Source organism: Rhea americana, unplaced genomic scaffold (assembly GCF_003343005.1).
Source record: "Rhea americana isolate MKP2758 unplaced genomic scaffold, rheAme1 scaffold_37, whole genome shotgun sequence".
In the NCBI taxonomy this organism is placed as follows: Eukaryota; Metazoa; Chordata; class Aves; order Rheiformes; family Rheidae; genus Rhea; species Rhea americana.
Window position 1 is genome coordinate 3,946,056 of NW_028186501.1, and position 72,089 is coordinate 4,018,144.

A 72,089-nucleotide genomic window follows, 5' to 3' on the forward strand; every position below is an offset into this window, starting at 1 on the left:
TCAAGGTGGAAATTTGCAAATAGGGCTACTGTAGTATGTAATGAGAAGCTGCAGGGCTTTCAATTATCCCACAGAGTCTGTCTCTTTGCAACTTGACTGACAGCTAATTATGCCGGTGCCATTTTTTTTGGCAGTGGAATTTAATCTCCCAGATGGAAAGCAAATCAATCTGCCCATCCACTGCAGCTGAGCATACTTTGGCTCAACTTTAATTTATTCTCCTAAGCCTAAGAAGGCTAGTCATTTCAAGGTACAAAAATATCGAATTTCTTCTGTTAACCAGGCTGGTGAAAAAGTGTGGAAGAGTTGGGATTTCGTAGGCTACACTGTGAAGTGTTGTCACTCTTTGCCTTGTATTAGGAAACAGTGGTATCATCTCCCCTTGATTCCTGTGCGTGGATCCAAGCGAGGGAAGAGGCATTTATGAGTTAGTTGCTAGTGATAATGGTTAAACATGAGTTGTGGAGGCATTAAGTAGGATTCTACGGAGGAATGAACTAAATCTCTGAAGAGCTGAACACCAGAAGGAATTGGTGGCAATTTTCAAGCATTCTAGCCAGTGTGCAATAGTCTGGTTCCCATTAGGTTTCACACCAGGGATATAAATACAATCCTTCTACTTACCTGCGCTCTTCAGGCCTATCAATTATGCTGCTTCCTTTGAGTCGCCATTACAAGTGTAGGTATTATTGTCCTCGGTAAAGCGATCGCAGAACAGACTACGTGACTAGTTACCGCAGGCTACGGACCTGATCTTCCAGTGCCCGGGTGCCTGCAGCTGCTGTCAATGCTATCTTTCAGGCTAGAAAAAAATAATTTTAGCTAGGATCAAGGGACAGCTCGCAAAAAACTTGGTATTAACAAATACAGGGAAATTGGAACCTTATTTTTCTACAAACTTTTGCCTATTGGGCTAATAAGGAATCCCCCCCGTGTTTCGGCCTGCGTGTAGTACCAATGTTTTGTCTGAGTTGCCATTTTACCTTTCAGAGWACTTTCTCTGAATTCTTAATCTCTCAGATGCACTAAAGGTGCRTACACGGGTTTCAGGGAGTTTACAAGCAAAAATCTTCCTGCTTCCCTTTTTGTCTGAAAAAGCATTTCTGAAAGTGCTTTGCTCACATCTAACGAGTCAGACTCCAGTCTTCTTACACTTGCACGAATACACAGCAACTTCAGTGACTTTTCCTTTGTATGTTTGAAGGCTGAAAGATTACAAACTCTCCTATCTGGGTATTAATACCTATTTTTTATATTTTCATACAGTGCTTATCTTCATGCTGMTGATGTTCTTAATGAGCTCCTTGAACGGTGTAATTACGATGAAATCTCGCACATGGAAGCATTTGTTCWAGACAAATCTCTGGAGAGCAGATGTTCTTACATTGTCCCATCAGTGCACTCGTTACCATGCTGTATGTTGTACTTGTTCAATGTAATAGTTAAGAGGGAGCCTAAGTAATGCACTCTCAATTTGTAGCAGGCAAGAGATATCATTCAATGGATCATCACAGTGCTAATTAATCTAGTATGTGAGAAGAATGATCAACACCTGGGAAAAAACTGAGTAGAAGCTGTTTCTGAGCTTCTGAACTCAGGCTTGGAAAGTAACATCCTGTATGTTTTGTAGCTGACATTTGAGGTTATAATGCCACTTAAAAGGATGCTAGCTGCAGGCATTTCTTTGAAACACACATATAACAAATGAAGATCCAACATAATCTGGAAATAACCAGCTAAATGGAGCATTACAAGGAAATCCACCGTTCCCACCAGATGTCAGACCTGTCCTTGTAAACTCCTGTGAATGTTGGCATGTCCTAAAGGCCAAAAAACGTAACCTTGTCAGTTGAGCTTTCTTTACCCAGGGGATGAGCTTCTGAACAAAGTCTGACCACTGTTGTACCGGTAAGGCGTAAGGACAGCCACAACCTTCATGGCAGGAACCTAGGGCAGACCATGAGTCTCTTGGGAGCTCTAGGTGGAAGCAATGGGTTGAACTCCAGTACCCACTGGCAATCGTCACTGTCCACAGGGCAACAGAGAAGCAGGCTAATAGCAGGGGACAGAATTTAACAAACTGGCAGCTGTACAAGTGGTCACTTTCCAGGTGTTTTAAGATTAATCAAAATTAGACAATCTATTTTAATAAATCCATAATTTATTGAACAGTTAGAACAATTACTTGCTCTTGGTTATCCTAGAAGCAAAAATACTAACAATAAAATGTACAACAGAACAACAACCGAAGACCTCTGAGACCTCAGACAAACACCGTGACTAAAAAGCTATCCTTTGTTTCCTTCCCATTTATCAGAAAGCAACGGAAAATGTGGTTTCCAAACAGCAAACAGGCTGCATCAGAGTGGGTGCAGCCCCCACTGTATTTCCCTGCCTCACATCACCCATGTTTTATGCAGATTGGTCTTTGCTCGTCATTTTACCAACATCCCACTCTCTTCTGCCATGCAAAATGTCCAAAGCGCCATCTGAGCTGAAAGAGGTAAAGCAGCTCGTTCTTACCAAATCCCTCACACAAAGCACAGCGAGGAACACTAGGGAAATTTCAGTCCGGATTGCAGGCCAGATGTGAATGCTAGGGCCTGTTCATACCTTTGAATTTGCCAAAACACTAAAGCCGAACTTCCGAAAAGTTGAAATCCAGAGAGGAGCTGAAGTGAATGGAGGAAGCCTGAATCTTAAATTAATCACTAAATACGGAGGGCTAATTTCAATGGAATGTAATATGAGACTAAAAGTCATGGCACTAATCATCCAGAAGGCACATCTGCATTACTGCTATGAAATAATCTGCCATTCCCAAATATTTTTTAGACAAATAAAGGTTACATATATGTTATTCATTGCTTCCATTTCTCGGGAGGAAAAATGGACTTAAGGAAATAAGGATTCAAAGAGGCAGATGATCTACACAATTGTTATGAACTCTTCAGAGAAAAAAACAAACAAACAAAAAAAAACCCTCCAAAAACCAAAAAAAGAATCCAAACTTGCATTTTTGCTTACTTCCTCTACAGGACAAGTAACACTTCTGTCAACAGCTAATYGCAGCTGTAACCTAGCCTGGCAACTTGACCATCAATGCAGTATGATAATTACAGCAGATCGACAGATCATACAGGCTGACAACTTAGAATGAGAAAACCTTGGGGAGCATAGCAGGCTGTAAAAACAGCGGGAACTTCTGAAGTTACACGCTCTGATGCACCCTAAGGATAGGATTGTAACAAATTTTCTCCTCTACAGTGGAAAAAGTCAGTGGACTGAAAGTAGAGTAACAGTGGAAAACAGGGTTTGAAACACACCAAACGGAAAATGCCATAGGCCACAGAATGCTTTTAACACTTCAAGCATTTAAACCTTTAGAACCGGTGGGTACATTTTAACCTGTGTTTTCAGGTAAGATCCATAGTGGACTTTATTGATAAGAGAACAAGCTATAGAGACCCTTTTACTAAGACTTGTCATTCATGGTCTTTCCTAAATGTGATTAGATTTTTTTTTTTTTTTTTTTTTGCAAATTGAGCCGGCACAATTAGGTATAAGAAACAAAATGCTATGAAGGTTCCAAAAGTAATGTTGTCTTGGCTGTAATACATGCTAGCAGGAATTCCTTCGGTTTTTCTATTATGCACGTAACCTGATCTGTTACTTTTTAGGTTCTTGAACATGTGCCATAATCTACTCAGGCTACACCGTGTGGCTGGGTTCAAGCTTGTTCCTGGATCTTTGGCTTCTCCTTTCCGCTCYGATAGAGCCGGCTGGATTTCGGGATCCCAGAGCAGCATTCTGCAGACTGTGGGAAATACGGGTGCATACGGACAGCCAAGGGCCAAGTGACAGACCCACTAACTCCTCCTCTAGGCAGATTTACCTTTCTACAAGTGCCGGGGGACCAGCTGTGCAGCAGCCTCAAGGTCACCCAGGGAACAAGCTGGGTCAAAACAACAGAATCATTGTTTTCACTGCAAATATAGAGAGTTTGCAGGCTTTTGAGTAAACTCCAGGAAGAAGAACGATGCTGGGATTTGTACAAAAGGAGAATACAGTGATACCCCCTATGAGACCAGCTTCAAAACTGCAAATGATTTTAAACAGGAGCAAAACACTTTCTAAGAGCTCTCAGGCTGCGGATCCATCTGCTGTGGGAAGTGAAGTAGATCATTCTCACGTTCAAGGCAATGTAAAAAGTCCTTGAAAATCACTCCGTTCATGTTGGGATGTGACAGGTTGGAGTCTCCTCAGCTGGGAGCTCTTCATGGCCTTTCCTTTGTAGAAAGCCTTGAATCCAGTGGAAGCAAACTGCACATCAGAAGCAACCCCAAGGAAACATACACTATTTACGCACTTATGGACCTAGTGGCTGACAAAGTAGACAAGATGCTAGGTCAGAAGAAACAAGTCTACGCAATCTGAATTACATTCCTGTTCGCTTTTGGATTTTCTTCTAGCTAAAGGACAAAAGTTGATCCCTCCCTGCCAGTTTGTAAGAGCGTAAGGATGGATTTGTTACAGCCCCTTTTCAGTTACTGATATTAACATTTTGCAGTTGAGACTTTAAAGATTACAGTACAGTCCACTCTAGTGCAAAGAGGCCAAGAAGCTGTAAATTGTTGGGTATACTCATTTTGATGTGTATATTCCTTCTCTAATGAAAATATCAGTGCCTCCTCGCACCAAATGTTCACTCAGGACCCCCTTATTCATGTTTTTGCCTATTTTTCAATCCTTCTGGTGACATCTAGTGAAATTTGTGGAAAGTTGCAGTCTCAGTTTTCTGTAACTATGAAAGTCAATGGAACTACAGTAACATAAGCATTTCACAATTAAATGCTACACTATTTCACTAATTTCATTTATTTCCACTTAAACTACTGTCTTTTAAGGCTTGTGATATCAGGTACATTTTATTCATTCTTTAAAAATCTTTTAAGTTTGAGCTCACAATATGGCCAAACATTTTATGTGTTTGAGGCACAAAATTAATTTTCTCTTTACTCCTCTTAGCTTTGTGTACTTGTTTAAAATAATTTATTTAAAACATTTGAACGTTAGTATTTAAAATAACAAAGTTATTTTAAAATTTATCTTCTGCTGTTCCTGTTGTTCCTTTACAGCAGTCCATACCAAAGTTACAAATATCCAGAATTCGATGCAAAAATACAAATTCTTGCAGGAACTCCAGCTACACATTTTTATTATTTGGTATTCAGGATACATATCTTAGTGAATTCTGAGTTTACTGAAACCAGTGAGTCAGACTCAGTCCACTCATTGCTCTGGATCAATCCAGAATGAATGTTAAGTACTCTTTCATCAGCAAATGAAGTTTTCAATAAAAATCAAAAACGTATGCCTACTATCTAGAAAGTAGGCTGAAGACTTCAAAGGAAGAACTTCCCATTCAGAGATAGCATTCATATGAAATAGCTTTTGAACATGTAGCCTCTTCTTTCCTAAAGTACAAAAACAAGTGGCTTCTGTAAAGGTTTATGTTGGTATGGATTTCAGCTGTGCAAACTATATGGCAAACAGTACAAACTGGGCTCATAAATACTTGGAAAAAATACAAAACAGCTTCAAACAGACTAATATTAAATTACTGGAACTAGTTCAAAAACTCCCAGACTTTACTTGAATCCTGTATCTTGATTTGTGTAAACCAGAATGACTTAAAAAAAAAAAAAATTACTCAACTACCTCCAAAACCCAAAGGAATAGTGGAAGGGTTTGAAAGAATCTATACAGTGTGTGCAGGCAGCGAAAAGAAAAGAAAAGAAAAGAAAAGAAAAGAAAAGAAAAGAAAAGAAAAGAAAAGAAAAGAAAAGAAAATGTTTGATTGCTCACTGGAAAAAGATCTGATTTGGAAAGTCACTCAGCATGCAGAAATCCAGCGAATACCTGCAAGACGCCCAGCATCTCCAAGCAGTGCACTAGTTTGGATTTGGTATTTTGTCATGCTTTTCATAGCTAACTGTTCAGAATTTATAAAATGAATGCTTAAGAGAAAAATTAATTCAAATACACCACCACCAACAGTTCAAACATTTTACTAAATCAATTCACACATTTTCAAAATTGTAAATATAATTAAGGACAACAGGGCTTCTGTATTTTTTCTTCCAGATTTATCATTAAGACAATAAACAAACACAAATTAGGTTTATAGCATCTGTTCTTTAAAAAAAATGAAAGGAACGCCACTCAATGTATTGATAAAGCACCACAACACAGTTACAAAATAGGGTCTGCCTGATTCTTTCACAAGTAGAAGACTACATACTCCTAACAGCTTTCTGCTTCAATCCATACTTCATTAAAATAAAACTATAAAATCTCCTAGATTACACTAAATTCAGACGATGCCTGGTATACAGTGCATTAACAGCAGTAATGCCAACTATCAGTGCCAACATAAAACATTTTAGAAAGAAAAATAAAAAACAAACCAAAACAAACAAACAAAACCAAAAAAACCACTTTTATTCCCCTAAATGAGCAAAATTTAAAATGAGGGATGCTCTGCTTCACGATGAGTTAAGGATTTGGGGAGGAAGAGGATGACAGGTAAGTGGGCTGGTACTGCAGCTTTCTAGGCTTAGTTGGCATCTAATTTGGCCATTTCCTGCACATATATCCCTATACTCTCACTGTCAAAGAGCACAAAATACACCGTCTTGATTGAAGAGGACATTGTTGACACAAAATAGCTGGAGATGGCTTTCAGGATCAGCTGAGCAGCCGTTTGCTTTGGGAAGCCATTTCTAGCAGGAGAGAGGGGAAAAAAAAAAGGAAAATCAAAACTTGCCAAACAAGCATTTGGTAGTATAACCTTGCAAGGAATGCTCAGGATCTTCTTGTATGCAGCACAGTAAATAAAGCTACAGAGCAGGTGTTTACAAGCTGAATTAGAAGCTACAAACTTGTTTGTTTAGGCCGGACTTAAAATGTTCAAACAATTTTTAGAAAAGGGTRCTTGCAGAAAAAAAGCACTTCCAAAATAGTGGAATATAGAGTCCATACTCATTAACAGGTTGAACCTTACAATATCTGATGGCTCAATTACCCTCCTTTGACAGACAAGTAAACCAATGCCCAAGCAGGCTAAAGCATTCATGAAAGCTGCATATATGTTAGAGTTGCACAGTTAGACTTACCCTGAAAAGAGACCAACCATTAAAGAAGAAAAACAGAAAGGGATACCGAAAACAAAGTATGAAAAGATGCAAAGAACAAAAATGACTTTACCAGTATTAATGGTTAATAACATAGTAAAACATTAAACAAGTTACTTATAAAATCTTGCTACAGACTGAAAATGAAGAGAGAATGAGTTCTGGTAGTTTGGTAGTGAGAAAAAACACTGRCAACAGTGCTTTCTCAGATGACAAACTTGCGCATGGCTGAATTTCAGAAAGGTATACACAGCCTGGGGACACTTACAGGCTTTTTCACATTTACATCTAGTAGCTGTTGTCTGAAAGTCTCATCTAATCTTAATGTAAGCCAAACACACATAGAATGGCTTGAAAAAAGCCACGACCTGAACTGTAAGAGAGTTTTATAGGCTGTGGTTAAAACCTGGAATTACCCTTGGTAACTACTTTGAAGATGGTCRAGATGACGCAGGCTTGCCCTAGCTTTGCTGAGGCAGCCCCAGTGAAGTGCACTGCAGTAGTCAACCTGAAGGTGATGAGATGTGATCGTTCTGCTCAGAATAGTACCCCAGTGCAATTTGAAAGAGCCCTGTTGAACATCACCTGGTTGCTTGACACATGCACGCGTACACATACACACTGTCAATACTCCCTGTTAAAAAGTGTCGATCTACTTGAATCTTTCTTAGCTATAGGATAATAAGGAGATAGTGAAACTATTTTCATAAGAATTTTCAATACTCAAAGATGGATGGTACTTGACAGCTGGAAGTTTAATAACAGCAGTATTTTGTCCATCTTTCCATCCATTTTGTTCATCATTCTAATTCCATTAATTTAGTGATTTCTTTTCCTCCTTTATTATAGTAGATGAATTTTTAGGAGAGGGAAGAAACAATAGCTGTTTTTGACTAAAGCTATAGTCACCTGAAAGCTAGCAGAATGCAGCTACTGTGCAGAGTATGACTGTCTATGGAACTAATTATTCTGTCTGTATTACATCTTCCTAGTATCTGTTGCTCATAATTATATATGGCAAGGATAAATTTCTCAGTAAGCAACTGCAGTGGGAAGGGTGGCACAGTCTGAGTTAATGATGYGGAGGGTAAAGTAATCTCTCTGGAAGATCTTCTAGGCTTATACAATGTCCCTTCTGCCACTGGTCACAAGAGGACTATGCTAGCCAGCATCCTCAGCACAGAAGCTCTTGTTGGAAGAGCTCATGAAATTAATGCTGCTCTTTTGGAGGAGGAGGAAGGGGAGTCTCATGGACAGCAGCAGCAGAAAACCAGCAGGCTGCATGCAACTGAAGTAGCATGAACCTCTTTGTGACAGGTCTGATGAGTGTGATCCAGTCTTCTAATAGAGTTGTGCGTCTCTACAGCAACAACATTAATTTAATGAACTTGTCAGGAAGAAGAAGAGAAGTGAAAGGAGCAGAGGAAAGGCTTTTAAAGATGCATGTTTTCCTGGATTGTAAAGACTATACTTTCCAGTTACATAAATTCACCTTTATTTCTCTACAGACTGCTACCAATGTTTCACCTCACTACAAATTATATCTTCTTTCTCCCTCTCCTTATTGTAGTTCAGACCAATTTCCTCATAGAAGCTACTTATTTCTGTACAAATCTCCAAGCTCCCCATCTATTAAATAAATCTACATTACAGCAATTAAACTGTAGCTTTGAGAGATTTATCTTAGTTCCAGCCCTCACTAGGCTACTGGAATACTGTAGTGATGGAAACGGTATAACAAGCTTAAAGAATGCAGAAGAATTCAGAATCTTCTACTAATGGAAGTTCTGCCACTGAATTCAAGCACAGCATGCAATGTCTCCAAGGAAGAACAGCAAACAATTACATTTTTCTTTCCAAGGAAGTTTAACATGGGAAAGGGAAATGGGGGAAATAGAGATGTCATTTAACACACCTTCTTTTAGACTATAGAGTGTGATACTGTCCTAAAATACTGAGGAATAGTATTAATACTTTGCAGATTACACACACAGCTGAGTTTCTTAGTGTTTGCTCTTCAAAGAAGCAGGGCTAAATTCGCCTCTGGCTTTAACAGGTGCAGTATGGCTTGGCACTTGCTCACTGGACCATCACCAAACTCTGATGATAGAATACTGTTGTACTCTCCCTCTTATTACATGCTGCAAGAAGCAAAATGAGAAAGGCAACTACCTATGTCATGGACCACTTACTGCACATTACCTTACCATAAAATACACTTTAAGAGCAATTCTGTGGTAGTGCTGCATATAATGTGATACTATATATGCTGCATGAAGATAATGCTTGTGATATTTCAAAAATGATGACATGAAATAGCACATGCCATTTCCCTCCTTTCTGAAAATACTCTTATTTTTTCTTTTACTAAAATTACTTCTACTTAAATAAAGAAAAGCAAGAAGTATTGTGAAAAAACCTGTACTTTTCCAAAGGCAATTTAGCCGGTCCAGGAAGAATTAGCTATGTGACAGGGTAACCCACTGAGAGCATATTTTGGACACAGAAGCTACTTCCTACTGTTGCCTTACACAGAGGAAAGGGCATGGAGTCAGTATGCCTCTGCATTCGATCACTTGCTATTTACTTAAGGATGCTGCATCCTGGCATATATTAAATGGGCCTTCAAAGAATTTTGGTGCTGAGCAGGAATAGTCATACAGGTCAGCATCAAAATCAGGGCAAACACTGAGAGGCTCAAAGGGGACACTGAAGCTCTACGACCTTCACTCCAGTAGTGTTCCAGCAAGGTGGTCACAGCAGAGCAAATGGCAACAGAGCTGCCTCCAATTTCAAGGAGGCATGCACACATGGAAGCTGACTAGGGCCAATGCCTCAAAAAAGGGAAAGAGAGAGTGGAAAAATCACAAGTAGGACACTGACCAGTGGCCATGTGTGGGCTGCAAGAAGCCTTGAGTCTACTGGTCTGAATTAAATTCTCATAAAAAGGCAGCCTGAGACTTTAGCCAAGCCARTGTCAATTCAGATCAAAGTCAGAGCCTCAGAATGAAATTCCCACTCAGAGCATGATTTTATGCTCAATCTCAAATTCTTCTTTCCCTGTTCTCCTGCTGGCCCTACCAGAGTGAACTCCAAGCTACCTTTGTACAGCACCCAACTTGTGCTTTCCACAAGTTGGCTGTGGCTAAGCATCTGGCCCACTGAATGCTACAAACATGCTATTTTATTTCCCCCCATGATTTATTTGAACTGCCCTCATGTAATCCCGTTCCTCAACCATAAAAGAGAATGGAACTGTTTATGTGGGTTTATTGGGTGATGTCTGCTTGACAGATGTCTGTACCAGAACAGCTGCATACATGTGCTGTCTTTGGCATTTGCTGTCCTTAAAAGCTTTAATTTTTTATGCTTTTGACTTTATGAAAACAAGTAGAGTATTGTCAGAATATATTTTTTTCTTCAAAATTAATTTATGCTTGAATATCTCTAAATAAAAAAGGGAAAATATAAAACCTCATGTATTTCCCAAGGCTTGTTGATTCCTCTCCATCYTTCAAAAACATCACTTCAGTTGGCTTGAGTGAGAATTATGTGCATATGCCAAGTTGACAACACAGCCACAAATCTTGTCTGTCAGTAACCAGATTTGATAACAGAATGTGAATCATACGATTATTCAGGGTTTCATCATGTTCCAACATGAAGCAACTACTTCACAACGACGGTTGTGAATGGTTTCTTACTGGAGCTATCCAGTGAAAAAAGGACTCTAGGGAAGATACTTTATACGGCCTCGTTTTAGACATCTAAACAAACTGTTCCACAGACACTCTATAGTCAGTGGAGGGATATAGTTTCTCCCCAAAAGCAATTCAGAGACCAGCCTAATTCAGTTGTGCTGGATTACTGTCCAGAAGAGCTCCTCTTTTTACTGACTAGTCAACTAACTTGACAGCTAATTCAGCTGGTCAGTATGAATCCTACATTTTCTCTATAGTTCTACAAAGCTGGCTTATGTTACCTCCTTAAAATGTCATTCATGTACATCAACCTTTTTCTGAAGCTCAGTCTGATGCAAGCTGCTTAAATTTATTGTCCCAGTGAAACTTCTATATCTTTCTTGGCATTCACCCCAAAAGCTCAAATAATACTTTCTGCCCTACACGGAATATGCAGGAATTAATCTCATGTTGCAACATGGCACAATGGGAATAATATTCTCGCTGAAGAGGACCAGCCAACTACTTCTATGGCAAATTCAAAGTAGCAGTTGTTTAGGGTTAAATACCCACTGTAATTCAGCATGAATTTGGTCCTTGGTCTTTATACTGAGCAACCATTAAGGGCCAAATGGTCCAGCTGCACCCCTCTGCCTCCCCAAGAGCCTCTAATTAAAATTATAATCCATATTTAGACTTTTAGGAATGTGATCCAATTTTCAAAGGCATTAAACGTCCTATCACAGCTAGAGGACCTTAACTTTAGACTTTGGCTTTCAAAAATCTTGGCAAAGACTTTAAGGCCYTTTTTTCTGGAAGAGTTCCATGATGTAAACTGTGTGGAATTCAGCTTATGGATTTTGGGAGAATGCTTGAAGTGACTCTGCAAATCCTTAGAATCAAGGCATTTCAAGCCTGATGCTTAAACTAACGCTAAGACATGTCTTCTGACTATCCTATGTAATGCATATATAGTAGTAGGTTTAATTATGCAGTAAAACTAGGTTAAATAGATCCCTTTTCTTCATGCTGTCCTCCACATCCTCAATTTATATGAACAAACTGATAGAGTGAAAAGAAGTCTTTTAATATGCTCTTAAAAAGTATATTAACCTATGTGTATGCTTTAAGTTTGTGCAGGATCATTGCTAGACCTGCCAAAGTTAAACTAGGATTCAGGAGAATATTCTAGGTTCCATGTGCAGCTTGAATGAATCTACAAGAAATATTTAATTCAGGGAATTGATCTAAATGAACAAGAATAGTGTTATTATTGTAGAAAAAAAGAACTGGAACATATGTGATGGCATTAGAAAATGTGACCAGTTTGACATCAAGTACAGGGTTTGCCTAACAGCCTTACCTGCCACTGCCAATTGAAGGAAATGCAATTGATTTCAGCTTCTTTTCATCAGCCAGAGCCAAGCAGTTCTTCACTGTCTTTTCCAGTAGCTCCTCACATTTGTCTGAGCCCCAGCCTGGGCTATTACAGTGGATCACAAACTTTGCAGGCAATCCATGGCCAGCACTGACAACAGCTAGTCAGAAACGAAAGTGAAATTTAATTGCTTTCCTCTCATTAGGATTAAAAGAGTGCATATGTGATTAAAATAGCAAACAATTGACAGACATTCCTTTAGCCCCTGTGAATGTTTTAGATTACAAATCACACTGGCTTAAAATACAACATGATTACAGAGACTTTGCATTTTCCATTTCCAGCTGCATTTCACTGTGGTAATTTATAAATCATAGCTATAATAGAGCTTATTTTAGAGAGAGTAAGAATTCATGACTGACATCAAAGGAAACACATTTATACTGGGGATTGTGCAAACTTGTGTAACGTCTAAGCAGAAAGGCAGTAATCTGTCAGAATGTAAACCCATTCAAAGGATGATCTTGCTTTGGTTCCGATTTTATTGCAGAGCTACAGTAAATGTCAGGATAATACACTGCTAAGAGTTATGACCTCTGTGCCCTTTAGCTATTCTTGCTAAATACACAGTTTGTTTAGTCAGCTTCTGATCAGACTGCAGCCAAACTGGGATCAGTTCAAAGCTATTGGTGTTCTGCAAACTGGTAAGGAAGGCTAGAAAAGAGGTGAATTATTTAAGATTTCTGAGTAAGTGTAAAGGAGGCATTCTGGGCCTGGTTTTATTCAAACTTTTTGTGTATGGGTCATCTTAGATTGCTTAAACAATGTCGTTTTCTAGTTTTCCTCTTTCATCATATTTTTTGACAGACTGTTGGACAGGAAGCATTTACAGATTTGCAGTGTTTGATCCACTCTGCTTATATACCAATAGGCAAGGCCTTGTATGTACAGAGAATTGAAAGTGATTTTTTCACCGTGCTAACTGTATATTATCCCATGATACAGACATGGATGTGTGGGGATTAAGCAGACACGGGAGAGCCTGCAGCCAAACTACCAGCAGTCAGTGAGTCTCCAGAATAGTGGCTTTCTCCCAGCAGGACATATTCTGGATTCACTGCTTCCCATCACAGAGCAACAACAGACTGWGCTCTGCCTGCCAGAAAACAGGATAACAGGATCATTGCCATTCTGAACTCACAGGTCTGCGGTTGCAATTAAAAACTTGTAACTTTGGTTTGCTAAAAGAAGGACAGAAGAAAAATACTCTTTTCACAAGCTCATGGAACAAAAACCGTGTAGTCTCAAAACAGCATGCACYGAACCTTCACAGAGCATCAGCCCTCTAAGAGGCTTTGGGATATAATCATACATGCTYATAAATGTATAGGTATACACAGGCATACACATATAGGGATCTTGCTTCTTTAAAAACAATAATAAAAATACTAGTAATTAAAAAAAATCAGGTCTGTAAAGGTGCTTAAAGGCCAGAAATTCTCTACTCCATTCTGGAATGTTTATGAGGCATTTTGCTATAAAAATATCATAGAAATAACTCCTGGRGCCTTATCATCACATATGGATACTATTCTGTAGCTGCTGCAGAAAAGAAAAAATAGACTTTCTCATGTGGCAATGTGACTGAATCAGAATTACACTAATCAGAAGTGTAAATTTTAAGGGACTTTGGAATCACATACATTTATATTTTTATAGGTTTGTAGATTCTCAATATACTGAATAATCTCAGTGTTAGGCAATTTTAATTTGTCATAATGTGCATCTAAAACGTTGGCAAATTCAGAATACAYCATAAATCCAAGAAAAAACTAATAAAAGCAGCTGACATCTCTCTAGTCAGATGTGGAATGCTGATGATATCTCCATACTGAAAAATAAAATATTGTATTGATACACATCACCAACTTCAGTATTTCTGAGATAGGAGTGTTTTCTAGGGTAGTAATTAATTAACTCATTAAGATTCTGTTGAGGACACCTCTAAATTATCAAAAGCAATGCTCACTTATTTCACATAAAAATATTCCGAAAGGAAAAGTACATGATACTATTTCTATTAATAAAAAACATGGACAAATTCTGGACTAATTACTATTATATGCACAGTAAGGATCCTGGTTATTGGTAGATTAAAGGAATATCCATATAATTGAGAAATCTGTGGAAATGAGTTGTGTCAGTTCTACTCTAGAGCCCTCTAACACGTCTCTAACAGTCAGTTTCTGCTCCCCCTCAGTCTAAAACTGCCAAGCTGACCTCAAATCTGAGGAATGAATTGGYGGCTGAGAAAAAAAAAATCTCTCTCCAATTTGAAATCTAGTTTTGAGAACAYTTTGGCCTAGCTACCGGATAGCTTGATAAGGAATATTGTACAGAAGTGAGCAAAGAACAGGCGAATAATTGATTCTACATTTTTTTGCAAAACAAAAATTCCAAGAAAATGTTATCAAAAATTTAAATGAAAACCAATCCAGGAAAAAAAAATTGCATTAAGCACCAGAAGTAAACAGTCATAATTTCTCCTGTCACAGCTGAAGTCTTAGATCTCCTCCTCAGCTTTAGTTAGAATTCATTTACAAAACTACACGCACTGTATTTATTTTCATAGCATAAACACAGATGGCAGAATCAGAGYTCTATATGAACAACATGTATCAGCAGTTTCACAGATGGTGTAAAATTACATACTGTGATTTATCAAACTTTCCTACTCTACTTTACAATATTATTCTCAGATATTACACAAATTTTGATAACAAGACATTGAAAAATCATAAGCTTTTAYAGCGATGACTAAACAAGGTATGTAAGCAGATGCTTAATTTTAAGGAGGTGCTTAAGTTTAGTCATAGTCAGAAAAGCAGACGTTTAACAGGGTTGAACTTCATCTGTTCATGAAAATAGGCACCTAATTAACGTATGTGTGTGTCTATGTGAACAGCTTCTTCTTATTTGTAACATTGCATCACTATACCATTTTCCAGATGCCTTGATATGGTTACTTGAGATGCTATGTATGTATTTTAACATTTGAGAATACAAATATCACATAACCCAGCAATACTGTCTGGGGATAACGTGAACCCGAAGGGATTCTCACACAAGCATTGTGCTGAAAGGAGCTTGGTTAATTTACTGCAGTGAAGACTGCGGCACACAGCAAGAACACGCTGCCCACCGTGCTCATTTGTGGCCCCCCGAAGCGCAGAACCTCACCTCCAGCTATGTCCAATGGTCCGTTCTTTTTGCGAAGCTCAATGACAGCTTCCACAAACTCCTTGCCGCCTTTCTTTTCCAAAGTGCTCCCTGAACAGAGAATTGTTATTTTACTCCTCTGATCCCAGGCTTCCACAGCACACATGTGACTGATCATTACTTGCAATTATATAATTCTAGATTTTTCTGCCCAAACATTTTTTGGGGACTGCAAAGTAAGATCTAAACCTTTTGGGACTTCAAAATTAGCTAGTCATTAAAAACAACAACAACAACAACAAAAAGAAAAAACCAAAGACGACAACCCTAACAACCCAAAAACCTCACATCTGTATCCCTTGCTAACATTCTCAGACTCTGATTTTAATGTCACTACATCTGACATGACATCCCTATCTCCTCCTTTATCACGAGCATCTGTTAGTGTGACATGTTCCAGAAGAATGTGCTAGCTCAAGGGTGTTGAAGGTTCATAATTCCTTCCCCTAAGATTCATTTCCCCTCTCTCTTATAAATTGTTTTAAAGAGCCATTTGCCACAATAAGAATTTGAAACTCACCTGATCTTGGTCCCTGACCCCAACAGGTGGCACCAGGAATGAAACAGTCTCGTGAGTGCAGCGGGCTGCTTTACTTGGTAACTGCCCAGCTTGTTGAGCCACCTTTAACCAAGAGGAAGAGCCTCAGAAATAAGGAGAATCTCTAAGGAACATATTCCTCCAATGAACTTCTCTAACTACTGCTAAGGAGCTGGACAAAGTCAGTCTGGGAAAAGAAGAGCTGTGCAGTGTTTCAGGGCAACCAAAAGGTATGCAGTTTACAAAGGCAGTCCATCACTAAATGGTTTAGATCTTATTTTGCAGCTCTAGTTTTAGATAGTAATATAAAAAACAGCCCAAGAAAGCATTTTCCTAACTACATAAGTATCCCAAATAAATTTTCACTATGCATATTAATTATAAAGATAGATAAGTAAGAAGCAGTGGAATCATAAAGGCTCTGATTTCTTACTTTGAAAACTGTTTTCCAAAAATTCAGAACTACGATCTCTAAAAGTCTAGACATTTGTTTGGTGAAACCTCTTACTTTCACTGACGAAGAAAGAAAAACTGCATTTTCTGATGGAAGTGCACATACTACATGCCCAAGGAAGCAGAGCCCCTCCTCCAAGATTTAGTTAACTAAATAGGGTTATAGCTCTAAGAGCACTGCAAGATGTTTCTGCTTTGACATCACCRTCAATTTTTTTCCAAAATGAACATTAAAAGCGTGTTGAAAATAACTGAACGTACTTGTTTTTTCACTTAAAAACTATGAATCATAGAATCAGTAAGGTTGGAAGGGACCTCTGGAGATCATCTAGTCCAACCTCCCTGCTCAGCAGGGTCACCTAGAGCATGTTACACACGGTTGCATCCAGGTGGGCCTTGAGTATCTCCAGAGAAGGAGACTTCACAGCCTCTCTGGGCAACCTGGTCCAGTGCTCTGTCCCTCTCACAGGGAAGAAATTCCCCCTCAGGGTCAGGCRGAACTTCCTGTGCTTCAATTTCTGCCTGTTGCCTCTTGTCCTGTMACACGGGACAACTGAAAAGAGTTTGTCCCCGTCCCYTTGACACCCTCCCTTCAGGTACTTGTACACATTGRTAAGATCCCCTCTCAGTCTTCTCTTCCCCAGGCTAAAGAGGCCCAGCTCTCGCAGCCAATGTCTAGGACCCTACCTCTATTTTTGCTATATRTAGTCTATTGTCTTTGGGGTAAAAAGCTGAAGATAATTTTTTTTAAAAAAGCTTTTATTTTGCTTTCTTCATAACTAATTCACAATGAGCGTTTGCCGAAAGCTGGAATGCAAGGTTTGGCTGTGTAGGTCAGAGTTTAATTTGCTCCTTGTAATCATTTTAGCTTTTTTTATATAAACACTTTGGTCTAAGTTTATTTAGACAAACTCCTCACTAAGATTTTTCCAAAACTCAAAGTTATCTATGCCTGTGCAACTGAGTGGAAGACACTTTATTACAGATTGCTAAGACATTAATGTTTGTATTTGTAGCAGAAAAGTGTCTTAAAAGAGTGTGCGAGGAAAAGAGATCTACCCCCAGAACAGAGGTGCTGAGAAACATGTTGCATTTCAAAAGCATAATGCTATTATATGCCAGATAGCCTGATATACAGTGCCTTTTGCTGAACCTGTTTAATAGATACAGCAAACACTAGGGTTTTGGAAAATCACTCTGACAAGGAACGGATGGGTATGGATAGGGACAGTCCTCCATTCTAGTTATATTCTTGCTGTATATATTCCTTATCAGTCCAGTTTATATATATATATATAAACTCAAGTATATATATGTACACACACATATGTATGTATAGTCCAGTTATATTCCACTTGAGTCTGTGAACTCAGATCAGCCCTAAAACACAAGACATTTTCAATCCTTAATATCTCTTGTTTCAAGGGGAAACATAATTAAGCTTTGCACAGACCTACAAACAGAAGAGATCTGTTAACCAGGTTATTTCTCTGCCATTGCAAAGCTGTTGTACGTTTAATGGAATTTAGCCTAGTTTGGTTTAATTCAATTTAGAAAGATCAGATTTTTCCCTTCTACTGGGAATTAATTTATAATTAAAAGCAATGAACAACCTAAGCAGCTTATGTCACATAAATTTAACTCTCTTTGCAGTTCTGGTGCAAAGAGCAGAAGTATTTGGTATGAATCAGTGGTGTTTTCTGCATTTAATCCACAATGATGTTCTTTTTATAATTAATAGTGAAGGTTTACTATGAAATTACATTCAGAACAATGTTGTATATTAGCTCCATCCCAGAAAGGACATACTGTATTTTAACTATTTTCCACTACATCAGTAAGTTTCTTGATGGAAGTCTTGCTTCACAGCTTCAAGGTTAGTAGCTTATTTACTCATAGGCATAAATATGTGTCACTCCCATGAGAATTAGGTCATTATCTCATGCTTTCCAAGCAGGCATTGATATCAGTGTTGAAAACAGCGTTAGCAGAAATTTAGGCTCTAACACTCTCAAGATAAGCCCCCAATACATTTAAATTGTTAGGGAAAAAATAAAAATTAAAAAAAAAATTTAGATGGGTAAAAGTTAATCACTGGCAGCTAAGCATTTGTGCACTTCTATTCTTTCTTACAGCAGTCAGAGGTAATAGGAACCTACACTAAAGTATGAGCAGTGCAGCTTTGAGAATTTTCTTTGTAGGGTAGCTTCAAAAGCATTTGTCAAAGGATAAGAGACAAGCACATTAGCTAAATGAATCTGACAGACCTTAGAAGCATATTCCTGAGATACAGGGTTATTATGACACTTTTCTTCTTTTAATGTCTCTGCCTAAGATTGTTTAGCCAGCCAAGTCACAGCTGTTCTTGCTTCTACAGGATATACAGAGCTGCATTTSTCCAGGCATTACTCAAAAAGCAGCTCCTTCAGAAAAAGCAGGTGTTGCAAAACCTGCCAGCTCGGCAGGAGAACACACGTCCCTCCAAGCCAGTACTGAAGCAGTGCCTCAGGCAAGAAGGGACACCATYTGCATAGTGATGATGAGGTTAAAATAAGATGTAAAACCGAGGCTAGGATCATGTGACTTTTTTTGTAAAATATGGTAGGTCATCACCCTTATCAGCAACTTTTTTGTTCAGCCCAACTTCTGATTTGCCTTCTTAAATTACCAAGGCAGTTCAACAAATACTGTTAACCATTTATGAAAACCTTTGAAATACTGCACTGAAAGGTGCATACAGGGGCATACTAAGGTAAGAGTTACTCAGGGGAACCATAAGATACTGAATTAAGACTTCTGTCTTTTAGTCTATCATGCCTTCTCTCATCAGTGTAGTTCAGATGACCACCTGAAAAACATATGTAGCAACACTAGACATGCGTGCCTGTGATTATAAGGGCAGCTCAGCAGGACTGTGAAGGTTAAACTGTTCCACAAATTGTGAAAAAACTAACTGATCCTAAGAGTTCAAAAATTCCAGATGGGTGAGATCCAGCATGTCAGATGTGAACATCTGAAACTTGGCATGAAGAGAGTGTACTGGAACCAGTCAGAAATCTAGTCAGAAATCAAGACTCAAACTTTATTCAAAACAATGTGTTTAACATGTCAAACAAATAATGCAGCAATTCATTTTCCTTGGTCACATGCCTGTGTTGAACATACTGTTCTTGCACTTCAAATTTTGGTGGTGCATTCTATTATTACTCTTGAAAGTCTGATTTGATGATAAAAATCAGAAATGTCTACTGAGTTTGCACTTACTCATTTCTTTTTATTGTTGGTCAGGACTGCTGGAAGCGAGAAATGAATGCAAATCTGCATAGCTACAACAAGCTTGTGGCTGCTGATTTACCATGCACACACATACAAACTCCGCAGCACTGAACTTTCCATTACCTACTTCACCACCGGTGTAGAAGTCAGAGTTTGTCGGGTGAACGACAGCATCACTGTCGATCGTGGCAATGTCAGCCTGTACAACTTGCAACTACAACAGGTAAACAGATGTATATCAACCACGTTGGACAGAGACCCAGCACAGGCTCTACATTTACACATGTACCAACGTCCATATTTTCCTACCTGTACACCTCCAAACCTTGCGCCAAAGGAGTATGCTGAGTTGTGTGTGCAGGTGTGTGTAGAGAAAGGGGTGTAGGGAACAGGAAGAGGAATATTGAGCATGACATGTTCAAATAAATGTTAAAATGACAAGTCAGAGCAATCACATGAGATCATTTCCAAAGTTTTAAAATCAGCTAATACCCCATTTCACTTTGCAGAAACCTAGAACAACCAGTACCCCATAGCGCATGACACTAAAATATGGAATCTGTTTAAGAAAGAAATTCAGGATCATCAAACCAAACAAAATAATTAGTTTCTCCACTTTGTCAGCATCAAAAAACTGACAGGCACTAATTTTAAAAATTACAATGTTTCATGACTTAGTTTCTAAAAATGACAGTCTCCTTCATGTGGAGAAAGCCACATATTTGCAGGCAGGATTGTACTGTATTCTCTTTAAAACTATAAATGATCCATCTCATACTTTAGAGGTAAGACTTATTTTCTAATTATGTGTCGGGCATACAGTTTTTCCTATAGCAGARTATTTTTTAAATTTTGCTCTTTATACAAGATACTATCTGTTTGGGACAGATATAAAAATACAAACATTTATGAAGATGGCTGATTCATAACTTTGCCGTCTTTTATCTTTTCCTTGTTAATTTACACATGTACTTTCCGTTAGGAAAAGCAGCAGTAGAAGAATTAAGAGCTGTATCACTGAGGAAGTTTTAAACATTTCTTTTTTACTTTTGATGAAGAACAGGCTGTTGTCAAAGAAGGATTTTTWAAAAAAAATCTGAAACAAGTGAGAAGCTTTAAAAGCGATACACACCAACTGTCTATCTTCAAGTTTTATGTTGCTCTAATATCGGTATTTGTTTTCAGCAGGATGTGAAAGTCACAGAGAGGAAGCAATTTAAGCATAATAAAAATAAATTATTTGACTGAATTAAATCAAGGTAGAAAGAAAATTTAGGTGTAATTAACTATTTAATCATCCCACTCTACAAGTTGCTACGCCTGCTCTGAATATCWGGAAAAAAAACAACAAAAAAAMCAGAAGCTGCAGTTAGGATGGAGAAACTGCTTATTTTGAAAACAACCTGACAAGAAAGTATTTTAGTCCTCAAAGAATCCACATAAGAAACCACCCAAAATAGCTAACAGTCACATATGATCATTATGGAAAAGAATTTAAATCATTTTAATGAAAATCAACTTGAAGACTAGCAATACATGCAAATATTCAGATTTGGTGAAAAGTCTTTGGAATATAGTTCTTCAACAGAACAAAACTCGGAAGATCTGAATTTCTGCTTTTAGTTTAATGTGTGAARTCCTAGAGAGTAAATTCTGGGTTCCATAATTTCCATGTGACCGTTAGTTGTGTCAACCCATGCCCCATTTACCTAGGTCATCTTTAAGGTCAATGTCAGCATTGGTAGGATTGATAATGGCCTCCACCTCGAAGCCGGCTAAATTACTGATTTCACTGTGAATAAGGTTCAGCTGAAAAGAAAAGCATGAGGTGGGAAATAACAGGACAGCTGGGAAATCACAGAGAAGCTGCAGAAAAGTGAGCTTTGCAACACAGATGGAGATAGCATCACTGCAAACAAATATGCAAAATAAAAGGCAGGTTGTAAAGGAGGGTTATTATCAAAAAAAATTCAAACACAAGACTCAAACACTGTTTACTCTGGAAGAAAATGATGTACCTGTTAACAAGCTCTATTTTGGCTTTATGCTGGCCATTATTTGAGATTCTTGTTTTTGCATTATAAAAGGGTATATGTTTGTCCTCAAAGTATAGAAGAAAGATGCTCCAACCCTTTCTTATACATCAGCTACAAGAATGTGTCATGACTGTTCAGAACTGAAACTGGATAAAGGATGGTCCTGCTTTTTTAAACCAGTAAACAAGAGCATGTCTTTGAGAAAACACGCATTTGTCTTTGTAGTTAACTCTATCCTAACAAGGGGACATGCTTATTCTTTCCACATTACTGGTCACCATAGTCTGTATAACAGTCTCTTCAGTTTCATTTGCACAGTTCTGCTGCCTTTGTGGAATGGCTGGTAAAGTACTTTAAATAGGCTCTGTTATGTATTTATCATTTATAATATAGGTACTCTGCAGTCCAGTGGAGACCTTTTATTTGCTTTATTCCCTCTAATCATTTATGAAAATAGCATTTTTAACTCCCCTCCCTACTGCATATGAGCTCCACCCATGTATTTTAAGCAAGTCTCCAAATTGTTACCTTAATCATTACAGAATTAGGATTTATCATGGGCATATAGCAAGGTGAGGAAGTCAGCAAAAAAATCTAGAGATTAGCCTCATAACTGCACTTCATGTTCTTAAAAAAGTAAARTTGATGAAATATGAGAAAGTGCAGATTTCAACTTCTAACAAAACAATTCAAGTAAGATTTGCAAACTATTATATAAAGTCAGAAGTCAAGTTCAAATGAGGAAAACAGGCCATCAATGGTAAGGGACTGACACTGCCATAACATACTACTGAGCATGTTTTTTGTAAATGCTTAGAGGTGTAACGTGATAGCACGATTTGTTTACTACCGAAAGTTTGGGTGTCTCATCACAGTCTGTGATCCACRCCACAGAAACAATTCCATAATTTGAGGCAATTTGATCTAAAGTCCAGACTCAGCAAAAGTAAAAACGGCAGCACACTGGCAGGTATGTGGGGAAGCTTAAAGCCAGAGGTTTGTAACACTGTTTTATAGCCAATGTTGGGAAGCCTGATTTCACACGCACCAAGTTTACTATCCCCAAATTAAAAAAACTAAAGTGCATAAAATCTTCCAGACTCTTTCATATGTGGAAGCACGTTATCTACATTATAGCTCATGCTTATATCCACAACCAGCATGTACATGCATTTAAAATGATTGTTTTAATAGCTGATTAGGCAATATGGGAAGCAATTATCAAAGAGAAAGTTCTTTGCAGTTGATTTATGCAAGTCCTGAAACCAGCTGAAATTAAGTGACACTTTCCTTCTAATCCAAAGCCCAGTGAATTCAGTCTATGAAGTATAACATTTCAGTGTAACAAAATACATTCAGACATGGCAATTATTTTCATCAATAGCTGAATTTCAACTGTTGGTTTGTAATCCATTTTTGTAAACTTAACTTTCATAAATCTTCTCCATGTGTATGTGAATTTACTAACATGGAATATGTGAGTCAGTTCATGAAACCGGTATGACTGAATGGATCATTTAAGGAGGCCAACATTCATACGTTTAAATTTAATGAAAGAAAGCATTTCCATTTCATTCATGTGATTATATCAATTGCCCTTCTTTTTCTTTTTAAAAGCCTGCAATTTCATGTAACTTGCTTGAGTAAACTATGTTCCATCAAAATAGGATGTTTTTTGGCTACAAATGAGTACACTTCAGCCCTGTACAGGTCTGTGTGGGAATGTGTAAAAAGATCTAAGAAAGCTTACTTTCCAAGTAGTTTAGAATCCTTTAATATTTGACACGTGGCAAGCTATTTATAGTTGAGTTTGAGTCTTGAGTTTGACTACAAGCAACTGCTGTTTAAAAAAAAAAAAAAAAAAGTCAAATCAAACCAAACCAAAATGTTAAAGAAACTTCATGAATTTTGAAATAAAAAAACAAAACCCAACAACAAAACACATGCACACACCAAAAGACTGTTCTGTGGAGATTTTAGTACTAATATGTACCTAAGTATGTTTTGTAATAGTTGACTCTTTTCGATTCCCTAATTCCCTGTGTTCTGCAAGGTTTTGCCTGACATCGATTAGCTGCAGAATAATTTAGTTTTATACCTTTACACTCTTTCTGCATCTATTCATATATGGCATTTACATAGCAACCAATTGGTAACTTAAATCTTAATTTAACTAGAAGAAGAAATACTTAAAAAGCTGACCATCACTGATAGGCTTGTGCTGGCAGCTAAGGAATATTTTGCTAAATTTTGCATTTACTGTTCAATGCACTGTTATCTAATTGCCAAATACTACAGTATACATCAAAAGCTCTCTTGTAGCATTAAATCCTTGTGTAAGTTAYTTTAAAATGCTACTATGCAATAGTATGAAACATATATTTTAGAGGAAAAAAGTGACCCCCTAGAGGGCCACATTTTATAAAAATAGCTACAACTTGTAAGTACACATACAACAAAGAATAGCCATAACTTTAGGTAAAATTTAAATTAAACATTAGATAAAATGCAGATGGCACTTAGCACATAAGTATTTTCTGAGCCAGTCCTGGATTTCTTATTTCAGACAAAATTATCTTTAAAGTCATGGAAATTTTGCATAAGTGAGGATTTTATTTTTTTATTACTTAAGAACAGTTTCATACAGAAAACTGAAGATGCCTGTTGCAAGCCAACATCCTGAGATCTTTTTTAAAGTCCAAATSCCAGTGCTCAGGCCTGAGGTCTTACTGAGTGCCTCTACTCCGTAACTATCTCAGAAGAACGAACTGGTTACTGTGCAGAGTATCAGATTTCCATTGGGATGGTATTTGTAGGATGCACAATCATTTAAAAATTAACTAGGTTTTAAAACTTTATGGTGTAATACTAATGCACTTCTACAGATATAATTGAATGGTTCTCTGCCATTTCCTGATCCCGAAGAATCTCTGAATTTGCCTGAATGTCAGCAAAGTTATTTCATGATTTTATGTGATAACAGTATATTTTAAAATCCGAACAATAGTCAGGTTTGCAGTGTTCTCAACTGCGTTTTAAGTAATTAAATATGGCAGGTATTAAAGACGGAGAGCCCATTCTTGCAAGAATGGCTTAATGGCTCTTAATGGCTCTTTAAACATTTTTCTTCTGCAAACATGGAGTCAAGAAGAAAGATTTTTCCTATTTAAGCCTTATGAGTGACTTGACAGGAAGAATAGGATTATTTCCTGGCTTTTCCACATCTAGTAGATAATTTCCTGACCTAGCAGATAGCACTTTTGCAGACCAGTTTACTAAACACGTTGTTATGGTGTTCAAGGAGGTCACAGGAGGTGTGAAAAACACTGACTGCTGTTTGGTTGTTTTTTCTGGTTTTCAGTTCCTGTGTTTGCATTATAGTTTATGTTTCTATTAAGAACATGCAGCTCACTGAAGTACACTGAAAAATCAATGTGTTTAAATTCAGAAACAATTAAGGTAATTTTGATCAATAAGAATATTTTTGCCTTTCAAATGGAGCAGCTCAAAATGTCTCAACCTATCATGCTTTCCCACCATCTATGTGAAGTGCATATATATATATATGTATGTATACATATGCACATACATACATATATATACTACTGTATCTCCATGTCACAGGTGGGGAAGGCAACAGAGAAAGATGAGCCAATTCACAGTATCTCTAAATCAAACAGAAGTATATGCCAAGAGTCAGTTTTCAGGCCTCTATCTGAACCACCTGAGCACACTGTCCTCTCCACCCATGAAAATAAGGGGTTTTGCCTTCCTCCAAATTCACATTTGAGAAGAGTGAGGCTATGATGAATAGAGAAAATTTCTCCTCCAGACAGGAAGCACCTTCTGTCCACATGTTCTTTGAAAACAAGTGACATGCATAGTCCTAAGGAACTTCTACTTTTCTTAAAGCCAAGCTGCAATACTACTCTTAAAATTACTATCTACGGTTTTAAGAAAATTATTAGATCATTATGTTTATGAATACCATGTGGCAATAATTTGAAAACTACAACAAAATATTCTTTTTTCTGGAAAAATACCATCAGACTTAACAGATTTAGATAAACATTTAAAAACCAATACTAYCTTTTTAAACAGCAATTGCATGTAGAAATCGCTAAGCAGAAGCATTTAATTGATTCAAGGTCACTAGAATTTTTTAAAGATAATTGTTTTATGGCATTTGTAAATTTTAAAAATAAAGCAATTTTTTGAAATTTCCATGTGTTGCTTAAATAATTAACAACTACCACCACCAATGAGGTCCCAGGCTGCTAAACTTAGCAACAGACATCCTGTCATACCCAGGAACGTCTCACCCAGATCATGCAAAAGGCACTTAAGGTTTAGGAAACAAGAAGCATTCAAGTCCCAATAATATCATCACTGTTACTGAAAGTTTTATCTTTGCCTTTTTATCACACACACAAAAAAATCAAACATGTTTTGATAATTTGGAAAAATGTATGTTTTGAAAAAAATAATATCTGGAGAATGCTCTGAAAAAGTTTTAAGACAGACCCAGCATAATGGGGTTTTTTTGCCTCTATGCTAAACAAAATTTCTCTGATGATTACAGTGCAAGTTTTCTTTGCATTTTAAGCTTTCCATATTTTAGTCTTACCATGAACACTTGAAAGAATTCAAGTTGGTATAAATGCATTATTTTAGGAGTAAATCAGACTGAATACATTAATATATTATCAGCTCAAGCAAGGTAAGACTTTTATTTTTAACTCATAGATAAAGTATTTGTTAGACACAGCACACTTTTACTCTTAGATTTTTACATTTAGCATTTACTGCCTCTAAAGACAATTCTGTACAGGGAGTTAAAAGCAAAATACAATCTATGCAAGACACAGCTCAATAATATCTGTGTATACCCCATCCTTCAGAAGAACCATCCATTTCATTTGGAGTCTTCTCAGGAGGCAAAACTGGTTTCCATTTTTTCTTTAATTAGATGCATACTGTGTTACAAATAYAGGCTAACACCTGGCTTTTCTAATGTCATTGGAAAAAATGCAGGGCTAACTGACAGTGAAACAGTGTGGGGATGCACACTAGTATTAGTAATCTTTTCAGGGGGCTGCACTCCAGATGAATGAGAAAACCAGAAAGTCCATTCCCCAGTGCAAGGCACTCAATGGAAAGCTCTACAACAGACACTGGTTCTGTTCCCCATAGCTTAAAGCAGTCTCAGAGTTCACATTTCCCTTCCACAGAACCTAACAGCAAAACCCCATTGTTTTTTTGGATCAGGCTTATTAGAAAACACAACCCCAGTCTTATTACAATTTGCCTATGATAACTAAAAGGAGTTCAAAAATAGGTTCAAAAGTCTTATGGTACTTGCTTTCTGGAAATAGTAATTTAGTTTAAAAATTTYAGGTTCTAATCAAGCCTTCAAMATTTTTTAAAACCCAAATATGTTTAAAACCATGCCCCTAGAAKTAGTCAAATAAAAAAACCTACCAAACTGACAATCTGGTTCTAGCTGCAAAATTACATACATAAAACCAGAAGTCTTACARAAAATAATGTTATTTGCATGCATGTTAAACTTAGCAGACAAACTGTGCAAGGATAAATGGAGAACAACCTCAATATGAAGTAAAAATGAGTCAAAGGAGATACATTCCACAATGGACAAAAATGGCTCATTTTTTATGATTTACAATACAATGATCTGACTATTGAATGATAGAAGAAAGATGCAGTTTTACTTAAAAAAAAATTTTGTATCACAAACTAAAGGCAGGTTTCAAGATAAGAGACCAGATTAACTTATTGAATTGTCTCTTTAAATGGATATATATTTGTATTGAATCACCCCAAGTCTCAAAACACATTCACAGGTAAAAAAAGGATCATTGACTGCTAGCTTTCCATAAAAGCATAATTTGTTGTTACACAGCATTAACTTTTGTAAAAAAAACAAAGCAGAACAAAGCACAAAACCACTATTATAAATAAATGTCTAAAATAGAATTTGATAAAAGTCTGTAAATCATTGATATCAGCAATGAAGTGGGCTGCCCTTTGGAAAAGCCATTTCATCCTTAGAATAATTTCTAAGCAGCTTAGCTGTAACAATTATGTTGTTTACAAATTAGGTGAGATAGATTACAAGCACATAGGCTTTCCTTCTATGTGAATATTTAATTATGTAGGCACATATAGACCCATTTACGTATGTTTAAAATGTTCCAGAAGTAGTTTCAGGGAAATTTCTTTGTTTAAGAATACACCTCCACATGTGCTCCATAGGGAAATGTCAATTGTGCATAGACCTTTGGGGGAAAGGTTGACAGTAGGAAGGGGTATTCCCTAAACAGCACTGAAAAACAGGTATTCATTTATAAAAATGCAGGAGCATACCTTCTGGCCAAGAAAGAGGCTTTTGGTGGACAGGACTGTGAAACCATCTGCAGGAGTTCCCTCTGTTGTACTGTCAGCACTGGCTGATTTGCTCACTTCTCCCTGCTTCTTCTTCCAAAAATATAGTTGATTAGTTAATTCAAGACTGAGAGAAAAAACACTGTTTAATACCAGTACAATATATGACATGCCATAAACGCTTACCAGGCAATAAAATGCCAGCAAAAATACTGGTGTTTGGATTCTATCCTTCAGTCTAACAAGTGACAGATTACTGCTGCAGGAAGCTATGCTGATCGTTATGAAAAAGGACCTTAGAGTYTGTATGTCTACATAAACCTTTCCTGCTTATAAAAATGCACAATTTAGATGACAAATGTTTTAAATGTTGAAGAGAAAATTATAAGCAATGCCAAACTTCTAACAGTTTTCTAATAGTCTGTTTGGAAAAAGACTTGTACCTATTCATATATATGGGCAGACATTCATTCTAAAGTAAAACATGACTAGTTGGAAGGCAAAATTTTTTTGCTATRAAATGAGGTGCTCACAGACTTCACAGAAGTATTTTTAGAAATACTGTTATGAAATCTGACTGGCCTCAGAGCCAGTATCAGACGAATACATTCTACATTCTATCTGTGCAGCAGTCAGGAATGGGCTGAACAATTTTCTCTGTCTTGGTTAACTTGATCACTTTCCTTCATCTCCGGGAAAACTGTACGTTCTTCCCCCCCTACCCTTACACTGTCATTCCTTCAGCTCCATTATATTACTGAAGTAAAATAATAGGTTTCAGGACTGAATCAAATTACTAGATAAAATGAGAATTACAAACGTTTTGAAAAGGATGCTTCATGAAGAGAATGAACTATAGTTATCAATTCAATTGCTGCCAGAAATCATTTCATATTTTCAATAATGCATCATTTGTACTTTTATATAAATATCTGGTGCCTCAAAAGTACCTTTGCTGATGCTCAAAGCATACCTGGAATACTAAGTAAGCTACTGTTCTTCTATCCTCACTTTCCAAAGCATAAAAATTAAATCTGCGGTTCAGTAACTAAGATGACTTTGATGCAAAGGTGTATTTGTATTTCTAGGAGCTGTAACTTTGCTTTACTTTACACAAATGTTTTGAAAATTAGATTTTCATGGGTCTTATTTAAATTCCCCAGGAGTTTACTGTTAGCCAAATACCAATATAGTAAGCAGACAATACAGTTTATTGTGTGGAAGAAAAACAGAACCCCACAACAGACTTCCTGCTTTTGTAATCAAGTAGGAAAAAAATTCCAGATTTAGGGAAATTATTAGTGCATGGTTATTAGAAGCATTGCACTTGAAATGTCAGCTACTAGATGTTCTAAAAGAAAAATTAAAGAAAAMAGTTTAAAAAAGTGAAACAATCAGAAGTGTGATCAAGTAAACAATAACATATAGGATGAATACAGAGGCTTTGTTTCACTCAGAAGGCAACATTTTCAAATGCTCTGTGAACTTCAGGTGAAATTTGTGTACCCCTCTTTCTACATTTGTAAATCTACTGTTTGACAGTACTTCTTTTGCAAAAAAAAAAAAAAAAAAAAAAAAAAAAACCCCTTTGTTAAACATGTGCACATCAGAAAGATTCCCTACTCCTACCAACTGAAAACAGTTGTGTTTTTCTTACTTTCCTAGAGAAAAAAAAACAAAACAAAAAAAAACACATGTTGATCACCTTGTTCTTCCCCTCCCTACCTCTGTTCCTCATTTTGAATGAGTTTAATCATTAGGAGTTGAAAACACCAGGTCTAAAAATGAAAGAGACTGACTAACAGACTAACAACACAGGAACAGTTTTGTAGATTCTGAGCTCAGTCAAAGAAATTCTGTGCAACCATGATAAACACAATTTCTCTCATGCTGAAAGACTGAACTACCTGCTCTAGGATAATTGCATCCTGTTTCAGAAGGAGTATTTCGCCCTCTTCGAATGTCAAGAACTCCACTGAGTGAAAAGAATCGTATGTACAATGTAAGCGACCTAGAATGCTTTTTTTCTCTTAAATCTGTATTTGCAGAATGCTGTTTTAATGTGATTTTACTTTTGATCACTTGTTTCTAAGTGACAAATATATTGATATATTGACATTACTTCACAAAGCCAAGTAACTTTACACCACCGAACCTAAGGTACTTGTATAGTCACAGCAAAGCTATCCCACAGCTGCTACGTGAGACCTTTGGTTTACTCACCAGTAAGCCATAACCCTACTCTATCACCCATACGTCCTCCTCCTCCTCCTCCTCTTAGTGCCTCCAGGCAATGCCCACCATGAAGCAGCCCATTGCTTCATACAGAGCATGCAGTAATTGCAGGTTGACTTTCTGTCCTGCAGATCTGTTCCATTCCCAAGGGCTTTCAGACTTCTACCCACACTAGGAAGAGGGCATTTGTTATTGAAATCACTATCCTAACAATACCCTGAACAGAAAATCCACCTTACATGATGCTTCCTGGAACTACTTCTATCAGACCTGTTTGGGCTTAAAATAAGCAGATTACTCTACCTTGGATTTCCTTGCCCCTTTCTTGCCACTTGCTTTCTTTGTTACAGTTTTTTTCTGTGCTGGAGATTTTGCCTTCTTTGCTGGAGGTGGAGTGATAATGGCTTCCAGTTTTCCTTTCGATCCTCGCTTCTTTGCCAACAGCTCTGGGTGAATATTGGGTAACACTCCACCACTGGCTATGGTGACTCCTTTCAACAGCTAATAAAAAAAAATAAAAGTGATAAGTGACAAATTCCAGCATTTACTCACCAAGAGAAAATGGCATTTACTGCAAAATTTTTATATTCCCTTGAGTTTTAAATGATTCTTTTATGTTTCTCAATATGTATTATCTCTGAAGAGAAATGAAATATATGAAGTGTTTGAAATGAAGTTGATCACGTAGTGCACAGCGAATACGTATATTTCTTGCACATATACTTGTTACTGTGAAAATCATTCAGGCTCACACAAGACCTGTTTCTTCATTAAGCTGTGAAGCCATGAATGAAGACTGCTAACCAGCAAGAAGGAAAACACAGGATAGCCACACACTTGCAGGCTTTGCAAGGTAGTCCGAACCCCAAAGTCCATGGTACAGGACTGCAATGGTTACCAAATTGTGAAGAACACAACTCCTTGCTCAAATGCTGAATTTTCCTGAGCGGACATTTTTTAACTGTTTTTTCTTTTTCTTTTCTTTTTTTCTTTATTTTTTTTTAAGAAGCTTCAAGTGGAGGGTAACATCTATAAAAGTCACCAGGCAGTCTTTTAAAAAAATCTGTAATGTAGTTGGAGAAAAGCAGATGAATATTCAAAATGTGCAGTTCACTTAAACCTTCAAAAGCATGAGGGAAATATATCATGTTCTATATTTAAAACCACTAAAATAGGGACTAATTCAATATTAGGGAGGACACAAATGATGACATTCAAATCCCTCAAGTACTCCTACATTCTGATTCATGTTCACTGCTCCCCGACCACAACTCAGTGAGACTCTGAGCTTACAAAGGGAAGATGAATGGAAAGTATTATCAAATTTTCAAACCAAAGACAGAGGCAAAAGGAGGTTAGTTTGAGGGATTTTTTTTTCTCCTCCAACATGAGACACAAGGTTGGAAAAGGTATCTTTTCAGATGTTTTTTACTGCATCTCACAAAAGGACATTAATCCTGGCCAGTGCCTCTGGCTGACACCACAACACTGTAATCATTACACCCAAGCTTTTGTGCCTAAGTCAAAGACATATTGAAACCTGCAATGGTCACAGACTCTCAAGAGTTCCAGAATTCTTACTTCTGAGGTCACTATGACAGACTTCAATGGGAATAGGATAGGTTCCACTGGATCCCCAGTTAAGGGGGAAATAAAAGAAAAAATAWCTACAAGATTTTCTCCACGTACCTGGAGGTTATGACAATGCCCCATTCTTTAACATAAGTGGTTGTAATAGTGCAAGTAATTGTCACATTACACACCTCTCTTGCATTTTTACACATTTTAAATGTACTGAAATACATAATTAAGCTGAGTGCTCTAGCTAGTTACACAGCCAGTACGTTAGTGAGTGAATGAGCCRTTTCCTGGTGGGCTGTTCAATAAGCAGAGGTCTTGAATTGCAGTTTGGCTATATGGAAAGATAATTTAAAAAGTCCGAAAGGAAATCCTGGCCCTCACACGATGGAGTTTTTTCTTACCTGATTTAATTCTTCATCATTTGCTACGGCCAACAGGATGTGTCTAGGAGTGACGCGACCCTTCTTGTTGTCCCTTGCTGCATTTCCAGCCAATTCAAGAATTTCCGCTGGGAGAAAAATAAGCCCTTCTTAATTACGTTGTGATCATTAAGAAAAATCAATGGGTGTTAGTTAGCATCCACACAAAAGATACCTGCATTATATCACATTATTTCTAACTGCTCTCTAAAAACATCTAAGCCTAAAATTTTCATTTTCTTTTCCTTTATGATTAATGAAAGCAAAATGTACACTTGAAGTCTTGTGGTCTAAACTATGTGATTTTTTTTTTGTCCTTCTAGAACAGTTACCCTAGATTCTTGACTTTTTAGTGTGCTTCTCAAGGTCCCTTTGTGTTCATTTCCTAGGATTCTCCTCCTATCAGAGGTCAGAGTACTAGCTCTACAAAACCTGTATTTTTTCCTCAAGCTTGTCACAAATGTAAGTTCTGGTTTGCATTGCTTTTTATTCCTGAAAAATATGTTATTCTCAGTTTCTCATTTGTGACATTATGGAAAGATATCAGCACACATCCCAGTTAGAATACTAATCAAACTCTGCTGCTACACTGACTTAATGATTTTTTGTCTCTTTGAGAAAAGGTTTCTCTCCAGAATAAGTAATTGATAAATCATGTTTGTTTTCTACTAGTAGATTATCTCTTCAGAAGAAATCTCCAGTCCTGTCACACTGTGTTTAATAGYTCTGCATACGACGGCTTTTACTGGAATTTGGAAAGATTAACTGCTCCCCTGCAAGGGTCTGCAAAGTGAAAGGCTGGAGCATTACCTGCTAACTTATCTGTCTTCAACTCAACAAATCTTAGGCAAAAAATGTAACTAATTACAAGAAAGTCTGAGGAATAATAGCAACAACAAAAGAAATGACAGCACACGTTTATCTGACTTTGCTATTAAGTGCTATTGCTGTCTTCATTATACAGAATGGATACATATTTCATTCATCTCCCTCTGTACCGACTGTTTCCCTGTTGCTTTTGGTATACTACCTTTTGTAAATCTGGTAACATTTAGAAAAAAAATAAAAACAAAAAATGCTTTTAAAGTCTATTACCCAGAAATATGTTAAAAACTTGAACATTAGAACTACTCTATGAGATTCCTTTCACATTTAACAACTGACTACACCATGAAAGCTGTCACCTAAGTTTGCTTCACAGGCAAGTAAAAAGGAATTAAGACAGCAACCTAGAAATGAAAAAGCCTAAAATCAAAGCTCACACGATAACATGCCTTCACTGTAACATACTGTAAATCTTAAGCAATACTATATACCAATGTACCATAGCTTTTCATTAGACTGAACTGAACATGATTCTCCAATTATTTTTCATCATAAATCCTGTACTAAGCTACTTGTGACACCTACTGGAACTCTTACAGCTGCTTCTGAATGTTCCACAGAGCGCAGGATTTACTTCAGCACAGGGCAGGACGGGATATGGAGTCTAAGCCCCAAAAGTAATTCTTGTTAAGTTTCACACTCACAATTACTTTAATTTATTTTAAAGCAGGATTAGCAGGGTAAGGTCAGCCTGAATATGCTTTCCACACCTCCAAAGAACAGAATTAAGCTGGCATAACCCTTTTCATATACTTCTCCTAAGCCACAGGTCAGACATTTAAGGTTTCGTTTACATTCACTGCAGAATACARCCGCCTGTTGTGACGGAAGACCTCTACCCCATGCCAAAGGACAAGCTGCGCTCTCGGTTACACTCGGTGCATCCCACCGACCTCAGCAAGACTTYGTGTCACTGTACTAATGCCAACACCTCCACTTCTCCGCAGCCAGGAATCGCTTTGTTTGCCTCTCGGAGTTTAGTACTGGCTGGGAAGCACGGGGAGGGTTCGCCACAAACAGCAGACTACTCTTTGGTTCGCCTCTGCTTCCCCCACCTCCACTTCTTTACGGCATCAGGCGCTGCTAAACAGTTGGGCCGTGTTATTCTCTGCAACTGATCAGCATAACTATGCAGACAGGTCATTCTGTAACTAAAGAGCCTCAGAAAGTGTTATGCCTGTAAAGCACAGAGGAATGTTTTATTTGTTCCCCATAAAACTAAAATGTCTGCCTCGTACAGTGGAGAACTGTTCTTGTAAGTGCTAAGCCCTCTTCCTTGGACAGGAAACTCATTTTGAAATTACAGTTTTCTAATGGTCCTTTAGGGAAGTTGAGGTACCCCGCTTCCTTTTCAGGAACAGAAAGCTTTGCACTGGCGTTGAGGACCACAAAAGAGGAGCTTGGGGAGAGGGAGAGAGGAGGAGGAGGAGGGCACGGAGAGGTGGAATTTTTCTTCTGGCCTCCTCGTAGGACTTCAAAAATAATCAAGCACTGCTAGGGCACGCAAAGAGACCCACAGCACAGCAAAACTAAGCTACGTGCACCCGTCTCCCCCGCGTGGGACTCTCCCCTCTCTGGCGACCGGGAGGTATTAGAGCTGAAGCCAACACAGGCAACAGAATTTTTTGATTCAGCTTTGACAAAAACAAACCTAATCCAAACCCATCAGATCATAGCACCTATAAATGTTAGGAACGAAGACTTTCTGGATGGGATCTAAACTGCTTGGCTGGATTTTGCTTGCAACTAGCTTTTTTTCACATGCTTTATGCTGCTTTAACTCTAAAGATTTAAAAGGTGTTTCATCCATGTTTTAAACCAATTTTAAATGAGAAGAAAATCTAGCTCTCTCTGTAAGGGAGCTGACTCAATTTTCCAGAATAATCTCTCTGGATTTAGAAATGGCACTGGAAAGAGTACTAGGTGGGAAAGCRTGTTTAAAATTGAGATTGGATCTCATTTTTTTGGTCAGACCCATCCTTACAGGTGCCCTTCTGCCAGGTTCAAAGGTTTGAGTCGCTAAAGAGCTCTGTTTCATTGCAGGTTATCTTCAAACCATGGGAAAAAGCGTGCAGCATCCCACATTAGGGAGCATCATCAGACTGGGACACAGGCAGTCAAAAGGAAAGCCTAATGCATAGATAAAATTTTTTTAAAAACAATGAGGCAGGTTTAATGATATGCAAGGTTAGCATTTGCRAATGCAACCTAATTTAAGCCTGCCTGGATATGGGAACAAGTAAATATAAATTATCTATGAGAATTCACAATAAATGGATCTTTAAAAAACCCAGCAATTGCAACTGAACAGGGTCAGGACAGAAAGTCTTCTTAAGTGTGAAGAAAAAACAAATTCCTTAATTCCTTTTAAGAGCTTTATCRGTGATATTAGGATGCACTCAGCACATATTTATCCAGCCAGACGACCAGAACAAGAGTATTTTACAAAAATGAGAGCTCACAGAAAGGATGTAAATAAGATGCATAATGTCTATTCCATTCCCTTCATATATTTACCTAAGGCATTTTCTTCACCCGCTGGGAATAACAACAATAACAACACTCAAGGAAAGGGCAGCTAAGAAACATTTTATAGAAGGACTAAACACCAAAATCYGTATTTCTTTTAAACAAGCAACACAGTAAGTTGTTCAATGTAATAAGCTTTTGAAGGTACAATTCTGCAATACTTACATATTGAAACCTTCAGTTAATATGAAGAGATATTCTTTATACTTGAACAAATGACTTTTTCTGTGTGGTTTTTTTTTTTTTTTATGGATAAAAAAGCAGAATATGTATTGTTGTAATTGCAGATGTAAAATAACTTCTAGTGAAAAAGCTGTTAGAAGTATATAATTAGGAAAGAAATAAAATAGTAATGTCATGTTAGCACGTCATATAGTCGTATATGGACAGCTGTTATACAGCAAGGAAAGCACAAGATACATTTGAAATCAGATTAAAATATGAACACATCAGTATGATCTAAAAGACATAAGTTATGATTAATATTTTTATTTTCTTTCATCTTTAAACTAGATGGTTTACATGGGAAGAAAAAGTCTTAAAATTTATGATTTTTTCCTCTTTAAAATTAACTAAAATATATTTCTCATATATATCAACTGAAAAAATCCTTTGTAATATTTAGAAATAGGCAAATGGATATGGGTAACAAAAACTGGTCTAAGCCTGTTCTTAAAAAGTTGAACCAAAACTGCTTTTTTCTGCTGAGGTTTTTAAAAGTTCAGTTAAATATTTTTAAAGGAGAAAAGAAAACAGGCTGTATATCTCTGTACTTAAGCCTGAGATAAGACCACAGGAAAAGCTGTTCTCAAGGCATTTCCTACTCAAACTCAACCAAAAAGTGCYAGAAATCTCCACAGAAACCTCATCCTGGAGCACGTTTTCAGAGCAAGTTCCTCATCCTTGTGTGTGTGTGTGGGGGGGGGGGGGCTTGTCTCATCTGATCTCTGGTCACCTCTTATACATCCAAAGAAGTTCCCAATTTCATTATTTTCATTTGYCTATTTTGCAGTTGTACCACTCTGCCTTGAATACCGTTGCTCCGGTATTTCATAACACTCGAGAATTTTGGAACAAGAACTCACCAGTGAAGTTAAAATACAACAAATTCCTATTAGACCTAAACAAAGCAGGCACAGTAGCAACTGCGGACCTGAACAGAAACAAGTACCTGCATTCTTCTGCCACTCCTGGACAACGCGCTAGTTCATTTARACTAATTATCAAACTAAGTATTATTGACTGCTATTGAATAAGGTTCCTTAAAGCCTAAGTGTCAAAGCCTTTATCTTAGCATATACTCCAGACTATAGTCTTAAATGTAAATATTCAATTCAGTCTGGTCTCTGATTCAAAATGTTTTCTTCTTTGTTTGGTTTACGTCTCAAGCGAAACCACTGCTGTTGTACTGAATTCCTCTGTCCACCTTCTCTTCAGGGAGATGAAATCATAGCTTTGAAAATTAAACTCTTAACAACTAACAGGTGATGTGTTGAGACAAAGCCAATTTCTGAACGCAAAACTTCCAATAAGAACAAGTCAGGGTTTTCTGAAAAATTCTGAAGCCTTTCTTCCAAAAGAAAATTGAGAACAATATCCAGAAATCAAAGAAAAATGAATGTTACTATAATCCCATTGAGAAAATGTGCATTTGCTACAAAGCCAACTACATGACAAGGAGTCTGTTTATCATACTTCAAATTAATCACCCTTCCATCAGCATTTTATTGACTTCAGAATCATTTTACATGATTCCGGAAGGTTTTAACCCAATCAACCCCAATCAGCAAAGATTGTTAAGAGTTTCCTGCATTCTTCTCTCTCCATATTCCACCCAATCTCTCTGGAATAGTCAGTCCTAACAGAAAAGGTAGAATCATTTAGTAACACTTTCCTTTGTATGCATTCCAACAAAACAGTTCTCAGCCTTGATTCAAAGTCAGRGAAATTTGATGCAGTAAAAATCAATTCAAGAAATTTTATTACTTTGAACAAGTCTTGATGAAACCTCAACCCTCAACAGGGCAATCATCCTCTTAGGATGTGATAAAAACCCCTTCAGTCTTTAGTCTCTGTGCTGTATCACAACTGGGCCCCTTAAAGGAGAAACTGTTAACTTTGCCAAGTTATTGTAAGTTTTGCATTTCTGTGAGGCAGATGACAGACTGCTATTTACATAAAACTCAAATTCAGGCCACAAAAGCCACTTCTACTTAGAGCTTTCTGATCCCATTCACACTTCTGCTCAGCTCTTCTCTCTTTTCCACACTTCTACACATCCATTATTCTTGGTAGGAAAGCTAGTGCTATTYAACGTCCTAATTTTAAAAAATTTCTTGGTTAAATATTGATCTGCAAAAGGTATATGAATTTATTTTTCAGAGAAACCTGAAAGCCAATTTAATCTCAAATACTGCTTATTACAAACAGTAACACTCTGAGAGCACTAAGTAAAAAATCATAGTCTATTTCTTCTCCAYTGACTTAAAGAATTCTGATTTAACTCAATTAACTCTTTTTCAGCCGTGCTTCTCTTACYTAGCAGTTTAGACTTTGCTATTTCTCCTAACAGTTTACATATGTTTTAGAAATGTACTCAAACATGATTAATTTAACTGCTGCCAGACGTTAGCTGATAGAGTGCAGCATGTATGCCTCGGTCTGGCTGCTTTAGAGTACAGGAGACTACTAATGCCTGAAGACTTGGTCTTAGTTTAGTCTTTGACCTTTGTAGGCATATGGTTTGAACTTAYATTTTCAAACATTAAAAAAAGTCAGGTGGAAGTTGCCAATCATCTACTGAAACTAGCGAACACTAATAACACTATTAACAAAAGAAAAAGAGGCGTCAACCTCATACTGAAAGTCTGGATTTTACTGAAATGTTTCCAAACTCTGGGACTGAGCAGAAAGAGGAAACAGATACGTGTATCAATGTTGTGTGTAGCCGTGCCCATGCACGGCCCAGCGAGGTGTACAAGTCAGTCTCAAGGACTTTACTAAGCTATCACCAAATTTGATGCAGTCTGCACATGCTGTGCTCTCGTTTTTGTAGTGTGCTCCTTTCAAAACGATCTGGTACTTTCTTAGACACTGCCTCTGACACTAAATAAACGGAAGTGGGATTCAGTATTTATTATTGAAAATATTACCACTCTCATAAAACTGTTGTCTCTTTTTCCCATACCAAATCTTTTTTTGTATCAAGACAGTAAAGGAAATCATAATAAATACAAACATCCATGAGCAAATACAGTTGTTATTATTTAATAGGGAAAAATATTTGTAAATATTTTTCTTCTACTTTAAAGAAGCGTTACAGGGCATGTAACRTTATTTAGTTATTATTTTTTGAAAAATCTCTATCTCTGGAGAACATACTATGTAAAAAGTTCTGTTTCTTTGAGTGTTCCAGGGTAGGTTAAATTAACTTAATATAAGACTAGTTATAACTTTATCAAAGCAGAATATCCATCTAACACAATATCCTGTCCCCAACCAGTGCCCAAGAGCTCAAGAGGATTAGAAGAACAGGCAAACTAAAAATGGTATTTTTCCAGAATATTCCCTCTTATTCCAGCCTCTGTAGCTTAGGGACTTTCCAAATTAGAAATGCTATCTTTACGTCCAGTCCCCCAATGAATTATTCTTCCATGAATGTGTCTAATTGCTTTCTGAAACCATTCAAGCTTTTGGCATCCACAGCATCTTGTGATAACTAGCCTTACTACATCACAGCAATTCTGAGGAAAAGTACCTCCTCTCAGTTTATTTTAAAAATATTGTATTTCACTGCATAGCCCCTAAATTTATTTTTTTCCTCCCGGTGAAGTTTATGCTGAGGATGGAGCATTTCATTCAACTRCACCTAAGAATCCATATGGAGTTTCAACCTTGAAAGAAAATTAGGGATAAATATAGTGTAGAAAAAAAGACTGAAGACCCAAGGCAAACATGTAACATGACCAGAACTCAAGCACACTTAAAGAATCCTTATGGAAAGAGAAAGCAAAAAGAGAAAGTGTTCTTAGAATTCTTGATGTTAGTACCTCTAAATTTTGAGAAAGTCTGAGAAAAGAAACTAGCCCTTAGCCATGTGCCATTAAGAAAAGGTAAGAACAAACCAGTTCTGACGCACTCAAGCTCAAGTCCAAATTCATAAAAKTTAGGTGCTATTGAAAAACTGTCTCATAGCCCTGAAGCAGGATCCCTTCAAACTGTTTGAGAACTCCCATACAGATTCCAACTGTGCAGTCTGGCTTGTGATTGAAACTCARTATTATAGGTCACGGACACTCAAGAACACAAAAGAAATACAGCACTGATTCTGGAGACGGGAGAAAGATAATCTGGAATAATGAAAGCATTTATATATGCATGGTCTCTCACATCTAAAGAGTTAAAAATAATTTACTGCRCTTGATATTTTCAAGTATAAGTGCTGATTTATCCTAGCAACATCCTGTATTATTTCACATAATCTACAAGGTAGGGATAACAGAGTTATGTGAGAGGAGGGAYCAATACCATAAATGCCAGCGTTTTACTGAGACCAAACCTCCATCAGCCTAACATGAGTTCACATATCTAAAAATGGGATATAACTCAGGGAAAATAGGGAAAATTAGAAGTTGGTTAAGGGCAAATTCAACAGGGAAAGAAGACCAGGAGGTATAGGCCTGAAGGACTGACCAATTATGCTCTCTGTTCTCAACTCTGACAAGATCGTGGGACTTACCTGATGCAATTTGCCCCTGAACTACAATACATACTGTTTAGAAAAGAGCCCAACATGTATTTTAAAAATGCCCGAGTCAGACAGAACAATTTATCAGTGACAAAGCACAGCCTTAAAATTCTGTTACATTTTGCATCTTGTACTGGGCTCACTTCAACCTTCATACACAAAATTTTCTTAACACGTTATTCAGTTAAGCAGAAGTATGCTGAAATACTGTTCTCCTTATAAGTACACAAAGGTAAAATCATACATTTACTTCTTGGAACATCAGTGTTTTTGAGCATGTAGGATTGGATTTAGTTCCAATCTGAACCCAACCTYTAAGTAGCATCCTGCTTGAACGGAAGACACCAGAACAGGTTACACTATTACAGCTTTGCTCACATCAGTTAAAAATACAGAAGTAATCTAACTTCTCTGTTTCCACCTTGGATGTCTCTGCTTTTATGCTTTTGGATTGCACCAACCCATTCGGCTTAAAAGTAGGATTAGGAGCTCACATCCAGGTCACTAGCTACGAAACTTCCAACTCTGCATCCTGGAACAGAGTACGCAGCCCCATAAGCATGGTCTACAACTTTTAATCCTAAAGGGGATGACCGCTTGCCTACGTTTGCATACAGGTTACCATACAAATAGACTGCTCAGTGACCTCTCTTTTTCAGTGTTGARCATTCCAATACTGACATTTGTAAATGACAGAGCACATTAAAGATCTGTTCTCAGAGCTATCAATTTTCCGTACTGTAAACATAGAGATAGTAGTTCTTTTTACCTAGACTGGTCTGGAAGGGAGATACTAGTTTGGACCATCTCATCCTGAAGATGAATTGTTTAGCTGTATTTGTAGTTGTACAATTGTAGTTCATACAATACATGAACAAATGCATTTTCATGACCCAACAAAAGTTGTTCTGAAATTCAGAACAGTTTTGCTCTCCATCTCAACTCAAAATCTAAATCTGGTTAGCTTGCTAAATATTGTGCACTACTCTACAAAGGTAGGATATCCTCCTGCTTTCTAGCTATCTGTGCTGCAGCTGTCCCATTTTGGCCCAAAAATACAGGGCCAAGATGAAGAGCGTTAAGCTTCAYGTACTCTTTTGTTCTTCTCAGTAAGAGATACAGGTTCTTATGACAAAGATAAGAGCAGGATTAGGAAAAAAAATGTGTAACAAAGTCAGTATTTGTTTTATGTTTTACTTACACACCTCAGTTCTTCAAAACAAAGGATGATACCAATATTGAACTGAGCAGCAACTGACAGAAATCATTACTTAATTGTAACTTAGCCAAAAAATAGATATAATGGCTCTTACTAGAATAAAAGCAAGAAAACAAAATACAGATTTTTAGATTTAAGTACTCAAATTTCACAGAGAATATAATTCAGTGACAAAGACATAAAAAAACCAACCAACTTGGCCTAGCATTTTTTACATTAACTCTGTGTGACACTCATCACAATCTGAATTCCAACACTTATTTATCCTTTTGAAGCAAGTATCTATGTTGACATATCAGTAAGTACCATGAGGGCTTTAAATTTATGAAATGTACGAAAATGCTTTTGCTGTTATTGTCATTTGTCAAACCTGGTTTGTGTGGCTTGGAGCATACAGTAGGTCTGTGATCTGGCAAGTCCTTTTGTGCAAGCTTAGGTTTTATAACTAGCAGATCCGGTGAAGTTTACGGGACTACAAGTTAAATTAAGCATGCGCTTAAGTGTTTATAGGGTTGAAGTTAAGGAGAGAGGCTTACCAGTGAAAGAAAACTCTTCATTTATATAAATTTGAACCACAGTGATTCATGTTTTTATAAGTTCAGAAGAAAAGTCAGACATTCAGTTAATATTACAAAGTTTTAAAGCTAAAGAGGTACTTCTTACAAGTACAGCAATCGATTTTGAACTGTGACAATCTCACTTCTGCTAAAAGAATGACATAAGTCTTACGTAAAAGTAATGCCACAATGGAGTTTTTGAAAGCTCTCTGCTTTCAGGGCTATTGCCATAAAAATCCTGCTGTATTAACTCAAGTATTAGTCCATGTTAGAAACACACTGCATCACTTAGATTATTTTCTTTCATCTTCCAAGTATTTTGCAATACTAGAAATGTAAAATATACAAATACAGTTCACAATTATAAATACATTATCAATTTGAAACATCCTGTTTCTGACTGAACATTTTCAATCATAGGGAGTAACCAGAATCACTTAAGCTTAATGAAACTAAATTAGAAATTCTTATTTCTGCTACTTTTGCCCTGTCAAGAGTTTTCTTTCTTAACTTTTGAAGAGGTATTYTCACACTTACTGAAGTAAGGCATGGGTTCTACAATCCTCTTTATTTTAAACCTCTTTTGGGACACTGCTTGTGGTATGGCACTGTAACAGCCATTAGTGTTTCTAAAGCTCCCTGTTTAATTAGAAGAAACGTATTTTGGTAGCGAATGCATGTTTCAACCGTACCAAAAAGATACTGGTCAATTTTTTCTCTTCTTAAATTCAATTACTTCCCAAGGACCATTATTTATGGTAGTCTCAGAATGCCTGGAACTTGAATCTGTGAATCTGCTTTTAACCAAATGCTTTTTTACTGTGGAACTCTGAGCTACCCCCTCTGCCTCAAAGAGGAAGTTCACCAGGACATCTGCTTTGGAAAACAAGGCAAATCATTGTCTTCCTCTATGACCCTGTAAGATTTTTCAGCAGCATGCAGAACACGAGAGGTGAACAGCAGTTCAAGTTGATCAGCTTGCACATCAAAAAGCAAGCATCTAAAGTGAGCAGTTAAATTTTCTGCATTCAAGAAGGCCTTTCATTTTTCAGCCCATCAGCAGCTGACATGAGAAAGTTCTCCACATCTAAAATTAATCAAGATGAAAAAGCAAACAACTGAGCTCCAGCACATGAACCTCTATGAAGGGATTCTGATGGTGTCAGAGAGCCCGAAAACAAAAGCTCGGGTAAGCACTAGAATGCCTTAGAGGGAATTTTAACTCTGGGATTCAAAAGATGCTTATTTTACATTTTAACAAAATACATGATCAACAGTACACAATGAGCAATAAAATCCAGCTGAGAAAAAAATATTTAATGRATAAAACAGACAATCAATGTTTTCTCCTACCTCACTTTAGCAAGTACAGAACAAGTATAAATCAAAGTCCTTTTTCTTCTGTATTCYTGTTCTCCTGCTGTTTTATAAACTTCTCCTTCTCCTCATTTGCTATGACACTTTGGCAATTGAAAATTATTTACAATGTAGAGAAGACCATTGGAGGATTGAGGGCAGAAATTACTTGCAGGCCTGGTTCTTACTGCCTTTAAATATGCTCAGGAGACTTCTATTTTTTCAAGGGCAAGCGTATCTTTCCCAGTTAGTAAGAAGTTTCTACTACATTATAGCTCTAGCAAGTTATAAGTCTGAAAAGAAGACATCTGCTTTCATGTGTGGCTGGATCAGTTATGAAAAATACAAATCATAAAACTTCACCTGAGTGACTGCAAGACTCCAGTTGAAGTCTGCGGCCATCCTTTTGATTGTCTTAGTATTTTATTTGAGACAAACTGGCACCGATGCACTACTTTACCGAGAAAATAAAGGAGTGGATTGTAATTATTTAAAAAACAGGTTAGGACAGCTAATTAGGCAATGGACCATCATAAGACAACGCCACAATAAGGAAAGATGACAAAAGGAATTACTAACACAGAACTTCTTGCCARTGTAAGCTGGTTAACAATGCTTAAATTAGTTCTGCAGCATAAGCGGAACTTGATCAAACATTTTGACTACAGGATTCCTCTAAGATAGGCAGGACTATATGTACTACTATAAATGAGGAATGGAAGAACACTGAATTATAGTTCTTCAGCATCCACACTGTTCCCTCAGGGGTGTTCCCTCAGGGCAGAGAAAGAAAGTATAGCCACTTGCTTCAGTTTTGTTAAAACACAAAGCTATCTTCTCCATGTTCAACCATAAATACATTTGCAACCTGCATACAGTGGATGTTACACATTATTTCCTTAGATGAAACACACAAGAAAGAGTGATCTTGAGATGTGGTTACAGAAACCAATATCTACATATGCTGGATGTACCGACGACAACTATTTTGTAATATTACTTCTAGGTAGCAAAAGAATCTTCAATGAATAAGTAAGAGGAGGAGAATACTCACTGTCCAACTTAAGTTCTATTTTAGATATCAAGCATATTGAAATGTGAAATAAGGAAAATCACTTCATTAGCTGAAGACAAATTGTATGCCTAATAATATAATAGTTCTTTTATTACAGACAACACAGGGGAGACATACGTCAGCCAGCCCCTGCAGAAAAAGTTGTCAGAACCCAAGAGACTGAAAAGCAGCACAGCAAAGATGCACACTTTTTAGTTCACAGCGACTGAAGCAACCAGAGATAATTCCTGTGTGCTAAAACCGTGTGTGTTCTTGTTAGTGGAACTGTATAGTATATAAACATGCTAATATAACAAGCACAATAAAAACAGAAAGGTAGTTTGAGAAACACTTCGCAGGACACAGACTGAAAAAATGCTTAAATGCTTACAAATGAGTAGACATGCTAAAATAAATGATAGAATGTGAACTTTTACTGTTTGATGAAAAGCAGTGCAAATATGGTAACAGTAAGTTACCTTCAAAGTACAAAGTGTATAACTACAGATGGATTCAGAACAGAATTACAAGTCTGAACAGTTGGAAGCATTACAGAAGTTCAAGTCCCAAGTTGAACCAAACCAAAATCCCAAATCTGAGCACATTATGGGCTAATTTCAGATTTACATCCAGATTTAAACTTTAGAAAAGGCCAGCAAAATTTAGCACTTCATCTTCTAAAGGATTAAAGTCTCCGCCATATTCTGTACACACAAGGTAGTTTTCAAACCATACTGTTACTTTCTATTATATAATTTCTCATTTCCCCTCTCAAGTCTTTTCTGAACATTTTCTTTTCTACATTTTCTATTTGAAGTTTCTCCTATCCTTCCTAGATGCATAGGATTGTGKTTTTTTTTGACTTTGTCAGTTTATTAGCATGCCATTTTGTATCAGTCTCATTTCTATCATATCACATTCCTGCTTTTATTTTGAAGAGGTTCAAACTCCTTGATTTAGTATCAGACCATGTGCTGACATAAGCATCTTTAAAAACTCTCCAAGACAGAAGTCAAAATTTCCCTGTTTTTATGAAGTAATAACTGCCAAGAGGTAAATAGAGCACAAAACAAAAATCCTTCAGCATCCCATTTCAAGGGAGTGTTTCTGAGTCATACCAAAAAAGATGAATGACCTAAAGTTCAGATACTTCCAAGCATTAAATGCTGAAGAAAAACTATGCTATGCAGAGTATGGGAAGTTTTTACAAAAAGAGAAAGAAAGAAAATGATCAGATAGAAACAGGTATAACACAACTACTACTAACTCAGTATGGAAAAAAAGGACTAGCTGTGTTTCTGAGATGCATCGCTGTATCCTTTGTGGAGGAAGCAGGGTAATAAGTAGGATCGCAACCCTAGACTTCAGGACAGCAAACTTTGGTCTCAGGGACCTACTTGGAGGAATTCTATGGGTTAGATACCTACAAGGCCCTAGAAGGAAGCGGCGGTGGGGGTGTCCAAGAGAGCGGGTTAATATTCAAACACTCAAGATTAGTGCATCTCTATGAGTAAGAAGTCAAGAATAGGGGGCAGGAGACCTGCATGGATGAACAAGGAGCTCCTAGCAAAACTCAAGCAGAAGAAGGAAGTACACAGAACGTGGAAGGAGGGACAGGCCACTTGAGAAGAATATAGGAACACTGTCAGAGTATGCAAGGATGTGACAAGGAGGGCTAAGGCCCATTTGGAATTAAATCTGGCAAGGAACGTCAAGGACAACATGTATCTGGCTTCTCCAGATACATCAGTAGCAAGAGGAAGACTGGGGAAAGCRTGGGCCCACTGCTGAATGGAGTAGAGGCCCTGGTGATGAAGGATATAGAGAAAGCAGAGTTACTGAATGCCTTCTTTGCTTCAGTCTGCTAAGGTCAGCCCTCAGGAATCCCACACTCTGGAGACGAGACAAAGTCTGGAGAAATTAAGATATTTCCTTGTTCAAGGAGGATTGGGTTAGAGATCATTCAGGCAAACTGGAGACCCACAAATCCCTGGGGCCCTACAGGATGCACCCATGAGTGCTGAGGAAGCTGGCAATGTTATTGCTAGGCCACTCTCTATCTTTTTTGAATGATCATGGAGAACAAGAAAGGTGCCTGAGGACTGGAAGAAAGCCAGTGTCACTCCAGTCTTCAAAAAGGGCAGGAAGGAGGACCCAGGAAACCACAGGCCAGTCAGTCTCACCTCTGTCCCTGGAAAGGTGATGGAACAGCTTCATCTTGAATATCATCTCTAAGCAGGTGGAGGAAAAGAACATGATCCAGAGTAGTTACTATAGATTCACCAAGCAGAAATCATGCTTAACCAATCTGATAACCTTCTGCGGTGGAATGACTAGCTGGATAAATGAGGGAAGAGCAGTGGATGTTGTCTACCGTGACTTCAGAAAGTCTTTCAACACCGTCTCCCATAACATTCTCCCAGGTAAGCTCAGGAAGTGCAGGTTAGATGAGTGGACAGTGAGGTGGATTGAGAACTGACTGAATGGCAGAACTCAGAGGGTTGTGATCAGTGGCACAGAGTCTAGTTGGAGGCCCTACAGCTAGCAGTGTCCCCCAGGGATCAGTACTGCGTCCAATCTTGTTCAACTTCTTCATCAGTGACCTGGATGAAGGGACAGAATACACCCTCAAGTTTGCTGATGATACAAAAATGGGAAGAGTGGCTGATACACCAGAAGGCTGTGCTGCCATTCAGAGATCTGGACAGGCTGGAGAATTGGGCAGAGAGGAACCTCATAAGGTTCAACAAAGCCAAGTGCAGGGTCTGCACCTAGGGACCCTTGCACCTGTGCAAGTTGGGAGCTGACCTGCTGGAAAGCAGCTCTGCAGAGAAGGACTTGGAAATCCTGGTGGACAAGTTAACCATGAGCTAGCATTGTGCCCTTGTAGCTAAGAAGGCCAATGGTATCCTGGGCTGCATTAGGAAGAATATCATCAGCAGGTCGAGGGAAGTGATCCTGCCCCTCTGCTCAGCCCTGATGAGGCCAYATCTCGAATACTGTCTCCAGTTCTGGGCTCCCCAATACAAGAGAGACATGGAACTACTGGAGAGAGTCCAAGGTACGGCTACAAAGAGTATGAGAGAACTGCAGCATCCCTCTTATGAGGAAATGCTGAAAGATCTGGGCCTGTTTAATCTGCACAAGAGGAGACAAAGGGGGATCTTATCAATGTCTACAAATATTTTAAGGGAAAGTATTAAAGAGAATGGGGCCAGATTCTTTCTAGTAGTGCCAAGCAATGGGACAAGAGGCAATAGGCACAAACTGAAACACAGGAAGTTCCATCTGAACGTGAGGAAAAACTTCTTTACTGTGAGAGTGACAGAGCATTGAACAGGTTGCCCAGAGAGGTTGTAGAGTCTCTTTCTCTGGAGATATTCAAAATCTGCCCAGATTTGATTCTGTGCAACATGCTTTAGGTAACCTTGCCTGAGCAGGGGGGTTGGACTAGGTGATCTCCAGAGACCCCTTCCAACCTCAACTGTTCTGGGATTCTACAATAAGAATGAAAGAAAACCTCAGAATACTAGCACTATCTACCTACTCTTTAGAGGGAAAAAAAACACTTASGTAAATAAAAGTTCACCTTCATAAACTTAAAAAAAATTAAGGAAGAATAAAAAGATGCTCTTCCCTTTTGTGCTCTTCTTCCCCCTCATCTTTTATTCTTCTCCTCTTTTTTAAAAGGGTGCATTGGGTTTTCATCTCTCCAGACAGTTCCCCAGAATACACAGCACTTAAACAAACACCTTTTCCCAGTCTGTTCTCCAGTGCGTAAACTATCACTGCCTGGGAAAGCCTTTAAATCCAATATTTAACTAATAACATGTGCTGCTCATTAGCAGTGCCTTAAGCTCACCTGTGTTGCTCTGTTTCTTTAAAAAGACAGCATTCAAAGCACCCTTCATCCTAAGAAGAATTTTATTGAGTTGTTATAGCTGTAGGCAGGAACCTAGCCTGGAGGAAATACTTTTTCTTTTCCTAAAGACATCTATGAAGTTTAAAAGCATTCTTTCAAAAGAGAGGCCCAAATAAATAAAACTGAACACCAACACATGAAGAAAAGAAGTCAGATAGCTGAGCAAAGAAAAATCAATACGGTAACATAAGTACTTTATAGAAATCAAGGTCTCTTAATTGCTTTCTTGTGCTACCGATTTTTAATTTTAGTGGAGGAAGAAACTTTACAGAATATTTTTTAGACTCCTTCTCTTCTTTATTGCCAGTATCTACTATAAAATGTATCTAAAATTGTTTCAGGTATAGAGGATCATAGTTGTGAGAGTCAGGTCACTTCAGTTTTAAAAACTCCCAGCAGTAGTTAAAACACTGCTCTTCTACTTTGTACTTGAATCAAAGAAAGAACGAACAGTATCTCTTCCTCTTTATACAGTTTACCATTACAGCGTAAAGGCTATTGTTCTTTGAAATGTTTGTATCTGCTAGAACAGAAACAGATGCACTCTAAAAATGAAATGCTGCTATGAGAAATGAGATCCATTTCAAGCTTTTTTTCCCTTAGTCATACTAACAGAATCTGTTTCCACATACCAGCCCATCTAGCACTGATACTTTCTGCTAAATCTCTAGCCTATATGTATGTCTGAGCCAAACCTAGCCATGTGAATATGACTGGGCTGATATCGTTTTGCAAAAATAAAATAAAAAGTTGAATGTTCCTGTTTTGCTGCTATTAAAATTGGGATTCACTTTCACTTTCTGTTGGAATTGGGTTATGTTAAACTCGCAATGTCTTAAGGCTTGTATGAGAGGAGAATTGCTATGTTAAAGGTCTTTAACATCTGGGCTATCTGTTATAGATTACCCTTTATGTCCTTAGCCAAAGTGCTGTTTTCCTTCCAAACTTCTTTTTATTAAATGGAGAAGTCGTCCTTTCTTCTCCAAGACAGTATCATGATTACATACATTATTCAAGGTGTTTTCATTCAGATGTAATGAGAGGAATGGAAAAAGAACTACAAATATGAGCAAATAAACTATGCTGATTTGGGGCAGAACAGAATATGCATTTATACACAGATTCAATCAAACAAATTGCAAAAGGCATATATAGACTCAAACAATCTATAAACTGAGGAAAAAAGGCTTAAACAATGCTATAAGCAATCTCAGCCCTGGGTAAACACAGAGGAGATGCTATTTAAAAAGAATGTATATTCTTAACAGACAATTATAACCCAAACAAAGCCATCAGACAGAAAATAAAAGCAGGAAGGACTACAGCGTGGACAATCCAGTACATAGTCATTGATGGTATTAAGAATCCCTCTGATTGCCTGTGCAGAAAGTGTTTACAACAGGTCAAATCAAATCCCAAACTGGAATGCACAAAATCCATTAAGGCTCTGAAATAGGGTTGGGGTACCTTGGTCTAGGCTTAGATGTACAACCAGCATAGCAATTACTTCAGCTGCAACTTTTCCAGTCCTCTCTAAATCAACGGATCACTTTTTTATTTCTGTTAGTATACTGTGCAGATTCAGCTTGTATTCTTACTTTAAACACTGTTATTTCACATTGTTTTGCCAAACCTACCAGTCAGATATTCAAGTACAGCAGCCATGTACACTGGAGCACCAACACCAATTCTGTACTTTGGGTGACCTTTCTTAATATAACGTAGCATTCTTCCAACAGGGAATATGACCCCRGCCTTTGCAGAGCGGGAAGTCTTGGTTGACTTCTTCTTTCCACCCCTGCTGGACATTTTGTCTGTATTGGGTCTGGAAAAGCACTCTATATTTGAAAAAGAAGGAAAAAAAAATAGAGAGGGGAAAAAAGTTACCAATAAGGAATAAAACATTTGAATGTTTTCAAGTAGTAATTTCACTCTTCCTATAAAACTGCAAAGAAGTTCACTTATTTTATAAAATAAAGTTTTTTGGACTGATGCTGAAAGACCATATACTGAACTTCAAGACAATTTTTTTGGGTAGGCAATGATTTAGGGTGCCTAAAATGTATAGACAAGTTGTGCTTTTTAGAGTATGTACAACAAGAATCTAGAATGCTATTTTATGCAGAATGTTTACTTGCCACTGTAACTTTGGCATAGTTTTATATATTAAAAACATAAGTCAGAGAACTGATTTTCTATAAATCTGCTTTGGAACTACTTTTCAGTAACTCCTAACAGCTTAATAGTGACACCATAAATAGAGTGAAGTGCGATAACTACCTAGCATCTAAAATAGACCTTTAACATGAAAGCAGAGAATGTTCTCTCCAAGGACTGACACAAACCTTTGCTCTCCTGGAAAAACTGTTCACTGTACATTTGAACTGTGGTATAATTGCACCACTCATTAATGACCGTGCCTATTAAACCAGGTAACTGCATCCACTAAAACCTTTCATAAAGCGTATTTATCTCCTTTAAAGGACTGGCTTTTCAAGCATATGTGAATTTATAGAACAAAGACTTATGCAGGGTAAACTACATCCGTACATTAAAAGCGCTATTTTTGACAAATACCTGCGATAAACCTTTTGACATTTGAACCTACCGGAAGCCAGCTGTCTCCACACTGATACCTGCACCACTAAGACATGCCTTCTAGGAATCTGATAAACTTCAATCTGCTACCTTCCCTTAACATAACAGTGGTCTAAACACCCAGCAGATATTTACAACTGTATCTCAGTAAAGAAATCTACTGCTGATACAGCTGTCAAATACACTCCCTCCCCCTAACCCGTGCCAATTTTTGCTGAGGCTGTAAGTAGAAGCTGACAAACCTGAAGGGGTGGAGGTTTCCAGGTTTGTAGGCTGCCAAGATATCTTTTGAAGGTTTAGGCAATACTGTGATTTTCAAAATTAATTCAGAGGAAAGGAGATTGCCATGTCTCTCTCTCCTTCCCTCTAGCATGTCTGAACTCTGGGGAAGCCAGAGGTATGCATTAGTGATGCATGTATCTCAGCAAGTTCTAGATCTTTCCTCGCTGCCCAAATCCTATCTGATAGGAACGGGAAATTAGTGTGTTTATAGCCCTTTCAGTGCAACTTTTTTCAGCCTGCTTTTCTGTCACACCAGTTCTCTGCTTCCCTTTTCAATCTCTTACATTTATTCTGAAATTTATTCTTGAAACCTAAGTTTGCCATATCAACTAACCGTATTTTCCAAACTTCTGAACCCACAGTGACAGAGAACTCTGAAATAGGCAAAACAGGTTCACCCAACCCTACTTCTAAGTTTTGCAACTTCTGTTCTAACTTTTGATCTGTGCTGACATGTCCTGCAGTCTTTTAAATCTCAGTGAGTCACTAAGATCCATGCTTCGTAAGCACCAAACAAATCCCACTCAAGGTAACTAGAGTAACATCTGAATATTGACCATTTCTTGTCCTTTCCACTTCCACTTTCTGTTCTATGCTTGGATAACAGACTAAGCAAAGTAAGTGCAACAGGCTTATTGCTTGTTATGGGTAAAACAAATATTCCTATTTTATTAGCTTTGACACAGGTCAGATTACATTTATGAAACTGACATTAAAAAACAGTCAGGAAACTTTGGAGGAAGGAGCCACCAAAAAAAAAAAAATGCTTCCTCTTTCTTCCACTGAACTCAGTGCTCTAACTCCTACTTCATGCAGAGCAGAAGTCAATTTCCTTGTCTTAAGAAATTGCCTAAACTGAAGCACACAACTGATTTAAGAAAAAATTAAAAAATGTTCAATTTAAAATTTGTAGTCTGTCATTTAGTTAACTCCRTCTTTGCTAGCAGAAAAGGTGTTGTGGCTTTAAGTTGGGTATGAACTTTCTACCTACAAATATTCATGTAGTCCTCAGTCTATTTTCATCAATCTCTCAAATGTGAAAAACGTTTACTGACTCAAACAGCAGAAATATAGATATGAAAAAAATACCTGTGCTTCTACCTTCTCCTATAAATCCTGTGTTTTCTAACTTGCAAGTGAATGTTAAGAACTAATTTTTCCAGGGAAAACTCGTAGGCCTTAAGTAGTAAATTTCTATGAACCAGTTGCCTAAGTGTTCAAGGCTGTCCTCAGACACCAAAAAAGTCAGAATATTTAGCACATTCTTATATTTTCATGACTTTACAGTAAGATATATAGGTAGTAATTATTTGGAAATCTTAAATAGCTTGCAAGCTTTGCCAATGGAAACAAACATCAGGTTCTTTACTGATGCAGAGGAAACCTCATAGAGCTATGCATGCAGGAGTCTTCCTACAGTGAAATATTAGCAGTGGTAACAGTTAAGCTGTTACTAAGAATTCACTCATATAAAGCTGTGCTAAACCATGTTTTCTAGTGAACTGTGCATTTAATAATGAAATGTTTCCATAAGAAAGAAACTGGATTTTATACATCCACAATGTACAATAAAATGCATTTTATATTATGCAACCCTTCTTAAAGATGGTAATTATTCCCTTAGGAAATCCATTCACTTTCTACAGCTAAGTGAGGAGCTTGAAGCAGATCAAGGCAGTCCAAGGAAGTAAAAGCTGAAACTGGATGCCCCTCATTAACTGCTAGTCCTATCTTCTAACTCATGTAAGTATGAATTAAGATGGGCAACAATAAACAATGTATTTCCACTTCTACAAAACACAGATCAAATTCAGTAGAGATGCTCATTAAAATGAACAAATTCAATCTGAACTGTGTATTTTCCCAAAATGAGCAAACAAAACTTGTGCTCTATGTACAAACAAGAAGGGAACGAAGAAAGAAAGAAGCAAATAACAGCCCTGATTTTTTCCGGAAAAATTCCAGAAGCTCCACTGGGTAATAGCTGGGTAACGCCAGCTGAGGGGTAGAGAGGGGAAAAGGCCCATGGAATTCCTATGGGATCTGGTCTCCTTTTGGAGTGAAGTAGATTTGAGATATCACAAAGCTTCTCTGCAGATAGTTATGGTTTTAATCTACGGAATTTAATTTACTGAGTTTATGGGAGAGTCAGAATAGTAGGAAGAGAATATGGAAGTCCTTTTATCCTAATGATTTTTTTTTTTTGGGGGGGGGNGGGGGGGGGGGGGTAGAGGAAGGAAGGAGTATGATTCCAGCTGTGACATGAGCAGCCAGCACATTTGGAGTAAAGTATGAGGAAAATATGTAGCAATACAGCACTATTGCCAAAGCAGCTTTTAAGGAGCTCAGTAAATGCAACTTGCCCAATTTAAAGGTATAAATGGAAGATACACATGGATGGCCATACTGAAGCTGGTTATATAAGGAGCTCAAAGAGCATTATCCTTTCATTGTTAGTTTCAAGAAAATGATTCTCATCATAYGGAAGAGTTAGAGGAAATAGTTGTGGCAGGAAAAGAAAGGAGTACTGTATATCACTGTGTCTTGTTATATTTCATGCAGCTAAAGTGATGCTAGGTTTGTTAATGTACTGCTAATTGTCATCAGCCTATTAAACCAACCTCCCTAAACATGTTTGAGCAAATAGTTTTGCTGTTAATTTCCAATCAACTTTCATCTGTTGTACAGATATTCCTCCTCCTAAATATACTATTTTCTGCTTAATACCTGCAAGCCTCCTGTCATGTGTGACTATCTAAAACCCATATAAGCCTACTTAACTATACACAAAATGGTGTATTTTTTTTCTTTCGTAATGATTTTTTTTTAACCACTTCTGCAAATTCTAGAGTTTAATGTCTGCCTTTATTTCATATTGCTGGCCCCACTTCCCTCATTAATACTTAGAATAACCCTGGACTGATTTTGACCGTTAACTTGATTTTCTCACATTGTACATCAAAGAACTTTCCAGCTGTAAGCTTATTTAGAAGGAAAAATTTAGCCCAAATCAGAAAGGTATAGGGCATATATACTGAACAAAGCAAGAACATCTGGAACTTTTAGCATTAGAAATGCTAAATATTACAAAGTGGAATGGGATAACGAGCTTCAGAGCTGCTTCTCTCAGGGATCCTATTCTTACATGCAATGAATTTCTAGATCTTTAGATGTTAGGGGTGAAGAGAGTTTCAAGTACCACTCTCAATTTTGCCAACCACTTAATTTAGAAGGGGGGAAAGAGCCTGTCAAGGAAGAGTAGAAGAGCTTTTTCAGGCTTAATTATGGGTTCAGGATCATTACTTTGTAGAACCTGTTTGTCCTGCCTTTGAGCAGAGGGATAGCCCAAGGAGTTCTAAGTCTCTTTCCTAGTTCTAGTCTAGGGCCACAGAAAAGGGAAAGAAGAGAGCTCACTTGCAACAGCCACAATAAATTTCACTGAAGTTGAATGTTAAGAGAATAGCAATGGATCAAGAACTGAAGAAAATCATGTACTTTACATGTTCTCAACTGTTATCTTTTTAACACCAGAAATTCTGGAATGCTACCAAAATTAATGAGCCAGAGCTGTTTGCTGAGTCATTGCCAGCCACCAGATGAGGGAGGCAGTGCCAACCAAAGAGAACTTTATCATGTATAGCAGAGCAGAAAAGATCTGTGCAGGAGAAGGAAAAAAAAAAACACAGTTAATGGATCAATCCTTTCTTTTTTTCCCCTCTCCCACCTTTGCAATGAAGTTACTGAGAAACTTTTACAAATGCACAAGTTCTGCAAAGATTAGAAAACAGAATGGTTTAATTTCAATGTGACAGTTCACAAAATTATCAGTGTGATTTATCAAGAGCTATCACTGAGAAGTGAATTTACCAGTTCATCTTCGACTTTGATTCAAACTCAGTGCTATAGTTTTCAGTGCTTGGCCATGAATTAGCCTAGCTGCAGAACTTAGTACCTGATTCACAGCTTTTTGAAAAACACTTAAAGACTGCATTTAGATTGATGCTGTTTTCTAAGGTCTCAAAATCCACAGAAATGAGAATTTGATGGTAAGCTAACTTGGCTCACAGTAAAGACTTACGTTACAAGGCTCCTCTGCTGTCTGRTCTTTAAGCTAGATATGAATTCTCTAAAAGAAAATAATATTCACAGATATCAATGAAATCAGTATAATAAACATTTTCTGTTTGAAATTGGCTGTTACAACTCTGGCCAAATTTTCCTGTATGAAGACAGATACTCTCCTAAAAACTTACTTAAACACCATCTTCCCAAAAACGCCTATAGGCATCTGTTTTTCTGAAAGGTTTAACATCATGTAATTTGGGAGTACAGCCTGAACATCCCAGTAAAATGATTTCTAGTGGCTCAAATACCAGTACTTCATTAGCTCAGTTAATTTGACCCTTTATCAAACAGCAGCAATAAAAAAAACCAAAAAAAAAAAAACAAAAAAAAAACCAAAAAAAGAAAAACACCCTTGCTATTAATAGCTGTCAGATATTGGTTCTTAAATGACTTAACAAATTGCTATGAATGCTATTGCTGTCAGACAGTGACTGTTCTGATCAACAGCTTACATTGGCATATTAACTGCACTCAACAAAACAGATGATTAAATTTAGATCTACAGGATCCCATCAGTAAATGTATATGCAGGAGAATGCAGGAGAACTTTATATCCAACAGGATAAACACAAAGATTAAGCAGATTTTTTTCTTCTCTTCCCAGTACAAGAACTAAACTGAAAAGTTTATTTTTGTATCACAAGAGATTAACTGCAACACTGTTTTCTTCCTGTTTCAGAAGATTAACAATGTAAGGGCTGCCATTCCATCTTAAATCTATTTATGTTCTATAATAATAGCTGCTCAGTGAACTCTTTTTGAAGAGGTGCATTTGAATTTGCTTTGACAACTAACTTGCTCTATTCTTGGCTAATCAGAAGCTAGTCTGGAATATCTATAAAATGCACTGCTTAGAGAGCCTGTATAAAATGGTCTCTAATAATGACTGCCTAACACAACAGTATTTTGGTCTATAACTATGGTTCCTAGGTATCATAGCAATAAAAGAAGAGTTAATCACTAAATAATTTGGTCTGACTGATTTCAATTTTTAGTTGAACTGTTCTATCAAAGCAGTAATTTTTGTGAAAAGGTAAAAAATAAAAATACCTCTGGCAGAACAGAGGAATAAAACTAATTGCAAAACAGTTATTAATTTCTAATTTGAAAAGGTAGCACTACACATGCATTTATTTTCACTTGGAAAACTGAGAGAACATTCTTCATCTAGGAATGCCCCATAGATCTTCATTTTCTTGAAGGCTAAAATCTTCCCATAATAATAAAGTGAGAGAGGGAAGAAGAATACTTTGCCAAATCAGTGTGCAGAACTGAATACTATTAAACAATTTTATTTAACTGGCAAAAGTCCCTCCCACCCACCATGGCTCTGAAACACCAAAACAAATACCCACTTAACATGCAAACCTTCTGTATGAACAGTACTGGGAGTGCAAGAAGAGTTTTATTCRGGCATCCTGCCACCAATAATCAGGAAAATGTAAAAATAATCATCTGCACTGACCACTGTTGAGAATACTAACATAAAAACAAGCCTATTTCTGCATTAAAGCATTGTGCTTGTTAAGCAGCATAAAATTCAGTAAGAGAACCTTAAATCACTGGACCATTTACAAGTTCAATCTATGTTCAGAAAAGTGTTTCAAATAACATTTCAAGAACTCAGTCACTTGACATATTTGGAAGAAGGCAAAAATTCACCACAGAATGTGGACATTTTCAAGGCAAAATCTAGATGAAGTATGAAACTTACAATAYATTGTATATGGCTGGAGGGGCTGAGAGGAGGAAGTGCAAGGACTCAACTCACTGAAGAGACTGTGAATGATATGATTCTAGTATCTGCACTCCTTTGAGAGCAAGGACCATGAGCTGAATGCCRGCTTTCATCTTTTTAGCATGGAGACTGGGTAAAAAAGCCACATTTCCCTAACAAATGAGCAAACCCTACATTCTTTCTATAAACACTGGATTTAGCATGTTTCTTTTCCAATTTCACCCATTGGTAGCACTGAGCTGATAAAACCTAATGGCCACTGGACTGTCCACTGGATCAGTCAGTATTGCTGCACTCAACGTATTTCAAATTCTGTGGGGGGCTATGCATCAAATCCATTCCCCTCTTCCTTYATCCCTATCCTTATAGCATAAGCTTGCTGCAGCAGGACTACCTTTTATATAGAAAAGACATTGGCCTTGATCCTGACTGACCAGGATGTACAAAAATACTTCTGAATTTGCGTAAACAAGATTTTGATCATTCTTCAGGAACGTGAATATTTCACCTATCTTATTAAGAAAATATCTTTTATTAAAGTTRCTTGCTGTGTATTGGAATTTTACCCACAAAATCAGGAAAATCCTAAGGAGAAATTTAAACATGTAAGTTTCCTTTAACAAGTACTTAAGCTTGYAGTGACATTTTTTTTCTTTTTAGTAAGGCTTATCTATAAAATAAGCAGTGGTTAAACATTTTTCCTATGTTAATATAATTAGGTAAGTTTTAGTTTTATCACTAAATTCTAGACCTAATTATGGTTAAATCTGCACTGTCAACATTTGGCTTTACTAGCAATCAGAAATGCATGCCTTATGTGTGAAAGGTTATGACACATAACACAGAAAAATAACCTAGAATCATCATTTGGTCCAAACCAATGCAATTACTGTCTCCTGGACTGCTAAAAAAAGACTGTTGTCTAGGGACCCCTTGATTCAAASTTTCTCATAATCAACTGTGCTAAAATATTTGTCAATGCAACTTTAATTGTCTGTTTATGCCTAAATCTTTTAAATCCAAGTTGTGCATAAGAACCCAGGTGCTGATTTATTAATTAATCACTTGCTCCTTAGTTCATTTATTTTACCCTACTCTTACAGATAGAGGGGGAGCAGTAGATCTGAATATTTTTCTACAGACCTGTTGCTAAGTGACACACACACAGTTGTGGGGGAAAAACAATGATTGTTCATTTGTATGGTCAAAAGATAAGGCTCATCCAAGTATACTTCAACAATTAATCTCCTTTCAGTAACACAAATGAAGCAAACTCAGTCTTACACCACTGTACTTTCATATAAGCTGATCCTGACAGCCTGTTTCATATATGCAAATACATGGGCCTTCTGCAACTTCCAAAGATTACATAGGAAACAAAAGAACTATTGGAAGATAATTACAGAAACAGTTTGTTCCCATTACTGTCTCCTACATGCACAAACATGTTGGTTTTCTGTCTAAATCTAGACACTCATATAAAACACCTTATGCTTACTTTAAAGAACCTGCATTCACCTGCATCTTGCAGTACTTGCAGTCCCCTATGAGAAACACCCACACCCAGAGACAGCCTGTATAGGTTGCTCAAATCCTGCAGGCAGACATATTGCGGGCTATACAAGAAGTGACAGTTTTAAAATAATAAGTGGCTCCGTTCCTAGCACAATGTTTATTTCTACTACTCTTAGATGGTTCTGACTGCTTTGCTTATGGTTTTAAAAATGTCATCCTGCTTTTTAAAGTCATTAACATTTGGCAGATAACTCTTAGGCCACAGTTTCTTCATTGCAAAGTAGGATTTACTGAAAACATGTTCTGCTGCTTAACTGTGCTTTTCGTAGTGTCTCTATATTATCTTTTCCTGTCCTGTTACTTGAGGTGGAAAAGAAAAGCAGAAGAGTCTATAAGTGTACATAAAAGCAGAGAAAAGAGAGAAATCTTGGTTCAAGACATCTAATCATTCCTTGAAATCACTGTAYGATGCAAGTGTATGCTGGATGTTCACTGGACTCATTCCAATCTTAATACCATAACCCAGATGCAGATTCAATAAAAATAAAATTCCACTGCCACCATTATGCTGGGAATGGAGTGGATTTCCTGGTTTCAGAGAAGACAAACCAGGAAAACAAGCCCCAAAAAGGCGGGGGGGGGTGAGACCCTTTTTTCCCTCCTCGTCCACCCCAGCTGCTGAAGCCGCCCTCCCACCCCGACCCCCGCCTCAGGGGATGCGGGCGCCGCCTCAGGCCCCCGCGCTGGCGGCGAGGGGCCCGAGCGCCGCCGCCGCCGCCGCCGCCGGGCCCCCCCTTCCTCCCCGCCCCAAGCGGCCGGCGACGAACGGCAGCCCCGCTCCGCCGCCGGCGCTGACTTACGGCGCGGCTCCCGGCGGCAAGATGTCTCCCGGCGGCCGGCAGCGGCCCCGCTCGCGCTGCCGCTCGCGCTGCCTCGGCTCAGCCCGCGGGGGCCAACGGCGGCGGCTCGACGGGCTGGCGGCGAGCTCCCACAATGCCCCGCGCGCCCGCGCGTCACATCCCTCCCCTCTGTCTAACCCCCCCCGCCCCGGCTCCGCTGCCCGCGCGCGGCYGCCCCTCCCCGCGTGGCGCCCTCTATGCGTGTGTGTGTGGGGGGGGGGAGGGAGCGGGCGCGCGCGCGCTGAGGGAGGCCCCGCCCCTTCCCCCCCAACCCCTCGCGGCGGCCGTTGGTGCAACGGCTGCGCGCGCGCTGCCCTCACAGCGAGCCCCCCCCCCTCATTCAAAAGCCGCGTCCCCGCGTGGAGCGAGGGCTTTGGCACCGTTTCCTCCACAGCTCCTTGTCCTCCTCTCTCCCCCCACCCCGCCCTTTCTTCCTTCTGCCAGGCCATTGTGTAAAAAAATGTATTCGCTCTTAAATCTTCGATAGAAAGGCAAGAGAAAAAGAAAGGTGAGGAGGACAAAGCGAGTGGCTAATGCTGCTTTCTCCCCTAAATGAAGTTTCTGGTTTGGGACTGGTTCTTTACTGCTGTTACAAGACACAAATGCTCTTTCTGCTCTCTTTGTACTGTACAAAAATGGCTTTCTGCCATTTTATAAAGGCCCCAGATGGAGCTTGGGGAGGAATTTCTGTATTGGAGATGCAGATGTCATTGAGTGCACCTTGCCGTGTCGAGAAAGCCTGCTTCCTGCTGCTGCTTTCCGTGAGGTCCTGCCCTCCTACCTGTACTGGCAAAGCTGAAGACAGGTGCCTGCATTCTTTCACCGCTCTCTACTCTCCTCCTTTTTCCAGTTAGCCTTGTCCCTGTCAGCCAAAGAGGGCAACCACTGCAGTGGGTCTTGGCTGTGTGACTGAAAAGTTATAATATGTTGCCTCTGCATTTATGGTATTGGGACGTTTGGAAGCTGGTGGCTTGAACGCCGTGGAAGATGCTTGGCTTGCTAACCCTCCCAGACCCTTCTGCTGCAACTGTGTGGGCTGAACATTCCCACTTCAATGCCCAAAGTCCTCCGCAGGAGCAGGCTGCTTGCCCGTAGCGTCCAGACAGCAGCTTCCTCTGTGTCCCATGCTGCTCTTTCCTGGCTAGATCTGTGACAGGCGATGGTGGCCCAGTGATGCAGTGTTACTGGTATTAACTCTGTGGGGCGAGGAGTGAGAAGGGCTGAGGGGAACAGGTAGTGGAGGCCAGGAGAGTCTCTCCCCCTCTCTCTTCRCATCAGCCTCCTGCAGATCTCCTTATTTTGCTCAGTATCAGCATATATTTATGGTTCCTTTGTCACAGAAATTGAAAGCAGAGAGGAAGAAAGTAGCATAAAGAAAGAATGAAAAATAGGAAATGGGGGTAGAGCTTGCATAAAACAATTACCCTGGTCTGAGAAACATCACTCAAAGTTTCTGGAATAAGGAGAGAGAGATATTGCACATACAGAGCTGCATGCAGTGCTTGTGGCCTAAAAAAGCAATGCAGAGTTGCAACTACATTAACAGATCTCAGTCATTATAATTTTGATGTTCTCATTGATATAAATGGCCAGGATTGGTCTTTTTCTTTTCTTTTTTTTTTTGTTCTTTTTTTTTTCAGTGCTGCTGAACTCTTGGTCTCCTAAGATATCATCTCTCCTTATGTTTGTGTGCAGTACATACTCTTATGCAACCTTGGTCTGACCGTGCTCCCTGAGTGCTAATTGTAAACTGAATAGTATTCATACATTCAATTTTGCCTAACAAAGACTCCCTGTTAAGTAAATRCCAGATAGTCCGTGATTGCCCTTAACCTAAGGATATTGATACAGTACTTAATAGGCCATCTGCTCTGGCTTATCTACACAGCTGAGGATATGTGATGCTTTCTCTGTGTTATCATCCACACACACCACCATTTCCCTCCCACCTCCTCCTCCGCATTCACACCATAGCGTAGCTCCACTCCTTTTTTTCTTACTGGTAGCGCTACCCACACAGCAACCCTTCCTGTATGCTGTGTGCAGAGCGCAGAACAGAAGTTGTCCTCCAATGCTTATTTCTTCCCACCCCATTCTGCTGTCATACAAATTTTATTAAAAAAATAATACTGAATATCTCCGTTGACAGGACAAGCTGCAAAGGCCCATGATGAATTCAAAGTGCCCATAACATTGTTTTATTTACTGGGGTTGATACAAGTTTACATTTCAAGGTGAAGAGACCTGACCTACAAGGGCAGGTGGAAAGGCTTACCTGGGAAACTAGGCTTTCTATGAAGCTTTCTATGCTGTTTTACCATCATTTCTCGTTTTGCTTGTTTTTTAAGAGAGGTCTCTGGATATTGTGCTTTTGAAGAAATGCTTCAAAACAAAATTGTTGAATTATTTCTGGAGTGACAGTTGCTTGAATTTGCAGAGGGCCTGAAACAATTTGTCCATGGAACAGCTTGGGCCATCTATTACAGCAGACGCTAGCACAGATATCGGTGTAATGTTAGCATTGATTAGCTCACCTTCCCACCAAGGCACATATTTATCATACTGAATATCTGCTGGATCTGCAGAGAGTGCTCATTTTGGATTGGCTTTGAAAGCACACGGTGTGGCACAAATGATTGTCTAAAAGGACCGCTACTTATGAGTCTGCGAAGCTGCAGGTCATAAACTATCTCAGTAAAACAAATCTTGGCTTAGATTTTATTCCATTTGCCAGTTTAGTCTTATTTTTATTTAGATATAGAATGATAAAAAGCACCTTTCCAGAGTTCCACTGTCCTTATGATTAATATAAACAGTTCACATTCTTACATTCTTGTATTCTTATTTCATTTTGACACCATGACTCCATAATCAATTTCAGCAACCTCAAGGGACTATTTGCAGAAGATAGTAGTTCTGAGTGATTGAGAATATAAACACCTAACTTGTTTATGCAGCATAGGTGGCAGAGAAGGAAATATTACTGGGGAGGGGACAGAGCAATGTGGGAAGAGCTGTGGCTGGTGGTAATCCTCTTAAACTTAGATAAGTGTTTTCACTTTGGGATAGCTGTGTAAATTCTGAATGTGTCACCTCATTTGTCATTGGCTTTTTGTGTGTTTATATCGGATATTCACAATGCAAGCCTTAGGTTACTTCAGTTTGCTGAAATATTTTTACAGAATTCAGTGTGCAAAGCCCACAGATTCCTGCTGTTTTCCTTTCATCTTCATATGGTCAGGAGAAAGGACATATTCCTCAGGCACGACTTATTTCTCTGAAGGGGCCAGGTGAAGCTATTGCTTTTTGCAGGCTGTACCACTAATCCGTACTTCAGTTAACTCCTTGTAGTCAGATAACAATCACATATATGTACCTGTAGTATTTTTAATGCAGTCAATATTCTTGCCTTCTGTATCAGTCAGGTACAGTGACCTCTCTTACCAAATCCAGTCAGTGGTCATCACCTTCTTAATGCAACACACAGAGGCCTAGTATCTGTCCTGTTGACAGCAGAAAGTATTAATTATGATTTCCGTAGGGCTGACACAGGCCTTTGTAGACCACTCTAATCCACCATTGTGGTTACTGTCTAGAAAACTCTGCACTACAATAGGTGAATGTGTGTGGAACAGGTCTTTACTTCTCTTTCACTTCACATTGGTTTCCAGCCACCAAAAGATACGCAGATTTCCTGTTATTCAAAATTAACACATCAAGCTCCTGAGCAATTGCAAGTGAGATCAACCACAAATGCTTGGGCTTGATGCTGGAATCATAGCATGAATTTTGATACCCATGTTGTGCAGGGTCAGAAACATTGATCTTGATGATCCCTTTTTAGCTTTATAACCTAGATAGAGGACTGTAGTTTGGTTTGCATCATACTTCAAAAACTGAACAGCTTTTTTGTTGAAGTGAGCTGCCATTTTGCATTCAGCTTAAAAGATGACTATTGCCATTCTCCACCATAGACGAACAGAATTAATTCCATTTTCAGATAGTCACTCTTTGCTTTGACATTCAGGTCCTGACAATTGTGAGCCTGCTTACCCTCTTACGGACATGGAAAGCAATTATTTTTTCCAGCTTCGACATTCTCAAGGCACTGTTGACTCTATATTATTTCCAGATGTGTTGTTCTGTAGTGTAAGTGCCAACTGGTGCTAATATGTTATGGTTAGAGTAATGCTTTCAGGGCACAAGAAATGGATGTCTGTGATTCGTTTCCCAGATTCCTAGACAGAAATAAGTTAGAGCAGATAGYGACTTTGATTCAAAAGTTTTGGTAAACAGACTACCTTTTATTTTTTTCCAAAAATGAAGTTAGTGACAACCAACTCTTCTGAATATCTTGAGCCATTTTAGTAATTGCTTTCTTCCAGGAAAATATTAACTATGGAAATTTTTTTGGGTGGTTACACCCTTTTTCAAAAAAGTAATTATTTTGAAAATATATTTTTAAATGTGATGTTTTTAAAGGAGCAGAAACTTCATCCATTTTGAATGTGGAAAATGAAAGCAACTATGACAGCTGCACTTTCTAATGCAGGTTATGAAATTACTTATGCAGCTCTGACTGAAAAAAATGCCAAAATCTGTAAAATTGTAATTGATCTGTAGAGTAGGGATAATATTGACCTCCCATATAATGTGTTTCAAAACCTACTTCTTCAAAATAAAAGTGGAATGTCATTATTTTAAGCTATAAAATTGATAGCAATGTTGCAATATGACTCAGTGACATAGGAAACTTAAATTGTCATCTCCCAGTCCTGTGGAAGAAGCTTGCTCTAAAATAAGGCTGGAGCACACAGAAAGACTTGTCTGCCTCTGTGTAGTCAGCCTTCTGCTCTGTGCGTAACTTAATTCATAGAATCATAGAATTCAGGTTGTACATTAAGCAAAGCAGTTCATTTCCTTCTGGTATTCAGAAACAGCCCCTTGCATGACTGCGTTTTTAATGTCAAGTGGCTGGGGAAAGTTCTGTGTTACTGTGCAAATAAAGCACTCAGTCTAAGAACTATTATTTATACTAGTAAGTCTGAGGATCCAAAATTATGTCCCATGATGATCTGCTGTGATTTTTGGTAGCTGATGGGAAGCTTGGTGGATACTCTTGCAGTAATAACTCATATTTTTTATTTTTAGTTATTAAATCCCATTGCYTCCCCAACATTAATTTTCCATGTAAGCAATAGCTATAGTTGCTAGAGGGATGTTATATAATTGCAGATGGTAGGAGATGTAGTTGGTAATTGCAGAAATGCAGAGGGAGATGTCCAGGAGATGATCTTCTATTAAGACGTGGCTGTTGCTATGGAATACTTTGCTAACTGCTGTTCTACATGAGAGCTCTGTGATACATCATTTCAAATAAGAGGTTATTTTTAAAACAGTCCCATTTCTTTGCCTGCAAAAGCAAAATCAGATCACCTCTCTGGGGAATAATAATTAAGAAAGCTCCTGTACTGGACAACAGATATTAGAAAGAATATAGTTCATGAAGGAGTCAAGAGAATTAGAGTCCGCTGTAATACTAGGCAGCAATGAAATCAGAGGGCTTTCATATTCCCCTCAGGAATCAAACCCTGTTTTTTGGATTAAATAATTTATTTTTGTTTATTTTGTTAAATATTTATTAAATATTAAATTTAATATTTATTWAAAATATTTTGTTAAAAATATTTTTTAAATTATTGATTATTTTTGTTTATAAAAATCACCAACCATCACAGGAAACAAAAAAAATTATTAGAAGCTAGCATCCTCAGTTTAAACTGAACGTCATAAATTCATTCATACCGGAGAGACTGTTTTCTTCTGTTTATTTTGATATATTGTTTTCTATACAGACAAAGGAGTACAAAGTTAAGAAACGATGGTGCTGGATGCTTGTTTGTGATGGAAGCAGAAATCTGAATTGTGCCAGCGTGTTAATGTCGGAAGTAGAGCCAGTCCACATGGTCATGGTGGGCCTGCTGAAAGACCCAAATTACTTGGGGGTGCTGAGAGTACAGTAGATGTCCTATCACTTTGTGAGGGAAAGTTTCTTTTTCCTTCCCTGTTTGGGAAATGTAACGGGGGTGGATTAAGAAAAATCATGATTTGTAAATTTAGTAGTGCTGGCTCTACAGCATTTACCAATTTACTACTGTTACTTTTTAACAGTCTAGTTTTAGCTCTTTGTGGAGTTGAAAACTCAAGAAAAGCTTTACGTGAAGGCAATAGGAAAAGTTAATTCAGTAATATACATGAATGACAAGTTCTAGTGCATATTTTGCTCATCTGAAATCTTCATGTTGAGATATGTTTGTGCAATGACTGAAGCACATGAACTTTTTCCCATGGCATGGTAAAACAAAACTTTAAAGAACAAAGCAACATCTCCCTCTATGGGAATCACCTGTATTGCACCCCAGATATTTTTGTCAGTTGAAATCTCGAGCAGCACTGACTACCTATTTGGAAAGCCTTATCAGCTGCTCCTGCTAATTCCCTGTAGGCTGTGTGGGCTGACTGAACAGATGCTAAGGGTATGAACTTTAACCAATTATTTCTAACTGAAGTCATGATTCCTTGACAACTATTCAGAACTTGTGCTTTTTAAGAGTTTACACATGTTAATGAGGAACCAAATGATTGTTGCTGGGTTTTGTTTTTTCTCACGAGCTTTGCTGTTAGCAATATGATTGTGCTTATATGTCGTGCTTTTGATGGGGTAACCAGCGTGGAACTCCAGTCAACTGCGTATCTGCAAGGGAACATGTCTCTCCTTCTGTCATTCTGGCCCTGGAAGAAGAAGGAACTGCATTGTTTTACCCGTTACAAAGGGAAGAAAATATTACTATCCTGAACCCAAGCAAAGATATAAGGATATCAGGCAGATTTTTTCTGTCATCTTTTGACTATCTGGCTGGTCACAATAAGAATAAGTAGGTGCCTGTAACATAATATAACTAGAAGAGAAAAAAATGGCAGAAAAATACTCATTGTTCCTTTACTTGCATAAAACTCTACAGTTCATTTTGAAATATGTTCTTCTCTCCTGTTTGCTTCGTGCTAATTCATCTGATCACATATTTGTTCATTAAAAGTGGCTTATGGAAAGCACTGGGGTGAATATTGATGAGGAGCATGCCAAGATATTGTTTGGGTGTGCTTACAGGACCTGAAGCTTGTGGATCAGCCACTCAAGCAGAATTGGTCTCGTCTCTCTGTTGACCTGTTCCATGACTTATGGAAAGCAAAGCATTCTGCAGGTGATAATTGTGGTGAATTCCTTCCCAACAGTTCATGCAATAGAAATACTGTCACATAAACTATTTATTAGATTATAAAAGAATATTAAATGTGAATATGAAACACATTAATGAAAACCTAGATTTTTCTATATACTATTTTTGAAAAGAAAACAGTTAGCATTTGGTGACTTGATGAGTATACTAATTATTGTGACTAGCTCCTGTAGCTTGGGAATATGCCTCTTAAATTAATTTTTGATTTCCCTATATGCTATATGTGCTAAATTCTCAGAGGTCTTTGTCTCATTAATGTGATAACAGTTTTCTAAGCTATGGCCAGTTTCTGGAAAACAAGATGTGTAGTTTCAGGCTAAATTACCCTTGACAGACATGGAAACCTACTAGTGCACAGCATTTCTCCTGAGTACACCTCATATTCTGAAACTGCTCTATAGATTATTTTTCCACTGAACTGCTTTTTAGATGCAAAGATAATGAAGAGAAAGCAAACTCTTAATTTTCTCTCAGTGCRGGGTTTGGTAAAAACAGAAGTACGCAGGAATCCCAACAGAAATTAATGTCAACACACTTCCCCAGTCCCACTATCCTTATCATTGTATGTATGCATCATGTGTTTTGCATGTGTATATGCAATTAATTAAGTCTACTCTTATACAATTATTTGAAATACATCTGTGGAAACTGAATTTGGCCAAAGAAATAACATCTGGTTACTCAAACCACTAGCTCAGGCCTTCTTCATAAAAAAATATATATATATATATACACACACACACACACACACACACACACACACACACACACATATATATGGAACTGAGAGGACTTGTTCTCTTGCTTCTTCTCAGAAGCATATATCAGAATGTGTCTTTGTTGTGGTGGCCAGCATTTTCAAAGGGACTAGTGATTTTGCAAATCAGATCCTTTAGACATGGATCTATTATGCAACAGGAAACAGAGCTACAGAAATCATTAATTCATTATAAAATCTTGCATAGTATTTTTTTTTAAGGGATATGTCATGGGATCTTTCCTAAGCCCCTTGCTACTGGAAACGAATGCTTAAGCACCTCTATAATGTGTGTGTGAGGACATGATGCCATTAAAGAGCTCAACCAGCAGGTGGAGTTTAAATTGCATTTAAACAGCAGAGCTTTGATGCTGATTAAGACTTAGCTGCTGGAAGTCACTCAGTGACAGTTTTGAAACAGCTGTAGAGTCACTAAAGCTTCTATCAGCTGTCAAACCATCTAAATGTAGGCTTCAAAGATAGCACATACAATTTATGAACTTGTTCACCTTGGTTTTGGAGTAGTGTGGAGGAGTGCTAAATAATTGGCACTATATGTAAATGAAAAAAGGAAAAAAGCTGCCAATTTTAGGTGCACCTGAATTGACAAGAAGGGAGAACAATCAATCAGCTGAACTGTATTCCCAATTTCAGCTTCCCCCCCCACCTTGGTTCCTGAGAGAATAAAGAACAGACAGGAGGTGAGGGTAGTGCTTCTCTTAAAGCTGTACTGAGTACAGAAAAAAAAAGACGAAAGGATCAAGATATAGCTGACAAAAGACATCATGCTACATTGGTAGCAATAGGAGGTATATTTGAAAAGGGTTTATTACATCTGTCACTAAGTTTTATTATGAATATAGTTCTGAACAACAGCCAAAGCAAGAGAAACTAGAGTTGGCCGACCCTTGTAGGCAGGATATGTTGATGGCCGGCATCTGCCCAGGAATGAAGCCAGATTCCAAAGCTTATTCCTCCATCTTAGAGATGAACTGTRTGGTCTGGCACCACTTTATCATGCACTACGAGGCCTGGCATAAGTTAWAAAACAAGGGCTATCGTCTGATTTATAAATGCCGCTATGATAAGCTATGTGTTCTGGAGGCAGTTGCTGCTATTTTCCAGAAATCAGTGTGAAAAGTGTGTAAGACTGTGGAGAAGGTCATAATCAAGGTATGCCTTGACTAATAGAAATATAAAAATATGACGTCYAAAGGAGTCCTTATGTTACAAAAAAATAAAGGTACTCTATGCTATAGTGATTTGAAGGGTGAAATTTTGCACCTCCACGGCAGGAATAGCATGCAGAAATTCACAGAGGTGCGGTCTATAAAACCTAAAGTAATACTGGACACACAGACAGGCAGGAGCATGCACATAGGAAAGGGGAAAGCCAGCTAGACGGGCAGATCAGGGCTTGCCAGGTTGCCCTGACTTCCTGCGAGCTATGCAAGAGAAGAAGGGAAACTGGCAACCACCGCAAGCATGCAATGACACAACTCTATTGCTGCAGAGACAGTGCGAATTACAGGCAGAACACTGAATAAAAAAATAGAGGCTCAAATTTCAGTTGTAAAGACCACAGGAAAGCTACTRCTTTAATCTAAAACAAATATGTTCTTGAACTGGTAGTGCTAAACCTGTGGCAGCGGACTCAAAGGAGTGACACAAGCTGGTATACTTGCAGAAAAACTGCTGAAAAATACCCATGATTTTTGAGGAATTTAAATGTCTATCAGGCTCTTATAACTGAAGAAGCTCATATACTCAAATCACTAAGGGATGTGCGTAGCAGAATGCCTTAGAAGAGAGGAGGAAATAACAGGAGCCCTAAAATAAGCAGAAAATTAAATTGTTGCTGAAGTCTCAGGACTTGTAATGAACAGAGCAGCTAGTGAGCAGATGGACAAACTGCACTTTTGCCTAGACCCAAGTAACATTAAGCAAAGCTCTAGAAGGAATTTACTACCAAATACCCTGGCAAGGAGCAAAATTTTCTCCATACTTAGTGCCAAAGAAATTAAAGTTGGCAAATGCTGCTGGAGAAGGAAAGTAGCTATGTCTGCAGAGGCTGTCATAAATAAAGCAATGAAACCTTTCAGGATGCAGGCCATCCCAGACTGTGTGGTCTCAGACAGCAGGCCCCAGTTTATTCGTGCAGTCTAGCTGGCAGCAAGAATTAACAATATTTGAGTTGCCACTTTAACAAACCTCAGTAATCTAAAAGCCTGCATGATATGCTTTCTGCCATAGCAGAAGATTGGCTTTGCTAATCTAGGGATCTCTTCCAGTTCTGTGTCTAGGGTTTCAGTTTTACATCATCACTGTATTACAGCTAGCCAGGAGGCGATGCTGAATTAGCAGCTCACACCACTAAGACTTCTTAAATAAAAGGGGGGGAGAGGCGTTCCACTCTTGAAACAATACACTGTAAAATGTCTTTCCAGTCTCCTGGTGCAGTGCTTCATGTCTGATATCAGCATACTTGTATCCTTCAGTGCTTACAGTCCCAACATTATTACACTTGCCAGTATAGAAAGGAATTGCAGACATAAAGGAAGAGAAATGTGCATAGGATGAAGGCTTTAACTACTGGCAAGCTATAAACCTCTCAAAACTATAAGTAGGAAATTCTGCCAAGATCAGACTCTTTCCTTCTTTGCTTTAATGAATTTTTCTCATATTATTTGGTTCAGACTCTAAACAAAGTCTAGCAGCCAGCATGTGGAACGTGAGGCCAATGTGATGCACCTCAAATCAAATGGGATCCCAATAGTAATGCAATGGTTGGATTCCCACATATTAACTGCAATATTTCCAGCACACTGATTTTTATTTCAAACATCAAAAGAAATGAACAGGCATTAGAAAGGAGAATGAAGGAAGGAATTCAAAGTCGAGGATGGTGGTTTGCTGTATAAGGTGAAAGAAGGGATGATGAGGTAATGTGATTTTACCTTTTGTGTTGCATCTGAACCTTAATCAATTTTCCAATGAACTCCAATTTTCCTTGGGGTGAGAAGCAAACAAATATGATACTGCAGCTGGAATGAGCAGATATAAGTTATTGAGACTGCAAGAGAATTCATCTGAAGAGAGTTTGCTTAGTTCATCTAATAAAGATTTCTGTCAGATATACATCTTGAAGATGAGAATTTTCTCATTAGGGAGTACCTGCAGTGTATTTCATGAGGTATTTATTGTTTTGCTTTATATCATTATTTGTCAGTGCTCTGGACTGTGTAAAACATGTTCAACTATTATATATACTATTATCCCGGCTTCTGGACTCACATTATCCAGATAGCATTAGCAGGCAATGTCTATTCCTTTAGAAGGTGTACAGGAGAGAAGGAGAGTTGGTACACTAATAAGGCATTCAAACATGCTCTCTCAATGGCCATATTTTGATTATCAGACAAGTTAACAGCTATAAAAGCAGAGTAAATGTAATTAAACAAAAATTCAAAGTTAATATAGCAACTTGCACGGAATATAGCAGAATTTTAAGACAACTTCCCTACAGGGAGGTTATTGACTGTGATTATATCTAGGACTTAGTCTGTACTTTCWGGAAGGAATAAATTCTGATTGTAGCTACAGGGCTACCAGGGAAATGGGAAGGAAAGGATGCTGAGACAGTTTCCTCGGGGCCTGGCAATAAATAATAAGAGGGTTAGAGAAATTACAAATAAATCCAGTATTTTGCTGTAGGTTTAAGAAAGGAGAGAAGGGCATGACRGAAGGTCACGTCCAGTTCACAACCAGCATGACAGAAGGTCATTTGCTCAAGATTTGCTCAAGAGCCTTAAACCATTGAGTCTTACTCATCTCTCTTTCTTCTGCATGAGCACCAAATGCAAAGAGGCCTCACTGCTGAAAGTTTCAAGTTTCATCCATTTCATAGTCAATTTGATGCTCAAATATGAAAATTATTAAGAACATGAGCTGATGCTGTCCACATCCAGCGGGTGAATAACAGAGGTGGGATTTTTATTCTTGGAAAGTATCATCCATTCTTCATGAGCCAACATAATTCCAGCCAGTGTCTAATGTTTTCATCAAACATATGAGATGGAACCAGTGCCTTTGTCATCCCAGAGATGCCTGCTATGGTTTTACGCAGTTCATA

General features: G+C 38.0%; 1 protein-coding gene across 5 annotated transcripts; it reads right to left on the minus strand.

Moving 5' to 3' along the window:
* Positions 1–6,055: 6,055 nt before the first annotated feature.
* Positions 6,056–60,014, minus strand: MACROH2A1 (macroH2A.1 histone). 5 transcript variants are annotated; one of them, XM_085312817.1, is made up of 9 exons: positions 59,864–60,014; positions 50,383–50,583; positions 32,459–32,565; positions 30,780–30,977; positions 28,224–28,331; positions 19,924–20,014; positions 15,495–15,584; positions 12,240–12,414; positions 6,056–6,785 (listed from the first exon to the last, which is right to left on the minus strand). In XM_085312817.1, exons 2-9 carry the CDS (start codon positions 50,552–50,554, stop codon positions 6,620–6,622), a joined length of 1,107 nt encoding a protein of 368 aa, XP_085168943.1. In that variant the 5' UTR covers positions 50,555–50,583; positions 59,864–60,014; the 3' UTR covers positions 6,056–6,619. The 5 variants fall into 5 exon arrangements, with proteins under 5 accessions (XP_085168943.1, XP_085168942.1, XP_085168941.1 ...); XM_085312816.1 differs by having other exon boundaries at positions 28,224–28,334; positions 59,864–60,013; XM_085312815.1 differs by lacking the exon at positions 19,924–20,014 and adding an exon at positions 21,510–21,609 and having other exon boundaries at positions 59,864–60,012.
* Between the last annotated feature and the right edge of the window lie 12,075 nt (positions 60,015–72,089).